Source organism: Lycorma delicatula, chromosome 6, assembly GCF_047948215.1.
Source record: "Lycorma delicatula isolate Av1 chromosome 6, ASM4794821v1, whole genome shotgun sequence".
In the NCBI taxonomy this organism is placed as follows: Eukaryota; Metazoa; Arthropoda; class Insecta; order Hemiptera; family Fulgoridae; genus Lycorma; species Lycorma delicatula.
In genome coordinates, this window is record NC_134460.1 from 133419020 (window position 1) to 133491108 (window position 72089).

Genomic DNA, 72089 nt, shown 5'->3' on the forward strand with positions numbered 1-72089 from the left:
TTGTACAATTACGACATTTTTGGTGAAGTTACGAGGGGCGTAATTCGAGTGAAAGGCTCTTCCGAACAATAGTTTAAATAGTAACGTATAATTTACTTCCTTAATAAGGTATATTCCAAATTTCATCAAATTTAGGATGAGATAACCACATAATTACCCAATTCTGTGGAATGTAATGAAGATTTATAAATTATTTCTATATTTTCATTAAGTGTTAACTTAAACTGGTAATAAATGGTTTATTTATTGGTAATTTGTTTAATGAATTGTCACGGTATTTTTTTAAATTTAACTTTTGAATTAAAAGCGTTCGTTAATCTATCGAGGGTATAAAATGAATCGGAAAAATATTGAGAAATATTTTTTTATTCATTAACCATAGCATAGTAATTGGGAGATCAATGTACGTTCGTATATGTAAAATGATTCAAAACTATATGAGCAATCTCTCGGTAGCTAATTTGATAGCTAAAGATAGGCAAAAAGTTCTTATAAACATAGGCCGGAAAACGCTTAGTTAGCGAGTAACGGCTAGCGAAAGTTTTAGCTCGGATTTTGGTTCCCCCGGGGAAAGTAAGACATCCTGAAATTCTGGGAAGGTAAATTAAGGGGCGAATGTACTTGTTTCTTATGATTTTTGACCTGAAAGTAGGAAGTAGGTCCCAAAACTGTACCTCCATTAGTTTTATAGATATCTGACGTAAAACACAAAAATTGGGGGTAAAAATTGGGGAATTTTGGGATTAACGTAATAAAACGTTGTTAAATGGTTAATTAAGTAGTATTTTTTCAATTAGAAACGTAGAAAATTTAATTCTGTAAAGATTCCTGTAAATTATTTAAGAAAAAATTGAATACAGAATGTTGAAATTTAGAAGTTTATTAAAAGTTCATCTAGTGTGAGTAAAGATAGCTTGTTACATCTATGGCAAGGAAAATGTCCGTAATTTTGGCCTTCTAGGCCAAAATTTAATTAATTTCATAAATTGTCCTGCTAAGCCAGGATGTGTTTGTAATTAGAAAATAGCAATAGAATGACGACCGGGAGAAGTATAGAGGAACTGTTAATATCAAAGTAAACATTCTTCTGTGTTAACTGGAGCTCTATCAATTTTTATTTTCTGTTGATATTTTGTTTATGTAAATTACAGTGATTTAGTTTAAATATCACTTTTTGTTATTAATAAATTGTGTTGTAGACTTTTCAGGTTTAGGTGATAACCTAACGCTCGCTTCGCTCGCTTGTAGACCACTTTTTTCTGATAGCCTACAGGTAGCTGTTTCACTTTTGACTGTATTTTTTTTTAAATAAAAAATTATATCATTTAACAAAGGATATATATATAAAACAATAAAATGACTTTCCAGAAATACAAAACTGTGAGACCTTACTAGAGTACAGTAATACTTCGAGAAGCTCTATTTGGGGGAGAGATTTTACAAAAATTTTAAGAAAAATACTTGACAGAAAAATATGAAAAAAAATTATAAATTAAGAAAGATAGAGAAAATTTATAGGATTTGAAAATATAAAACATACTGAGCAAAAAAATTATGATGTGGACATCACATGACTTCCTTTTCGCCTATTAAATATATGTGCACATTTTTAAAAGTACATAAAATGTTATTTCACCAATAACTTCTGATTTTTTTCATATTTCTTTTCTTTTTTTTTTTTATTGAATTATTATTTATTGTAATTTTTTTGGCAATCGGTAGTTAATAATTATTAATAAATCAATATATTTAAATTAAAAAAGGAAAATGGAAAAAAAGAAAGAAAATCTTGCAAACAAAGAAAGAAAAAAAATTAAGAGAAGATGGTGAATGTAAACAGAGAGAAAATTTGAAAACTAGATAACGTATACACAAATTAAGATCAGTAGAATTACATCAAACCAAAGAGCGATTAAATGATCGGCAGCAAAAAAACAAATAAACAAAATGATGATCAACTCCGACTTGAGGGAATATTGACCGACAATATCAGAGGAGTAATGAACTAAAAGAAAACACTTTTTTGCAATTTATTAAAGATCGGGCATGTATGCCTCTGTTTATATGTTCTTGTTAGGGTCTATTTTTCAGTCACTCTGTATTTAACTTTAATGTAGATAAAATTAAACAGAAATTCCAGAATAATTAAATTTTAAATAGAAATTAAAATTTTAATCAGAAATTAAAGTAGAAAATGCAAAAATAATACGATTCTAAATTATAAAATTACATATACACATTTTTAAAAGTACATAAAATTTTATTTCACTAATAACTTCTCATTTTTTCTTATATTTATTTTTTTTTTTATTTGTTATTGAATAATTATTTATTTTATTTTTTTTACAGTGTCGGGTTAATAAATTTTTAATAAATCAATATATAAAATTAAAAAAAAAAGGAAAAGGAGATGATTCGAACCAATGTGCCTTCCCGTGTAAGATCCAAACTTTCATTAATTAAATTTTTATTTGGCTGAGTTATGCGAGATACATACGTCATGCCGAAGATAGTCAAAAGATGGATTCAGAGATTGTCAAAATGGATATTTCCGTTGAAATCAAAAATCTGAAATTTTTTGCCACACAATGCTTCCTGTATTTCGTACAAGGAAGTAAAAAAATGAAAACTTTATGGGCACCTGTTTAGAATAAATTAGAGTTGATTAACGAAATTATTATTTTTTTTTAAAGAATAACAGAAATAAGCGGGTTTAGAAAATCAGATACTCAATATACACAGAACATCAATAGTAGAATTCTGAACAACTAAAATTTCAGAAAAGGAGTAGATATATCTGAATTTACAGAGGATCAGAAGAAAAAGCAAGATCGTAAATAGAGTGATGAAAAGAAAGATGAGTAAAAATTATGAAGATTTTTTGTGACAAGAAAGATATTTGAGCTACGTATTCTTGATCCTTATAGATCAAATCGGAAGAAGAAAGAAAAAATCTTCATTACTTTTTTTATTAACTGAATAAAGAATATTTACATAGAAGTCAAAAGTAATCGCTACTGAGTTATTATTTAAAACAAGATTCACATTAAATATTTCACCTCAATATTTGCAATTTAGTTATTTAAATTTTTTTTAAAATCACACTGCTTTCGTTGGAATAGAAATTCGTAATAATAGTCTACTGTGGTTGTGGAAGAAATAGTCTAAAGTAATCATGTGAAAATGAATACATCGAAAAAACGAGCATAATAAATGTATAGAAAATAAATAAATAAATAGATATACGAAAATCGATTGTCAAAATAAAGAAGATATTTATAGAACTAGACTAATAAAACAGGTTAACTACGTACAAGGAAGTTGTGTATGTTAGAGAACATATTATTAATCTGCGTAACAATATTCTCTTGGAGGCTTAAGCGAGATCTTTGTTGGATGATTAAAAATGACGTAATCTCACGATTCAACGTTTTTTAAAACGGTTGTAGATAGCCATGAGGATGATGGTCATTTCTTCTCCCTTCCAATAATAACCTTTCATAGCGTGACCACTGCATCTACACATGCGCGCACACACACACACACATATATATATATATATATATATATATATATATATTGGTCCACTTAATATTAAAGTATTTTATCTCCATAAAAATAATACAACTTATAATTTTAAGATAAAATAATAATACCTTTCGTAGCATAACAAAGTACACCATCAAAATACAATGTTTGTTATTTTCTCACGTAAAGATTATTTTTAATGGTTAATTAGTTTTTAATAATGATACCTTGCATATAATAAAAAAATTGAGCTGACAATTTGTTTCCAGTCGGGGTGGACATTCTACTGGACGGATCGGCAGATTTTTTTTTTTTATTCTGCTCGGAATGACCTACAGATATGTCATCAAGCGTCATCGGACCCCAAACGATCCCTTCTCTGACAATTCCTCAAAAAATTCTCATCTATTACTTAACTGAGGAAGTATCCAAGGTTATTATTACTCACAAGAAAATCACTTTGAAAGTCTGTCGATGCTTGATTAAATATCTGCGGGCCATTCCGAGCAGAATAAAAATACTTCAGCCCCACTGTCCAATAGAATGTCTGGACGGACTGGAAATAAATTTTCATATTGCATAATCAAATAGTTTTTGAACACGCATTTTACGTGTGGTAGGAAAGGAAAGAGAAAAAAAAGGTGATTGGAGGTGAGACGTGTTATAAATGGAATAAAATTTTATTAAATATACAGCTTTACTTTGCAATAATAACGCCATGGAGAACGTTTTCCATTTGATTTACAAAAACAGTGCTCTATTAATTTCATTTTGCCAGATATTATCATCAATGAATGAAATAGACATTTTTTGAATAAATTAATATAGGGAGATTAAGGGTTAAAATCGTCAATTGATCAAAATCAATGAGAAAAGATTAGTTATTAAAAAGTTAGAAGAGATGTTTTTACATATTTTTTGAGCTTTCAATTTCTCATTAAGATTAACTTAGGTTTTAGAGTAATAAAAAGAACGTATTTTTTTGACTGATTTTCGTTGTATTTTTTCTAGAAAGAATTTACAAATTAATTTTAACCTTTCACGTCTTACCTGAAAAGTAACTGGATAATAAATTACGTAAACTTATTTTCCCGGTATTACGTATAAAGTCAGTTAAAGTTTTAAATTCATCGGCAAAGATAGAATACTACTATATTATTTTGTGTGTATCCTTTAATAGTATTGTTTTTCTCACTTGAAATTTTTTTTAAATGTTTTTATGGTAACAGTTATTAGTAGTAAACTGCTTTTGTTTTAAGTTACGAATACCCACACTATATTACTCGATCACTGTATTGAAAATATGATTATGACTTATTTTATGTCTACCACTGTTTAATTTTTACTTCCTTGTACGAAGTAAAGGAAGTATTGTGATCGCGAAATATTTCGGTTTTAAGATTTCAATGGAAATATCCATTTTGACTATACCTGAACCATTTTGACTAGTTTCGGCGATTAGCCGAAACTCAAAAACGATTAGCCATAGAATGTTGAAATTTTGAATTTAGGACTGTTGTGACATCTAGTTGTGCACCTCCCTTTTTGATTGCAATCGACTGTACCAAAAGTGTCAAAAGATCTCAAAATCCAAAAGATCTGGTTTTTGGACATTTTATTAAATGCAGTAATAAACTCTCATTTGAGACCTTTTCAACGATATATCGTAAGTGGTATTTATTTTCATTGGTTCCAGAGTTATAACCAAATGAAATTTTAATTAATGAAATATTTGGTTCTTACAAGGGGAAAGCATACCGGCTCGAATCAGACTTCATCTCCTTTTTTTTTAATTTAAATATATTGATTTATTAATAAATTATTAACCTCTGATTGAAAAAAAAATTTAGAATAAATAATTCAATAATAACAATAAAAGAAAAAGAAAAATATCAGAAGTTATTAATGGAATAAAATTTTGTCTACTTTTCATTTTAAAAATATGTGTATATGTAATTTAATAGGCGTACAAGGAAAACATGTGATGTCCAGATCAGATTTTTTATAAGCTTTTATTTAACTTGCTTTAGTTATAATCAAATCTTGCAACCGCTATATCTTTTGATCTATCGTATGAAAATCAATGAAATTTGGTACACGTATGTAACTTCGATGACATTACAATACTACGGTGTTAGAATTTGGATATGACCCACTCGCAACACCCCCCACACATTACCCCTACGCTAAATTCATGCATGTTGCTGAAAAGTTATATTTCTCATAAACTATCGTATGAAAATTATTGAAATTTAATTCACATATGTAACTCCGGGGTGTAAAAATAAATATTTTTACCTTTTAATTAACAAACAAACTTGAACAAACAATAATTTTCAGATATTCTTAATATTATTAAGAATATTTTTTTTGGATGTAAAAAGTTTATTGTTCATAAAGACTAAAAAGTCAAAAATAAAAAAATATATTTGATTTCATATAAAAAATTATTTTTTTAAAAAAGCCTTTATTTAACTAATATTAACATTAATAAAAAAAAAAGGAAACAAATTACAAAAAAAACCATCTAAAATGTAAAAATTAAGAATTAATCAAATTGAGAATTTTAATCAAAAAAATATAATATATTAACAAATATAAAAATGCACTGAAAAGTAAAAAATAAATTATATAAATATCTAATAAATAAAAAATAAATAACTGTAATAATTATTAAATTTTAAAATTAAAAGTAATGAAAATATTTAGTTAAATAAAAGCGTGGCGCAGTTTTTATAACAATCTTTCCGAAATAAGTATTTATAGACATTTGTTGTATTTTAAAATATATTTTTTGTTTAATGAGGTTGTTTAGTATATGTATATACTTTATTTATCTGTAATAAAACAACTCAAGTTTTAATTCTTTGATGGTTCAAATTTGCACCGAGTTGACCTTTAAGGGTTAATAAGACTAAAAATAAAAATTAAATTTAGAAATCTTGCACTAAGTTATTACATTTTGACGATAATCTGAAAAATGATTAATTATCATTATTATAATTGTAATCGTAATTATGAATTCATTAAATAAAAATTCATAATTAATTAAAATGAAACTTTTAGCGGAAAGAGTGCATTCAATTTGGCTTAGATTACAAGCAGAGAACACGTACAAAGAAAGCGAGTGGGTGCTTTTTCCCAGATTGTTACTTGTAGCTAGTCAGTCTCAACTGGAGTGGTCCAGCAGACCTTTCCGCCTCCTCACGTCGTTATTGAAAATTAAATGAAGATTAATTGTTGTAAAAATAAATGTTTTGTTGTTTTAAATAAATTATAAAAACTGCGCCACGCTTTTATTAAAGTAATATTTTCATTACTTTTAATTTTAAAATTTAATAATTATTACATTTATTTATTGGTTATTTATTAGATATTTATATAATTTATTTTTTACTTTTCAGTGCATTTTTATATTTCTTAATATATTATATTTTTTGTTTAAAATTCTCAGTTTGATTTAATTCTTATTTTTTATTTTTTAGAGCGTTTTTCTAAATTGTTTCCTTTTTTTATTAATGTTAATATTATTAATATTAAATAAAAGCTTTTTTAAAAAATAATTTTTTAAAAGTAATCAAATATATTTTTGTAATTTTTTTGTTTTTTGTATTTTTTATTTTATATATTCATCAAACATTTAACACATTAATATTTATCATATCTTCCTTAGATTTGCTGGCAGTTGTTTATAAATTTAAATAGTTTTTTAAATATAATCTTTTATTTGTATCTAGTCCTCTGATGTCCTACAGTCTTTGATTAATTTCAATTACGCGTATGCATACATTTATTTTAGAATATGTTAAGAGTGATGTACCTTTGAATTGTTTCATTCTTTCGGCTTTTATTTATGTTAAGTACATTTAAACTTGAACTTTTTTATGTAGATTTTTTTTTAAATATTAAATTTATAAATTTGAATATTTAAATTGAACGAAGATAACCTTGACGGGTTCTTTGACGATATTAAAGTAACATACAATAAATAATTATTACTTTACATTATTCAACTCGGTATAACTTTATTAAATGTTGAATGATTTAATTGAACCGCGTAATGTCGATTCTTGGTTTTATATCATAATTAAACAAAAAAATCGGCCGTTCTTTCCAAATTTGATACAATTAATTCTAATTGTCTTCAAGAGAAGCTATCCTGTATTGACGTAAATTAATTTTACATTGATATCGTTATCTACTTTTACCTCTGTTCACAGAGAGAAAAAAATTGAATCAAATGAAAACAAAAGAGAGAAAGTGAATAAATAAAAATAAAAATACTTCTTGTTTTCTTCTACAATTACTTTTTGTAACTTTTGACAGTTCATTTCAATACCAAAATTAATTTCAAAAAGCTATAGGAAACCTAAAAACAAAATTTCCTTTTTTTTTAAATGTTTTACCTAACTCGATTTTAACAATTGTTATAAAGGTCAAAAAATTAAAGTTTATCTTTTTTAACTGCCAAATTACTTCTTATCTTTAATCAGTTTAGACGATTGTAGAGCCACAACTTTCTAGTTGTCGGTTAATTAATAACCATTACGTTTAAAACGGTGTTTTTATATTACAAAAAACGACATAATAAATAGAAATATCACTATTACAAAAAAATTAAAAGTACTAGCTAAGGTTATACTAGAAAGTGAATGTGTAATTAATTATTTCGTGTTAATTTGAGAGGTATAAACTAATCCGATGATAACTGCGCTGCGACTATTCCGCAAAGCGGCAACTTTCCACAGCTTTTAATTGTCTAGCAGATTTAACTAACACTCTTTAGCAGTCTTAAAGAATATTTAAAGGGTTGTTATTAGATAATTTAAATTATTTTTTAACAATTTTATTGCGTTAACAACTAATTTATTGTATATGTATCGAATATTAACAGATTAAAAAGAAAGTAATTGCCATATTTTATCTTGGTTAAAAAAATTACTCCCACAGACGTAAGTTAAAACAATTTTTTTTTTTTTTTTTTTTTAAATCAGGACGAATAAATTACGTTAGCCGCTGGACGATATAATACCTGAAATTTACGGTATTTTTTACGGCTATTTACGGTTATTTTTTTATTCAGCGTACTGCAAAAGGTCTTGTGGGAGTATGTATGCGATCTATAATAATCACAAACTTATATTATTTCAGCTACATGTAAAGATGCATCCACTTTTTTATTTGTGTCAATTTTATGACCTTCTTGTAATAAATTGTAACATGGATTGATGACACCCTCTGAGTCATTTATACTTGCAATTAATAGGAACTATACAGATTGATTAATCTGTCGATTACGATATGATCATAAACTACATGGTATTATTAAACAAATGTAGCTGAGAAAATACCTTAACAGTTTTGCATACAAAAAAAAACGCTTTTGACCAACTTATATAGATTTATTACAATATAGAATTACTTTAATCAACGCTAGTGCATTTTATTATTATTTTTTAGTTGCTATGATATTCTTATTAGGCTTTAATAAATTGTCTTCCAATTTTTTTATTCTTAAAAAAATTATTGGAAAAACCCGGTAATCGGGGAAACTTGTGTTAAAAAAATGTTCAATTAAGCAAAAGCAATGAGAAAAGATCAGATTAGGCATTAGCGTGGCACATTTTTTAAAAAAGTTTCTGTGTGTTTAGTTTCAGCGTAGGGTTGAATTTTGTTTCTAATAGAGAAACCGAAATGTATTCTTTCCTTTATTTTTTTCGGAGACCGAATTTATTAACGAAATAAAATTCCCGATGACGTCAGAACAATTATTTAGAGATAGATTTCATTCTTTTTTATCCATATTTAAAAAGATTGCTATCCTTGTAAGTCATCGGCCAAATATATTGGCCGATTTATGTAAAATAGAAAAAGCATTGTTTTTGTTGAATTATATCTTACAAACCATGAATTGAAAGTATTTATTTATATAACTTATTTTTATTATATTTCCTGTTATTAACCTTATTATTTTTTCCATTTTTCTTGATAGTTTTGATTATATATTTGAAGTAAATGTGTATATATTCTGTGTTAAATTAATCGTATAAAATATATATGCGTGTAAATTACGAATAACATAGTACATTAATAGTATTCTTATTAGCAATTTTTATCTTGCCTTCGCAATCACTTCTTCCGACTGTAGTTGACTGAAATTATTAAACGTTACTGTTGATACCTCCCGTGTTAGTGTAATTTAAACAAGTATTATTGGTAAGGAAGAATTTTCTTCATCAAGAGCCAAAATAGCCTTTTTTCTGGCTTCGGTATTGAAACAAAATATGCATAAATTTGTTTTTAATTTTAAAAAAAACTTTTGTATTGAAACGACAGATATAAATTCTTTCTGAAACGTACGAAAAATAATAATTTCCAATATCTCTTAACGAAGTTATGAGAAGTTGAAATTGCGCACCAGCCAAAAAAACAAACACGAGGATAATTTTTGGACATTATTTTCAAAAATTTTTAATTTTACATATTGACTGCCACATCAAAAACAGCAATATTTACTACATTGCTACAATTTTATTTTCTTTTCAGTTTATACAACATTTCATTCAACCTTAAATTCAGTACAATAATAATAAAATAGTGAGACATAAATTTGGATCCCACAGCATTTCAATGAGTGCGATACAAATTGGTGCCTGAGAAAAGGAAGATAAATTCAGCGAATGTCATAAATGGAAGTTTTATAAGTACAATGTACTGTCTTATTTACAAGGATAAACTAAGGAAAAACCTATTTCAGTTACCTGAAATATTGAAATGCAAGAATGAAATTTTATTTAGTTTGAACGTGCATAGAAAAAACTATTTCTTTTTTTCACTCAAATTTTTATTTTATGTATCAATTTCTAATAAAAAATTTAAAAGGAACTTTGACATAAAAAAAAATAATTTATTTAATTTATTTATTTACAGTCTTTAACAGAAAAACACTGAGTCTTTAATTTTTTGCCGACCTAAATAACAAAATTATTTATTGTAAAAATCGGTTATTGATTAAGCTCTTCAAGATTTCCTACCTAGTGCCAGTCGTTTCATTTCGGTTAACATCCTACATCCCTAACAATTTGTTTTACATATTCCAAACGTTGCCTATCTGCATCATTTTTCCCATCTTGCTGTGTCACCAATTTCAAAGCGACTATGCCAGGATGCCTTAAGATGTGTCCTATAAGTCTGTTTCTTCTTTTAGCTTTATTTTTCCAAATGCTTCATCAATTTCCCGTAATACCTCTCATTTGTCATTTTATCTACCCGTCTGATTTTTAACATTCTCCTATAGCACTACATTTCAAAAGCTTCAAATCTTTTCTTCCCAGGTACTCCGCTCGTCCAAGTTTTACTTCCATATAAAGCTACGCTCCAAACATATACTTTCAAATATGCTTTCCTGACGTTTAAATTAATTTTTTTATATAGTTAATTATATTTCTGACCGAATTCACGTTTAGCTTGTGCTATTCGTCATTTTATATCGCTCCTGCTTCGTCCATCTTTAGTAATTCTACTTCCCAAATAGCAAAATTCTTCTACCTACATAGTCTTTTCTCGTTTTATTTTTATATTCAGTGGTCCATCTCTGATTATATATTTATCCAGAAATCTATTTTTATGAATAAATGCATATTTATTCATTAATATTAATGAATAAATTTTTGAATATGCATATCAATTGCATATTCTATTTTTAATATTATAGAAAATGTAATTGTTAATTACAGTATCATATTTTGAATATACTAACGATAAAATTGCGGATAACAAATATGTATGAAAGGATAAGATTTTTTTTTGTCTTCGGTCATTAGACTGGTTTGATGCAGCTCTCCAAGATTCCCTATCTAGTGGTAGTCGTTTCATTTCGGTATATCCCCTACATCCTACATCCCTAACAGTTTGTTTTACATATTCCAAATGTTGGTTGCTTACACAATTTTTTCCTTCTACCTTTCCCTCCAATATTAAAGCTACTATTCCAGGATGCCTTAATATTTGGCCTATAAGTCTGTCTCTTCTTTTAACTATATTTTTCCAAATGCTTCTTTCTTCATTTATTTGCCGCAACTCCTCTTCATTTGTCACTTTATCCACCCATTTGATTTTTAACATTCTCCTACAGCACCACATTTCAAAAGCTTCTAATATTTTCTTCTCAGGTACTCCAATTGTCCAAGTTTCACTTCCATATAAAGCAACGCTCCAAACATATACTTTCAAAAATCTTTTCCTGACATTTAAATTAATTTTTGATGTCTACATTTATCCTATCCATTTCTCTCTTTAAATTTTCTAACCTACCAACCTTTTTTAAACTTCTAACATGCCACGCTCCGACTCGTAGAATGTTATTTTTTTAATTTTCTGGTGACTCCTTCCTTGTAGTCCCCACCCGGAGATCCGAACGGGGGACTATTCCGGAGTTTACCTCTGGAATATTTTACCAAGGAAGACGCCTCCGTCATTGCTATATGAAAATGCAGAGCTACATTTTCTTGGAAAAAAAGCAGCTGTAGATTTCCATTGCTTTCAGCTGCGCAGTACTCAGAGGACTGAGTGATGATATGGCCGTTTAAGTCGTCCTGACTTACGCCCTTAACTACTACTGAAAGAGCTGCTGCCCTCTTTCAGGAATCATCCCTTAGTCTGGCTCTCAACAGATACCTCTCTCCGATGTGGTCGTACCTTCGGTCCAGTTACATCACTGAGCACTTAAGCCCCCTCACCAACGGCAAGGTCTCATGATTCATAGAGGGAGAGGATAACACTATGATACCAAAAATAACTGTTTTTAAGAGCATCTAATTTGATTCAAAATATGTAGAAATTAATATGCATGAACAGAATGAAACATTACCCAATAACAATAAACAATTCTAATTCTCAGAAACTGAAACCGGTAAACATTAAACAGTGACAGTACATTACATTCATAGTAGCACATCACAGATTAATTTCAAGTTTCACCGTCGCCAACACGGAACTAATCCGTTAATTATTGGTTTCGAAAAATCAGATCAGAACACACATCTTAACCGATCACAAGTATGAATACATTTGACCAATTGGAAAACCACAATATTATAGTTGAAGCTCACATTGATGCTAGATAAAATACGATGCATTTGTAAGAAATAAAAATTTCCATTAGTAATTTCCAAATGCAATTCCTTATTTCAACCAGTCGCAAGAGTGAATAATTTCGAAAGTAATCGGATCACAATACTAACTCCATGATCAATCGCGGTACTAAACGCTGATATCACCATACCCCAACCGGTCATAAACCCTTCTATTTTATCAGTCATAGGTCATACATATATTCATTCAGAGAACAGGAAGTATGATTGACCGTATTACGGAATTATTTTTACCATTATCACATTAAACTTTCCATTAGGAGTAAATAAACGTTTTTGTACCCTCAACTCACCAATTTAAATTTAACTGTTACAGTTTCTTATATCTAATACTTCAATTCGGTACGTGAAAAAATGAAATTCCATGAATTTAGCACTACTATTTGATTACAAGCAAGAAATTATTTTATAGTATTTGATTCGGTTAAGATTGGTTAAACTGTTAGATTTTTTATTTATGTTTTTCTAATTGTAAAAATTAAAGTAATTCTATTTAATTACATTGGCGTTTTGTTTGGCATTTCCACTTTTTCTTTTAGCACTAAGAAATATTTCCAAATTACTGTTTATGAAGTGTGGAGTGTACTTTACGAGTTTATGTCTTAGAAAATGAAATTTTGTCGCCCGTTTCGTTTTATTTCATGAATGACAATATTTATCGGAATATTAACTTATTTGTGTCGTCCGATTTTCATTCGTTGTTATAAAAGAGAAAGATAAGATTTTGCAGTTTGCAGATTCTACTTTTAGTAAAAATAGCGACGACGTATATATTCTATGATAACTAAAGCAATAAATTGTCAAGAAATTAGAGCAAAATCTCGGTTAAGTTATAATACATTAACACTTTTTTAATATCAATTTATTGTTTTTATGGTTCAGTACATTGAAATTGTGTAAGTATACTTTCCTAAGTGGTACCATCGATTTTTCAAAATGCAACGTGTTTTGATATAGTTAAGATTCTTCACTCTGTTGTCAAATTAGTATCTGATATTTTTTGTTTCTCAAACCTTGCCTTTGGTGCTAATGTTCCAAAGCATACGCGTTAGAACATAGGCCATAAGCATATTTGCACTTGTGTCAAATGTTATGCAATATATCACACATTTAGCAAGTCATTGCTCACTCTACTGCCTGGTTGATGAGTAACTGACTGTCCCACTGTTCCCACGTCTTTTCATTTGGATGTAACTGAGGACTAGTTATAAAATCAAAAAAAAATGCTCAAATATACTTGTACTTCAGAAAATGTTACCCGTCTTAAAATTTACACAAAATACTACCGTCGGCGATGCCCTATTGTTTAAAAGACGAAACGTCCTCGCTTATACATTTATTCCATATTAGTATGTATTCTCAAAAATAAAAATTAAAGTATTTCTTACTCAGAAAGGAAGGTTGAAACAGGAAGTGAATGAATATCCGATTTAACCATGAACTCATAAACGTGGATATAGTCATACAAGACAGTTGTATAAGAAGTATAGTATAGTTGTAAAAGAATTTTATACGCTCAAGTGTAGCCAAATCAGTTTGCTCGCGCAGACTCACACACACACACACACACACACACACACACACAATATATATTTAAATTCATGGAGGAGAAATTTATGTTTAGGATTTAAATAAAATTTAAAAAATTGATATTATGATTGCAAACACTTTATTTTAAAACATATTACAGATTCTTTAACATATTACATTTAATATATATATATATATATATATATTGGGGTAAATAATATGGATTAATTTTGAAACGTAGAGCCCGGTTTACGGCGTCGTTTAATATATTAATATTTAATTCCTTATTAATATTAATAATTCTTGTTTTCTTTTAGTAATTGGTTCATTGCTGGTCCACTAGTGCTGAACAAAGGAGAAAAAAATGGTTAGTATTTATTTTAAAAAAATGACTTTAGTCATGACATTATACTAGTAAAATATAATTATATTAGTAAAGTATACATTTGTTAAAATATATCAAAGGAAACTGTACCGCTATATTACTCTAAGATTCCAAGCAATGCTTAATCCAAGGTAAGCAAAATATTTCCGCTTTTTATGTAATGCATTAAATTATACATAAAGCCGACCGTCTCGGGACAGTGGACTGAGTCCCCTGAACCTGCGGAACCCAGGCGAATCTCGAAGCCTTCCGGGATCATAGAGCCTACCTCAAGGCTGCAGAGCTCGTTTCGCTCACCATTGCCGTCTTGCAAGGGGGCTCTGCCTCCTGGATACCCGCAGTATTCGTTATCCTCATTGTAACGAGAATAATACTGATAAGTAAAAATTAAAGTAATCAAGCTTTATATAAACCTGAAAAAGAAACTGAATTACAAAAGACAGAATAATAGTAACTATGGTAATTAAAGTACACACACCTTTGACGACGAAAAATTCATAACTATTTCTGTTGCCAAGGTGACAGAAAAAAACTACTGAAGTAAAAGGATTAATGTTTTGTTTTAATGAATATCTTTAATTCACAACTTTCATCCCAAAGAATGCTACTAGGGCTTCGGTCTATAGCTTAAAGCCTTTCTTAGGATAACACAGTGTATCTGGCAAACTGAAAGCAATCGGTCGGTTGGTTCTCGCGTGGTGCGAGAACAAACAAACTGAGAAACTTTCGGCTTTATTTAAAAGAAGAAAGATATAACTATTACATTTTTCTTTTAATATTAAATTTCAGCCCTGTTTTACTTGCTCTCAAGTGTCGTTATTTAATAAAAGTCGGCTACAATATGTCAGTATTAGGTCAGTTCAAGGGCTTTGTTTATATGTGCGCCCAGTAAGGTATCGTCTCGCTAAGAATTCCTTATTTTCTTAACAATAATACAAATATGTGTATTTACGGATTGTGTTAGTATTTATTCAGAGAAATATATGAAGCTGTGGATCCGATAAAAAAAGACGGTGAAATTTAGTGAATTCAGTACGGATTGATCTGTTGAAGAAGTTAGTTTTAAATACAAATATGAATGCTATTTTTGTGAAAAAATGTTTTAATTTTCCTAGTATGTTACAGATTGAGTCAGAAAGTTATTTTTAAAAGAAGAATATTTTAATTCATGTTGTGTATGGGATCGATATTTCCTTAGAATTTGCGAAGGTTTTACTCTAACTTTTTAGGGAAAAATTTAATTTCTTTATCTTGATTTTCCTGTTGCAGTTGCCAATATATAATTTCACCAGTTTATTTTAATTTTTTAATGCATCTTAATGAATTTAATTTAAGTTACTTAAATTAAAATCTACAATAGTATGGATATTAATCCATACTATTGTAGTATATCCCTATTGTAGTATGATTAATATCCATACTATTGTAGACCCTTAACTGTAAAACCTACCCCACAGAAATTTTTAATCCAACATCGAGGTCGCAATCAAATTTATCAATAAAATTCTCCAGATTTATAACGCTGTTATCCCTAAGGTATCTTAATCTTAAAATAAAAAAAGATCAAATACCATAAAAAAATGTAAAAAAAATTATTATTTTAGTAAAATAATTATTGTACAAAATAGTATTAAATAAAGTTTTATTAAGAAATAATAAAAATTATATTAGTTAAAATAATTAAAATGTTAGTAAATAATTATTTCAGTAAAAATCGAAATAGTTATTAGATCTTAATGATTTTATATTATATTGTACGTATTTATTTAATTTAATAATTTTGAGGTTAAGAAAGATGCATTCTCAAACGTCATCATTTGTGGCATCGTTATACTTATGAAATTAAGCGTAGTACTTACGGTGGGCTATCGTTGGATCCCGTGAGGGTACTTTGTCCTGGTAAGCCTCTCTGGACAGTATCAGAAACTCCATTCAATAATGAGCTTTGATAAAAACAAAGTATTTATGTTAGTTTTACTTCCGAATTTCTATGCAAAGAATCAAATATAATACAATACATGTTTACAATACAACCAAGTTAACATTTCACGCGAAAAAAAAAATATGAAGTTAAGATTTATAAACTGCCAGTTGAGTCAACAGCCAAATACAAGTACAAACGGTTGTCAAGCATTTATTGCAGCTGTTCGTACATAGAATATTAAGCGTTCTTATTTTCTTTTATTATTAATAACAAAAATAATAAATGTCTATTATTGTTACTATTTGTACTGAATACGGATATTAATATTTAATTCTTGTTTGCTTATTTACGAAATTTTAATCTATCATTAAATTTAGTCTACTATTTCTTTTATTTTATCGACTATCAATTTTTTTTTTATTATTAATTTTTCAATTTTCAGTAGCAAAACCGTGAACAAGGACAAGTTCACAAACACGAGGAAACCGTATGTCCATAGGAAGATAGACATATTATTAGTAGTGTTATTACTTTGATAAGAGAAAAAAACAAGTAGAATATTTTATATATTTCAAACGGGACTACCAGCTGCGTGCATTGTAGGTCGGTGTTGATCACAGCATTAAGCTGATCAAATACAGATGAACTGTAATTTGTTTATGCAGTACTTATATCTTATGCAGGCAGATCTTTATTTATGCGTTTATATTTAATATATATATATATATATATATGTGTGTGTGCGTGTGCGCGCGCGCGCGCGCGCAGTTTTATATGCCAATCTCTCCTCAATAGAAATTGAAAACATATAACGAATACACGAAGTAAATTATCTTATCAAATATGTAAAAGGAGATGGCGGTGTGACAGTAGTGGGAAACTGAAATACTGCAGTAGGAGAAAGACGAAAAGGAAGATCGTTGGAGAGTATTGACTACGTGAAGGGATAAAATAAGTACTGGGTTGAATAAATTTTCCACTATGGATAAACCAGTGTTTCCAAACTTTTTTTTAAACGCCTTAAAAATATGTCTATCTGCATATCAGTTATCCAGACTGTACGGGACGGTATCAGTTAGATTATACTCGTAAGACGATGAGACAGAAATTTTTAAACCGGATTTTGAACTTTAAAATATATCCAAGTGGAGTAGTTAATTAAACTATTATTTAGTTGTGATAAAATTTGAAAATTGTTGATAAAAAAATGAGAAAGAAAAGATGAAGATAAAATGGTGTAAAGTTAAAATATTAAAATCGCAATTGGAAGCCTAGAAGTTACCGCAAGAGAATATTCAGTTGAAAACAAGGAATGAAGTTAAAAAAAATAAGATGGCAGAGGAGACGTTAAATAGAAAAGTAATATTAGATAGAAAACCATAAGATAAATTATAATTAATGAATGATTGCAGCAAAAATAAGAACGTAAAAAAGATAATAAAACTTGAGAATTGTATCGATTTAAAAGAATTCTAAGTAATAGAAAATTCAAAGTAAGCAAAGTAAAATTATTTGACGGGGAGATGTAGTGGGGCAACAAAAAATATAATTGAATATATAGATGTAGCACACGGAAAAAGAAGAGAAAATTTTGGAAAACTGAAATCAAAATTTATTACGTATAGAATTTTGAATGAAAACCCCATTATTGGAAGAGAAGAAGAAGCTAATAGATTTTAGGAATTCATAAAACATAAAAAAATCATCCAATAAATTGCTGGATGAGGAATAAAACGCTGGTGATGATTTCATGGGAGACTGTAGTAGTGAATTTTATCAGTGTTGATTGATTTAAATGAAAATAGATATAATAAATCGACGATTTATTATTTTTATTCATTTGGTTGGTTAGTCGACATACTTTCGATTGTATTAGGATTTCTCCCTTCTCCTGTGATTTCTTAAATCAAGTTTTTGTAATGTGTCGGAATATATTAAACAGTTTGATTAAACTATCGATTCTCAGAAAAAAAAAGTGCTTCACTTGGATACAAACCGATTTTTCCGGCCAATAATAATACTGCATACCAAACACCTTGAATCACCTAACAGAGGTCAGCTAACTCTAACGAACATTAATTTAACTAAAACAGATAAATGGAATAAACTATTTGTCGTTAACAGATCATTTGCTCAGCAAACTGTTGTTGTTAATATTAAATACGCTGTAATTTAAGTCCTAAGATCGAACAATTTCAAAAACCAAATAAATCGTATGAAAATATTGCAATATTAAAGTGCAGAATAAAAGGGTAAAACTGTCAAATCTTGTCAAGTCGTTCAGTAGAATGACTTCGGCGAGAGTTTGTCCGACGGCGGAAACACCAAAGACTTGACTTATTTACTCTGATCAATTGCAAATCGACATTTCAAAATTGTTTAAATTGTTTAAAATATTAAAAAAATAATGATTTTGATGAAATAAAGCTACATATCATCGCAGAAATAGATGTTCTTATTAAATATAGGTTTTTTTCGATAAATATATTATAATCTTTGTAATTTCATGTTTTTTAATTTGAAAATGTGAAATTTATTTTCTTCCAACCCGTTTACGAATCGCGTCGCTAGATAGCAGTAGTACTTAACCCACCGGGTTGGTCTAGTGGTGAACGCGTCTTCCCAAATCAGCTGATTTGGGAAGACGCTGATTTGGTCTTCAAATCAGCTGATTTGGAAGTCGAGAGTTCCAGCGTTCAAGTCCTAGTAAAGCCAGCTATTTTTACACGGACTTGAATACTAGATCGTGGATACCGGTGTTCTTTGGTGGTTGGGTTTCAATGAACCACACATCTCAGGTATGGTCGAACTGAGAATGTACAAGACTACACTTCATTCGCACTCATACATATCATCCTCATTCATCCTCTGAAGTATTATCTAAACGGTAGTTACCGGAGGCTAAACAGGAAAAAGAAAGAAAGAAAGATAGCAGTACTTGATAGTACTATGTAGCGTACAAAAACTTGATAATTTATACTTGAAATAATGAAATTTAAAAGAGATTATACTAGTTTTATTAAAAAAGGAATAAATAAAACAGAAATAGATTGGTAAAATTTTAATTTTTTATAAAGTTATAAGTGCAATATTTCATCATGGGCAGTCAATGAAGGAAGGACATTGTACTAGCATGTTCAAAATTGGGAAAAATTGGATTGAAATTAAAGATTTATTAATAGCAAAAAAAAGTTGGCCACAAAATTCCAAAATCTTGTATGTTTTAGTTTTAGGACTAATTTGATTTTTTATTAGATACGTGAATACAATCATCGAAAAGTTATTAGCAAACACACGACAGATACCAGCATTTTTATAAATATAAAAATAAAAAGAGTTTCACTTTAACAAATGAATAGAAAACAAAAAACAGGTGATATCCAAACTCCAAAAACAACAAAATTGTTAAGGTTTCGGCGAGAGTTTGCCTGTTAATTGAAAACATTAAAAATCGAAAATCAAAATTCAACAATTTACGTATTTAATTATAGTTCTTCAAACAGACATCTGAATCAAAAAAAGTACAGATGTGTATGAAAAGTGAGGTAATTGTTTTATTTATTTTTACTACTTCATTTTCTCAAACACAAATATATACACTGTTAAATGTTTCTTGCTATATATTGAATATTAAATATTTTATTCCTCTACTAATATTGTAACTAAATGATAGAACTTTTTTAATACAAAACAAATATGAAATCATCGAGAAATAATTGGAGATAAACAATTGTTTTATATACTTAATAACACAAATTATATAATAAAAAATTCATCAAATTTTCTCAAATATGTTAATTGAAATTGCAAAAACTCTTGCCGACCCGATTTCATACTTTTAAGAACGAATTTGAACGAAACTTCAATATTCTACGCTTAACATTATTATTTATTGTTTGTTCTACGCAAATGCATTACGACCTCAATAATAATTTCAACTTTGTTCGTTACGGTGAAAAGATTCTATAAAGAAATATAGAAGTTTCTGATTTCAATAAAAAGATCACTTAATGAACAGATCAAGTGTTGATCAAAGATCAACATTAGGGGCAGTACGGGTCGTGACAATTTAAAGTGAATGTTACACACCTTAGTATGTAAACTAATTGTCATTCGTAGGTTTCTATTGATATATTTATCATATGTTCCTAATGGTTAAAAAGTCACACAATAATCTTATGTAATTTTACCTTTGATAGAATGGTTCTTTGATATTTTGAAAGTTTAAAGTGATGAATTTTTTTCTAATGTTGCTTTCACTCTAAAGTATCATAACTACCAGTAGTGCCTCTAATTGTACATTACTATTTTCAATTCTGAAATTATACAACATTTTTTCTAGAATTGAATTCATTTTTGAAATAAAGAAAATTACGAACCGTTAAAATTTTTTTTCTGCTAATTAATTAATTATTTTCAATGATTGAATCATTTGATACTGTCATGAATTAAAAATAATAAATCAAATTTTTTTTTCATTAACTTTAAACATTGTCAAAAATTCAAAGATAAAAAATTAAGTATATTTTCAAGAAAAATTCGAAAATAATTATATAAATTAAGATGCACATTATTTTGCGTGATACTCCCAAATTGCATCAAATTATTTTATATCATAGAACTTCTTATAAATGACTAATTAGGATTTAGAAGTAGAGAATGATTACTCATATGATTTGCATTATGAATTATTTGTCTTTCAGACAGTAAAGAAGTAGAACACTCGCTTATGGATCATGAATTATTAGGATTTATGGAGTTGTTTAAAATATGAAATCGGGCCGGCAAAAACTTTTTGCATTTTTTTATTAAAAACGTTCTATCATTTAGTTACAATATTAGTAGAGGAATAAAATATTTTAAATTTATTTAATAGGGGAAGAAAATATGTACTGTGTATATTTTTGTGTTTGAGAAAATGACGTAGGAAAAATATATAAAATAATTATCTCGCTTTTCATACGTATCTTGTACCTTTTTTAATTTGGACAGTGTCTGTTTGAAGAACTATAATTAAATAAACTGTTGAATTTTGATTTTTGATGTTTTTAATTGACTGCAAACTCTCGCCGAAACCTTAATAATTTTGTTGTTTTTGAAGTCTGAATAATAAATTATATGAATTCGCTAGCATCAACCGAAACATCCTGCGGCCAATGAATTGAGAAAAATATTAAAATGTATCTTGTTTTTAAACGCAAAAAATAAGCAGTATAGCAATGTAATGGAAAAATTACTCATAAATATTAGCAGATTAAAATCTTTTTTCTCTTTTATCAACAGATTGTTATACAAACAGTTGTTTTCTTTTTTAACGAACAGTTCGTTTTTGTTTGGCAGAAACAACTGAAATCCTCATCTGCATCAAGTTACAGTGAAATACTAGTGTCTAATGCTCGATACTGGCATTTTTTTGAAAGAGTGTGTAAAAGAAAAAGAAATATTAAGTAATGAAATATAATCAGATTTTATTTTATTTTTTTTTTTAATCATATTGCCACTTAATATTTAAAGAAACTTTTCATTATACTTTTGTTGAATTTAGATTACATTATTTTTTGGGTGGAGCATTAATATTACCATTAAGATTACGTGGAGGACAGAAGCATATTTATAACGTTAATTCTAAATAAAAAGAGATACTATGAATCTTTTCGAAATTTTTAAACCTTGAAGATTCTATCCTTACAGTATACATATTTCTTCAAATTACCGAAAGCTGTTTACATAAAAAATATAAAAAAAATTGAATGAAAACGTTAGAATTATATTACTGGGATGTAGTAGCACTTGGACCAAGACTTGAATTATTTAAACGTTTTTATAATTATCTTTCACCGAAAGCTTATAACATTCAATTGTGTGAGAATGTTAAAGTTTTTCATTTTCTTAACACATTCTCGGCTTATCTCATTTGAAAATATACAGAATTCTTTTCAAAAAAAATGTTTCTTTAACTTTCGTTTGCATGCATATAATTGTTTTGTTATAATTTATTTATTTTTTTCTGTGTTAGATAATTTGTTTAAATCGATCGGCATATCACAATAACACTTTAAAAATTGAAGATATTAAATTGAGTTGGTTTATGTGATTTTAGTGGTTGGTAATTTTAAAATTGCTTTAGCACATTATGAAAATATTTCTCTTTTCTGTTTAAATAGAATAAAGAAAATTTATTTAATACGTATACCTTATAAAATTAATATTAATAATTACATTTACAGCTTTCTAAGGTGGTATTTATTATAAATAATATAATAAAACATATATATATATATATCTGAAACAAAAATAATTAATTTTGTTCACTTTTGTTGTTACACCTTACCTCGGATTAACATTTGAAGTGAGTTGTCCTTGAGCCTCCGCAGCTGCGCTTAAGGGTTGATTGGGGAAATTTAATGAATTTTGATATTTTGGTAATGAATTTGAATAATACATCTTGAGAATTTGTTGGATCTGTTCAAGCGAAGGGACATTTCTTTCAATCTGTTGCACGTTTGGTATACCGAAATAACTAGGAGGATTAGGTTGACTCCTGAAATAAAATATAAAAAAGTGGAAAATATTATTTATTGTATCTGAAAAAAGTCTCAAGTTTTATTAATTGAACCGGTTATAATCCAATATTATTTTCTGGTAAGTGCAATGAATAAAAGAAGAGTAATACAATAGAGAAATAAAATTCTGTTACATTTGCCAAATGAAACGAAAAGTTTTACTATCACATTTTCCAAGTGCGTTTCAATTAATAATAATTAAGTTTTTTCCTTTGTCGTTGAAAGAATTCCCTCACTAACTATACCTAGAAAAATTTAGTGGGATACCATATCACATGTTTTTTTTTTTTTTTTTTTTTTTTTTTTATGTAGTATTGATGATGTTTTGATGCTATAACATATTATTATGTATATTAATAGAACCAAAAAGTCTTGATTACTTTGCTCGTGTTTTTCATTGCATTTTGTTGTGCCCTCTTCTTTTGTTGGTGAGTAATTAGTTTATAATTATATTAATTTGGTTGCACATTTAATCAAAGAATCTTCTAAAGTAAGCTTTTCTATTGTCTCTTCTCATTTTGTTTCACCACCACCAAAATAAAAATCTCTAATTTTACACGGACAGAACTGTGGCATTATGTTTAATTACGAACTTTAGTAGGTTATTCTATAATAGATAAGGTTGCAAAAATTCTTATTTTTTGCGTGACAACCTTTAGATTGTAAGAAAAAACCTTTTATTACTGTATTCTCTTATGTTTATTTTTTAATGTTTTCGTTTTTTTCCTTTTCTTTTTACATTTACATATTCCGGGCTTTTTTATTAGAGGCTAAAATTACAATTACTCCATTACCATAATCTTCAGCGCCCTTTTTTGAACTTGAATTTTTTTTCTGGTATAATTTCATTCTACATTATCAATTAAAACAGGAATTCCTTTAAGCTTCCAAAAGACATTACTAATGTCTTTGTTAAAAGCCCTGTTTTGGTAAATTTTACATGTTATAAAAGTATGATCTTCAGTGTTTGTGAAAAAATTTTCACAACTACTTATTTAACTCACTTATTACTCTTAAACCCATTGATTAAGGGCTTCCGAAAGTTTTTATTTAAATATACGTTTTTTTATTTACTCCATCCATTTTTAACAAATCATTATCGTTAACGTTATAAAGACTTTTTTACAAATTTTCGTTTACATTAAAGCATATTAACTCCAACTCAGTAATCTGAGTTTATTTTTATAAATGTGTTGTTTTGAACTGCGTCTTGAACGAAACCCCTCAGAAAAAGAATCACAAGCGGTATTGTAAGCAATTCGTATTGTATATATAATATGTACTCGGTTAAAAACAGATTGATTTTACAAAATTGTATGATCAAAATATAGTCTAGAGTTGAACCGATAAATTAATCCGTTTAAATTTTGTAAAAAAATAAGCTGATAACAAAGTTGATATACTTTCCTGGCACTGCGTATTTACTCTTATATAATGGAAAAATAATGGTACATGAAAAATATTATCTAAGAATTGTCTTTTGAGATGGGGATAATTTTACTATGAAAGTTATTGTAAAATTATCATTGTACGTTTAAATTAAAAAAAAGTCGTTATTTTTTCTGCTCCCCACCTCCAAAATTACCTTCCAAGAAAATGTGTTGATTTTTCTGTGTTTACTACGTTAATTGAAGAAACTAAGAATTCCACTGAACAAAGAAAAATGAACCAATAAAAAGTTACCGAAGATTTTTTCTAGTTGTGGGGGTTGTATTACGATGAAATTTTATTGTAATATTGTTATTAAAAGTTTATTTTATTTTTATTTTTTCTCCTTCTCCCCCCGGGCGGATCCTGCAGTTAAGTATTGCGCAGCCCAGGGAGTGTCCTTTACTCTAACGGGCCTGCACGTCTCGGCCCGACAGTCAGATCTTACTTTGCGCCCGCCTCAAACCCCACCAGTAGGTTCCTTTGCTTCAGTAGGATCCACCAGGCCCCGCTCTGCCGTCCCAGGGTCCCTACTCCGGGAACCAGGACTCGGTATTTATGCCAATGCCTGTAACGGGGACACCCCGTTTATTATTTATTATTATTATTTATAATTATAAGTCTATTATTTAAACTTTTAATAACATTATTCAAAGATTAAGTGAACCAAAAAAGATTTTGAAAAATTCCAAAAATCGATATTTTTTAACTTTGATTTATGGGGTGTGGGACGTGATTAAAGCTCCCACCAAATAAAAATCTTCCAATAAATAAAAAAAACAGTTTTTTTCTATTTCTGGTGAAAGGGCAATGTTGGGACAAATCTTTTTAACCAATCATACATGCATATACTGAGATTAACGTAAAGTGGGATTATGTTTCAAAATTTTGGGAAAATTGACCCCCAAAGAAACTGTCTATCCCCTTGGCAGTATTGTTCAAAATTTTACCAACAATTTGGCCTGTATACACGAGTTTCTGTACAAAATTTCATCAAAATCGGTTTATCCAATCAAAGGTTATAAAACATCAAACACGCCAACACACATGTGTTGGCGTATGTATGAACATTACCCCCATTTTTTCTTTAAAACAATTTTTTTTTGGTCCCTGAGTTTTATAACGTCGAGAAACAACAAAAACCCACACCCCATTTTTTTTTTAATTATTAATTTCTATACTTTCCTTCTTGCAGCTACATCTTTTGCTGAAGAAGGAAAGTATGGAAATTAGAAAGCTGTTTGGAAAACTTTTATGCCAGGAAAGTAAAAACAAAAGTTATTGATGCGAGTAATTAATATATAGATAATAAATAATTCGTTAATACATTAACTATTTATAATTAAATACTAGTTATTTAATGATTAATTTCATCTTACGGAATTGGCTGCTGCGGTGACATATAGTTGTTTCCCTGAAAATCAAAGCTTCTTGGCTCTGGATAACGGTACGGGGGACTAACGTAACCACGGTTCCGCTGGTTAGGATCTTGCTGCCCTGCGTTACTACTATACATCCCTTCTGATGGTGCTAAATAAGCAACCATTAATAAGCTTAAGCAGATTAAATTGAATCCTGACATTTTCAATTTATGATAACTTTTCAACTTATTCATTTCTTTTATACTTTTTAGACGATTTCAACTCATAAATATTTATATATGTTTTTTGTTTTAATACTTTGATGCCGCAGTTCAGGTGTAGAATTAAATAATTTTATTTCTTTATGTTCCTTTGAAGTTTTATTTTTGCATTTCAATGTACATGAATAATTTTTTTTAAATTCTCATTTGAAATCTTTTGTATTTTTGCTGCTTTTATTAATATATACGATTTCTTTGACAAAATTAAAAATGTGTTTGCTCATGCTCCATGTTAATTGAAACTGCTTTAAAGATTTTATATATATATCCATGTGTGCTAAAAGGATTTCTTTTTATTAATTAGCTTCTGTCCTAAAGAATCACTGATTCAAATTACCAAATTTTTTAATAGGTTTTGAATTGCCAAATACCTTTTGCGCCATAAGGTTTCTTCTAAACATATATAAATGTACATAGATTTTTATGTTTGATCACTAAATTGTGGTTGGTTGCGTTTAGAAACGCAAGCATCAATTTTCTGATATCTTATATATTTAAAAGATTGGATTGAAAACCTATTTCCAGTTCGTGTGGGCGCTCTATTGGTCGGATGGGCTGATTATTTGTTTTTATTATGTTCGGAAAGACATACAGATATGTCATCAAGTGTCATCGGACCCCAAACTTGAGTCTCCTCGTGAGAGTTCCTCAAAAGATTCTCATTTATTACTTAATTGAGGAAAATTCCGAGATTGTTACTCACAGAAAAAGCACTCTGAAGGTCTGTCGATGCTTGATCACATATCTACGGCCCATTCCGAGCGGAATAAAAAAAAAACATTAGGCCGATCCGCAGTAGAACGTCGGGACGGACTGGAAATAGGTTTTGAGCTCGCATTTTACGCTTACTGTATTTTTCATTCTTAATGTAGGAAAGGAAAGAGAGAATAAAGGGTAGCGGTAAGACGTGCTGTAAATGGAATAGGTTTTAGCCGATTTTTTAAAATGTATAATATTACTTTTTAGTAATAACGCTGCCGAGCAGCAGGGGACCACTAGTTATTTAAGAAAAAAACAAAACATTTCTTTTAACCGTCCACTTATCGACTTTTTTCGGTCATTAGGTGAGTATTAAAGAAGAAATTTTCATTTTTAAATTCCTAGGGAGGATAATATTTACAGTTACAAATTAACCATTTGAGGATCAATTTTAGTTTCTTGTGATCATGATTTTTCTAGTGCAGTTCACGAAATTTATAAAATTTTCCAAATTTTCATCATACATTAGCAGATTTTACATCGCTATGATTAGCAGACGGCATACTGAATTAGAACGCGTAGTTGTGCCTATACAAGATGCTCAAAAAGTTGAGGCCGATTATATTTTTCAAAAAAAAGAAAAACAATAAATAAAATTTTGATGTTATGAACAATATGAATTTGATAAATCAAGAATCTACATAGTACTTGGTAGATTGCTATTGCTAGAAGAAATACGTATTTATTTTATAAACAGTCAGACATTCGGTAAACTAATCTCAACGCAATTGCGAAATTAAAGATGTTTAAATATCTCAATTAAAATAGTATGAAAATATTCGTTTTATGTAGTTGGTTCTGGGAAACATCTACATGTTGTTAACTGCGGATAGATTTTTTATGGTTACTGCAGTATCTCCTACCATTTTGATATCACAGTATATTCTCAAAATTTTTTTTTAATACATTCATTGAAGAAGTAATTTTTAAATCAAAAACATAATGTAAATATTGCATATAATATTTTATATATATATATATATATATATATATATATATATATATTTTTTAACCTCCCTAGTGGCTAAGTTTTCAGTGTAGGATGAGCCAAAAGTTAACTTAAATCTAATCTTAAAATTTAAATAATCAATTATTTTATTATTAGGAATAGGAAATACAATTACTTTATTTTTAAATTTGGTTATAGTAAAATTGATTACACTTAATTAATGTTGTTCTTTGTGTATTTCCATAAACTTCTTGTTCCATTTCTGTGTTATGCGTACATTTAATATTTTTCCAAAATATATCTGCCCACAATTGATAAGTAGATACAAAAGATTCTGTCATTAGTTTTAAATCTTTGCAAGATTTTTTAACGATTTGTATTTACTTATTCCTACGTAAGGCTTACATGATCTTCTTTTAAAGTTTAACAGTTTTTATAAATTTTGTTTTGATGTTGATATGCAAAACAATAAATGAATAAGTGTTATGTACCAAGATCCTGATGATTTTAGGCAACCTGACCCGAATTGTAAAAGATACTATCAAAAATGACATAGCTATTCCCAATAATAACAAGACACCATGCCAAGCTTACTAGGAAAAGTGTGGAATAAATGGTTTCCCCTTGTCTTTCTAAGTGAGTCAAATAAACTGTAGCAATATATCAGCATGCCAACCTCAATAAATTTGTAGGTGATATACATACTAACTTACAAGTACATTTTCATTCTGTTCTTACTCACCTCAAGTGTACAAAGTGAGCATCATTATTCACAAAGAATTTAATTCTAACTAGGTATCTTTTACATCAGGTATTTAGCATACATCAGTCATAAGAGAGAATTGAGACAGTCTTACAACAAAGAAAAACCCTCAAATTGTTATCTATCAAGTGTCCCGAAAAAGAACTCGGCAATTTTAAATTAAATTTACATTATTACGTATAGAATTACAAATTTATATTTTATTACACGAAAGCATAAAGACTTCTTAATGTAACTTGATATAAACACTGTTTACAGCCCTGCTGACGTCAAACCGATAATCCACCTCATTCCACATTCTAGTAAACATGTCTGCACTAATTGCCGACTCGTCTGCTGTTATTCTTTGGCGTAGGTAGTCGAGTGATTGGATTTTTCCTTGATATACGATTTCTTTCGTAACGTAGCTATAAAAGAAGAAATCCTTCAGTGACAAATTGGAACCGTGCGGTGGCCAAGCCAAAAGAATTTTTTTTTACTTCATGGCCTTCAGCAAACTGTCGTTAAACACTACGCACAGCTTCTGCATGATGGGAACAGGCTCCATCCTGTTGGAAAATTAGCCCTCCATTTTTTCAATCGCGGAAACACAAATTTCTTTAACACGTCCGAATACACTATGGTCGTAATAGTCTGTTCATGGGGTAAAAAAATGGCCGTAATATTTGATGATGGATGATACACCCCAGAAATTCACTACCGGACGAATTCCCCTGATTCGTGTGAATTTTATGAACCCTATACTCGACAATTATGGCGATTCACGACTAAATAAAGATGAAATGTTGATTTATTGGAAAATAAAACGCTCTACAGGAAATTTTCATCAGTAAAAATTTACTCTAAACATAGTTGTTACAAATTTAACTCTTTGTGACTTATCTTTAGGTTAATTTCATGGAATAGCGACAATTTATAAGCTCGAAGTTTCAGTTGCTTGTTAACAATATCATAGACAGTGCTTTTAGGAATGTTTAATTTACAACTAGTACTATAAATTCAACCACTAACGTATTCTTTGTCATTCAGAGGATATTTATGACATACTCACATACAGTTTTTTTGTACAACAGTCACTGATTTTGTTTCTATGAACCGTTAAAATTACTGTATTTCTCTTGTGGCAACGACGTGGTTTTGAAGCCTGGACTCATAATAAGTTGGCCTATGCAACAGTCTGACCCAGGTGCTAACTAACTCTGTATCTCTAAACTAAATCTTAGTTGTCATTTCAAGATAACACATAAAACACTATTAAGTACTGCAAAGTAAAAACTATATTTGTTTTTGAAACAGCAGAATTTTTTTCTGATACCCTTTGGCCGTGCCAAGGAAAGTTTGATTTATCATTATACCAAAAAATTTCACTTCCTGTAGTAATGTTACCTATAATAATAATATTATCTTCTGGTTTGATTTATTTACTTTTAAAGCTTATGAATTTAAAATTATCTTCATTTATTACTTATATGAACCGAATTAGATATTGAAAAACATCACATATATCAATAAAAGTACCTCTGAGGTATTTATGTTAGAACTGATCTTTGTTATATCAACTGTATAAAATATAGTCTCTTTAAATGCCTGATGATAACTCATTGATATATATTAAAAATGAATTTCTTGCTTTTTCTTTATAATACATTTATGGCATCTTCTTCTAATTTCTGATACTTTCTGAAGTTCTGCTACTAATTTTTCACTCAGAGGTGATTTTAATATATTGAAGCAATATACTCATTATTTGGAAAAGATAAAGGCACATTTTTCGGTTATCATTTTTTGGCCTTGTTTTAAAATTAAGTGTACATAGGTGTTTGATTCTAGTATTTTTTATAATCGTTCAGGGACTATTCTTGCTTTGAACGTGTAATTAAACCTTCTTATGGCCTTATTATTTTTTGCTTACAATATTTTAGGACTACTCAGTATATTTCATGTATACTGTAGAATTATTATTTTTTGAAAACTTATTTTTGAATACATCTCTTCATTTTGACTATTTCTATGAACATTTTATAATAATATGTAAAAGTATCTTTAGAAAATCTCAATCTTTGTGACAGTCATGTGGGACTATTGTTATGTCATCTTTATTAAATTGATCTTTTATGACAGGTCGTTAATAACTGATATGGATTTGCCTACTGACGTACATGTTGATTTCCCTACTATCCAATGATTGTAGCATTTCATTGCACATTATTATTAACTGAAATCAACACTGTTTCCTCATTTGTTACTTTTCATCTGCCAAGTTAAGGTTTGAAGGTTATATTAAATTATTGGCAGTATCATACTTTTTAGGTTCTATTGGTTTTCATAATTTTTTTTTAAATTTATTTAAATTATTTAATTTGTAATATATTAAGTGTTTTCCTCATTTATAATTTATGTTTAGTTGCAATGTTTCCCGTTCACTTGTAAAGATGTGTTAAACTTTAGTAATTATCTTAATGAATTTTGTGATTATAATAAAGAATAATGTTGTGACATAATTTAATTATGCACATATACAGGCTGTATTGGTTTTTAACTAAAAATTTCTTGCAAAATAGTTTGTTGCTGAACATTTGAACCATCAGTTCAAATACATTTATTTTAATTTGTTGCTTCCCTTCTGGTAAAAGATCCACTGTTAATGATGGGCATCATAAAGAACACAGTTAATTATGGGAATCAGGCAGATTGGATGCCTACTGTCTGAAGCTATGAAGCTATTACCTTGATGCTCTCCTTCGGGTGTATTGTTTCTTTGGCTTTAAATCTTGCTATGGCTAACATTCTCCCTTATACTTGATCACTTCCCCTGGTGGTGTTCAGTTGATTCTTTTTTTTTTTTTTTTTTTTTTTTTTTTTTTTTTTTTTGACTCTCAAACCTCATCTGTTTTATTAGATTAAGGTACCACATTCCAAGTTTAATAGATAAAAAAAAGTGTGGAATGGTTGGTAGTTGTTTTTTTTTTCACAACTGAACATGCTCCAGCATATCAGAAGTAAATGTGCTCAGATTTACTTAGATAGGTATGAAATAAGGTAGTATGAAACACATAGAGTATTCATATTAACTGGTGTTAAGATAATGTGTCTGTAATATAATGTGTGCATGTAACATTGGATTTATTGTGCACAGAGTATGATTATTTGTCATTGTTTGGTTGGTTTTAATATTGTAATGATTTTCCTTGAGTATTATTTCTGATAAATCTGTTATGAAAAAAAGTGTCACTTTAATAAAAATCAGGAAACACTTAATAGTATCGTAAATATATTTTAATCGGATTAACATTCAAATTGAATTGTTCATTTTATTTTATTTAACAAGGTTTTTAAAAATATTTTATTTTCTGATAAAAATGAGGAAATTGTTCACTAGTATGAGTTTGTTACAAAATATTCCCCAGGAGATTATCTGATATGAATGAATTAAATCTTTTGTATAAAATTGATTATGAAGTATTTTTTACTTTAGTTTTGTTTAGTAAATAAAAATAAATGTATCCATTCTGCTGATAAGTTACTTTTAATTTTTTATTGTTACTTGTATCTTAACTGGACAAGACATGTTATAAGAAATTATAAAATATTACTGATGATACCCTTCCCTCTCAATGTTTCTTAATACAATTTAATGAAATTTCTGTGAAAGTAAATTTTTATTATATGAATAATAATTTTATTATTAATTTTTTTACATATAATTTGTATTTTAATTACTCTGACAGATTCCATTATTGTAGGGTAAAATGGCCTTTGTATTAATAGTAATTGTTTCATATTTATTACATTGTCTATTTAATTTTTGGTTTTGTGGTTTTATTTTTGCTTTCTCTTTTTTTTGTCTTTCAACTTATAAAAATAATAAATACAAACACACTTGAATTCAACACGATGAATTTTTTTATATTTTCTTTGGTTTAAACTTTAAACCTATATAAAATAATGAAAACATATCTTAATCAGATAATTTTATTATATCACAATGTAATTTTTATAATGAAATACATTTTATATCCAGAAACTAATGAAAATGGAATTGTAAATTATCAGAATACTTCATTTTACTCATGTTGAAGTATTTTTGTTTCATAAATCAGTTTTTACCTCTTGTGGTGTGTTGTATCTTGCTGAAAAAAAAAAATTTTAAAGTTACTGTATTTGAACTAATTTGTAACAATAATAGAACCTTAAATAAATTTATTATTAGCAATTACCTTCAACATCTTTCAAATCTCTATCTCATTGTGAAGTCCTACTTCATTATTTGCTATTGAATGAGGCTCACAGAAAATTGTTGGTGACTAAATAGACTGTAAAAACTAAACCCAGGAACAAAAACGTAGCGTTCTGAACTAAGTTATAATCAGCAAGGAGGAGGATTACCCTTTATTTATACACAATTACCTCTCCTCAACTAGTTGTGGTTAAAAGGATTCGGCTTTCAATGAATGGATTTATACTCATCAAAAACAGGAATAATACTTATTTATATCATACCTCCTTCAGGAAGGTATGTTATAATACCTACCAACATATTAATATATTACTTAACACCCTATCAGATTTCATGCTTTTTTTTTCCTTTCTTTGTATTTTAACATTTCGAGAAAATATTTTGAATTTTCCAAAGAGTGTGAAATTTTTCTAGTGAAATCAGTAAAAATTTTAAGTGCTTTGCATGAATGAGTATCTCATATTAAAATTTTATCTTATCATTCACAGAGTTTTATTAAATGTTTCAAGCACATTCTACATGACAGTTTTATGAACTTTTTGTTATGTGTTTGATTGTATATGCTGAAAATACAGATTTTTTGTTTTAAGTTTTTCTCTGGTATGATTGAGCTTAAGTACTTCTATCATAAGTAATTAATTAAGCTTGTGTGTATATATAATTATAATAATTATTATAGCAGTAATAATAATAATTCACAGAACATTTGTAGAATCTTCGTTAAAAGGTGTATAAAGTTTCAGTAGAATCTGTGGAGGATTGGGCGAGTCATACTAAATCAAAACCATATACCTCTTCGTGGGACATATATACACATACATACACAGAACTTAGCAAATGAAAATGTATTGTGCTCTTGCAAATAAATTACTTTTAACATTTTATGTTTAATAAGTTTGGTCAGATTTAAATTTAAGAGTAGTTTTAATAGAAACTTTCCAACTTAAAAAGTAAAAATTACTTCGAGACTGTTCGAGTTTTGACAATTTCTGTTTTACATCTCAACTGGAACGAGTTCAACTGTTTTTTTAAAACCAGTTTACACCTCATTTCTCCTTCATGTATAACTTCTAGCTAAGGGAACACCTCTATCAGGTTTCATATTTTCTTTTTCAAATTTCTTTTAGTTTTAACTTCATTCTTGGAGTGCTTTTTTTAACTTTTGACATATTTCCTAATTAGTATTAGACACCAGTTTTTTGCTAGGTAAAATGGCTGGTTTGAAAAAAGTTCCTACCACAAAATGATTATATGTTTGACTATTATCAAGTCACACTTTGGTATGGTCCATGGAAGTTATTATAACATGAATAAGGTATTCATTTGAAAATATTTTATTAAGCTTTGCATATGCCCGATATATTAATAATTGTCCTACATATTTATAGCTTAAACAACGATGATTATATCGCTCATAAAAAAAATTATCGGTGTCACATAACACAATCCTTAATTTTATGATTTGAAATAATTACAGTAAAGTTCTTATTTACGTAATCTTAACTTATCATTGTTGCATTACTATAACTGGAAATGCTACGTAATGATATATCACTTACTGTGTATGATTTATTCCTTGTCATTGTATATTTCCAAAGACGGTTAGCCCCCTGAAAAAAGAATTAGTAATATTAAAGTATTATATGATTATCAGTTATTATTTTAAGTTTCTTTTCTAGTTTTTCATTCCAAGTCTCTTACTTACATTTTCTTAAGAAAATAGTCACAAATTTCGTACAGCAATACATAGGACTTCTGTATATCTACCTTAATATAACCAACATATAACATATTACAGTTGGTAAGCGAATAATAATATGCTATTAGTTTTACTTTGATAACAAAGTTAATTTTTGGTATTGCACTACCTGATTTCTTACTGTCTTTGTGGTAATATATCTTGCAGAAGCATGATCGTATTTTCGGTTGGCGGTATTTTTTACTTTCTGAAAGAAAACAATTTCTTGCAGCATATTCTGATGGATACAAAATATTTAATTAATTTTTCTACTTAATTATTGAGTGAGCAACATGAAACCGAACTAAGGCGGCTGGGAATGCAGTTAAATTTTAATACCTTCAACCCTCCTAATTCTAACACTGCTAAGTTGTCTGCGTTACTACTGTCGTCTATTATTGTCAGTTGTAATCTGTTCTTACTTCAGAGTCGTAGAGTTTCATTCTTTGGAATTGTGATTTTCTAAAATTCCTTATTCGATCAAAGAAGAGTATGCGCAGAGTAATTTCCGGATGCCATATCTCAGCAAAGAGCGTCAGTAATAGAAACAGCATCGCATATTCGATTTCGTTAAAATTTAACGTGAAACACGGTCGGTTTCAAACGCAAAACAAAACAGGGGACGTCCCGTTAAGACTCCATTGGCCGCACCCGATATTCAAAAAAAAATTTCTACTGGTGAGAAAGATACTTTACAACAGAAAAGTGGTCTAAAATTTAAATCTTGTAAGAGTCTTCATGATTTAAATTTGAAACGTGTTAATAATTGCGACTGATCAAAAACATTGCTGATGCAGTTAGAGTAATCAAAAATATAAACCCGATGGTGGATTTCATTTCAAACAAGGTATGTTAATTCGCAATATACCAGCACACTGGTTGTGAAAATCTTACAGTGGGGAAAATTTTTTTTTTACCTTTTTCTGAGTATAGAAGTGTATTATATAATTTTTTTTTTTTAATTTAATGCTCAGTTAGCAGTCGATGGTGAAAAGAATACTACTTCTTCCAGCAAGAAGGAACAAGTGTCACACATCAAATGTTTTCCTTGTAATCCATTAATCCATTTTTTACAGAAGAACGAAATGTCAATGTGTTGTCCGGGTTTATTGAGTTGCTATAGTTTCCTTTGGAACAATTTGAACGTTAGCGTTTATGAATTAAATCCCTATCTATCACGAACTAAAAGCGAACATTCACCAACAAATATATGGCATTATCAACATCGCTTTACGTCAGATAACTCTCAATATGATCACTGGATCTCAAAAGAATCACTGCTGCACATTCTCTCCCTTCGAACTTCTTTTATAAAAGTATGCCAAATGTATAATTTTTTCTACTGTAAATGTGGAATTTATATTACGTTTTCATTTATTCATTTCATTCATAAACGTTACATTTCGCAACTGTATCTAGCCTGGTGCAGTTTGGTTTTAAGTTGCTCACCATGTACATTTAGGTTGAACGTTGTATATTTTTTTTATAAATTCTGAATTTTAATACAAAAGGGTGTACACTTTTGTATTTTTGGGAAAGCTCATTCTGTAACTTTCTTTATTGGAATTGAAACTGTATGTTTTAATGGAAAATACACAAGGTAATATATAAGATGAAGACATTACCACTCGGCCACACAGAGATCGATAATTTAGATTATAAGAGATTGACACTTTTAAGTATTAATTTCTTTACATTTTTCAGTAATGTATTTTGTTGTTATTATTTACCTCGGATATATTAATCCGTTGCCGGGAGGTCCAGTGTATGTTCCCTCAATTCTTTGTTTACCATACGCAGATTGAAATGAAAGGTTGCTTTGCATCTGTTGTTGGATATATTGCTGTTGTGGCATAGGTACTAGATATTGTGGCTGGTTATACCATATCGGATACCTGCAAAAGCATATGAAAAAAAAAAAAAAAACATGATTTTTATTATTTTTTTTAAAATAATTACATTTTTTTTTTTTTAATTTTCTTAAGTCACAATGTAAAGTTTCTTTTTCAAAGTAAATGAAGATATAATAATTTTTTTTTATTTTTGCTTAAACATTAAATTTTCGTATGGTTTACGGCGTCTTATGTCTTAGGAATTCACCTCAGAAAAAAATCACCTTAGCACTTTCTTTCCTTCCGCATTAACATCGTGCAGATTTTTTCACCGTTGGACTCATCTTTTAATTGTGTATTTAAGAAAGAATAATAACGTCATTAATTATACAGAAATTTCCTCACAGCCATATACCACATAGCTTCTGTTAATTAGTCGACATTTAAAAGATTTTAACTGTAAATGTTAGTTATGAATAAATTCAGCATTACATCTAATTTCATATTTTGTTTTTTAACTTCACGATATTGACGGTCTGTATGCAAAAGCATCATAGTATGTAAAAAACATGATAAAGCGTACAATGTCGACCAGACTGCAAAATGTTTTACCCAAATTGTAAGTTCCCCTTTTTCCTTTCCTTCAAGAATGAAGAAGAGGGAACGAGCCCAGCAGCCACCAACAGCATAACAGCATCCTGTTTTTTCCGTGACATATAGGTATAATTGTGTACTAAATATTTTATTACCATATTTTTCTTACTTTGATCCAGAAAGTTTTTAGCATTTGTTCTTCCCGTTTATTTTTATTTTTTGTAAGGGAATAGCGGGTATCAATTACTACGCTTATTAGCGCTTGTTTCGAGGTTGAATTTTTGCACACTGAAAAAAAAGCGACCAAGTCAAAAAACCAGTGTTGTCAAACATATTATCCAAGCTCGGGACCGTCATTTCCCATACTCCGCAGAAGGAACTCCTGAGGTAAACTGTTTCTCGGTCGGTTGACATAAGTTTAAGTGCCGAAGTTGTTGTTTCCCGCCCGGACATGTGCGATAATGTAATTGCGCGGAAATTGGGTTGGATTTTTTCCAGGGCCCTTTTATTGTTATTTGGACTCTTACTCTGTATAAGAGTCTAATTATCTCGATTTCTTTGTCTTTGTTTATATGATTTTTTTTCTTTCCTTGTTCAGAAATAGCATTCTTCTTTGAAGCTAAAACAGGAGTCCTTAAAAGCCTATAACGCCAAAACCGAATCTCTTAATCAATTCGCTAAACCTAATAAAGGTATTTACTGTTTTTTTTTTTTTTTTTTTTTTGTCTTCAGTCATTTGACTGGTTTGATGCAGCTCTCCAAGATTCCCTATCTAGTGCTAGTCGTTTCATTTCAGTATACCCTCTACATCCTACATCCCCAACAATTTGTTTTACATACTCCAAACGTGGCCTGCCTACACAATTTTTCCCTTCTACCTGTCCTTCCAATATTAAAGCGACTATTCCAGGATGCCTTAGTATGTGGCCTATAAGTCTGTCTCTTCTTTTAACTATATTTTTCCAAATGCTACTTTCTTCATCTATTTGCCGCAATACCTCTTCATTTGTCACTTTATCCACCCATCTGATTTTTAACATTCTCCTATAGCACCACATTTCAAAAGCTTCTAATCTTTTCTTCTCAGATACTCCGATCGTCCAAGTTTCACTTCCATATAAAGCGACACTACAAACATACACTTTCAAAAATCTTTTCCTGACATTTAAATTAATTTTTGATGTAAACAAATTATATTTCTTACTGAAGGCTCGTTTAGCTTGTGCTATTCGGCATTTTATATCGCTCCTGCTTCGTCCATCTTTAGTAATTTTACTTCCCAAATAACAAAATTCTTCTACCTCCATAATCTTTTCTCCTCCTATTTTCACATTCAGCGGTCCATCTTTGTTATTTCTACTACATTTCATTACTTTTGTTTTGTTCTTGTTTATTTTCATGCGATAGTTCTTGCGTAGGACTTCATCTATGCCGTTCATTGTTTCTTCTAAATCCTTTTTACCCTCGGCTAGAATTACTATATCATCAGCAAATCGTAGCATCTTTATCTTTTCACCTTGTACTGTTACTCCGAATCTAAATTGTTCTTTAACATCATTAACTGCTAGCTCCATGTAAAGATTAAAAAGTAACGGAGACAGGGAACACTCCTCCACTCTCCTCTCAATTCTTCTGTATAGAATTCTAGTTAAGATTTTTGATGCATGACTAGTTAAACTAATTGTTCTGTATTCTTCACATTTATCTGCCCCTGCTTTTTTGGTATAATTACTATAACACTTTTTTTGAAGTCTGACGGAAATTCCCCTTTTTCATAAATATTACACACCAGTTTGTATAATCTATCAATCGCTTCCTCACCTGCACTGCGCAGTAATTCTACAGGTATTCCGTCTTTCCAGGAGCCTTTCTGCCATTTAAATCTTTTAATGCTCTCTTAAATTCAGATCTCAGTATTGTTTCTCCCATTTCATCCTCCTCAACTTCCTCTTCTTCCTCTATAAAACCATTTTCTAATTCATTTCCTCCGTATAACTCTTCAATATATTCCACCCATCTATCGACTTTACCTTTCGTATTATATATAGGTGTACCATCTTTGTTTAACACATTATTAGATTTTAATTTATGTACCCCAAAATTTTCCTTAACTTTCCTGTATGCTCTGTCTATTTTACCAATGTTCATTTCTCTTTCCACTTCTAAACACTTTTCTTTAATCCACTCTTCTTCCGCCAGTTTGCACTTCCTGTTTATAGCATTTCTTAATTGCTGATAGTTCCTTTTACTTTCTTCATCACTAGCATTCTTATATTTTCTACGTTCATCCATCAGCTGCAATATATTGTCTGAAACCCAAGGTTTTCTACCAGTTCTCTTTATTCCGCCTAAGTTTGCTTCTGCTGATTTAAGAATTTCCTTTTTAACATTCTCCCATTCTTCTTCTACATTTTCTACCTTATCTTTTTTACTCAGACCTCTTGCGATGTCCTCCTCAAAAATCTTCTTTACCTCCTCTTCCTCAAGCTTCTCTAAATTCCACCGATTCATCTTTTCTTCATCTTTTCGACACCTTTTCTTCAGGTTTTTAAACCCCAATCTACATTTCATTATCACCAAATTATGGTCGCTATCAATGTCTGCTCCAGGGTAAGTTTTGCAGTCCACGAGTTGATTTCTAAATCTTTGCTTAACTATGATATAATCTATCTGATACCTTGCAGTATCGCCTGGCTTTTTCCAAGTGTATATTCTTCTATTATGATTTTTAAAGTGGGTGTTGGCAATTACTAAATTATACTTCGTGCAAAACTCTACAAGTCGGTCCCCTCTTTCATTCCTTTTGCCCAGCCCGTATTCACCCACTATATTTCCTTCCTTGCCTTCTCCAATGCTTGCATTCCAATCTCCAACTATTATTAAATTTTCATCTCCTTTTACGTGTTTAATTGCTTCATCAATCTCTTCGTATACACACTCTACCTCATCATCATCATGGGCGCTTGTAGGCATATAGACGTTAACAATCGTTGTCGGTTTAGGTTTTGATTTTATCCTTATTACAATGTCCTTATTTACTGTTATCTAATTTAAATTTCAAAACAATATATTTTCTCTTCCTTTCTATAGTGAAATTTCACGAATATATTACCTTTATGTCCTGTTAGTGAACTTGATTATTTATTTAGTTCTTAATATGCCTGTGATAGTTTCGATTTACATTCAGTATGTTTTCATTGCGTTTTTGTCAAATAGCAGATATTAGAACATTGGTTTGATGATAGAATGTTACCCTCAGAAACAATCAACACAAGTAATAATGTACCCTCCCAGCATTTTCTACAGTTTTTACTTTCATTTTTGTTATACCATTATGAATTTTCAGTTCAACTCAACCAAAATAATTGTTCTGTATATTCCTTAGGTGCTTCAACCAAAAAAAATTAGTGACTCCTGAAAAGGACACAACATTTTCCAGGGTAACAAATATCTCCTGTGAAACACTTACTAGGGAAAGTAAATTTCCCGTAATACTCTTCACAGTCAGTTGTAAATCAACATACTATGCTCATTGAAATGCATTTAATACTTAACCGTTGTAATTGGCATTTTTTGCTGTTCATCTTAGGGACTGATTGTAAATCATTACTGTTACTTATTAGTTCTATTTGATAATGGTTTACGTGTGTTGCACCGTAAGAATGATTTGACCGTTAATGTAAAGCATTCTAAATAATGTACCAGGGAATACTGTTTATTACACAGTGCCTTCATTCGGTAGAAAAACAAAAGTATTATTGTTATTAACAATAAGATTAGTTGCTTTATCGTTAACTGTTATACTGTAAAACACATTATTACTTTACCCGTAATTCTGTGGTGTAGTTCTGAATTGTAAATACTCTTGTCCGAATCCGCTACATGATCCATTTGAAGGAATAAAGTAAATAACAAGCAACAAGCTGAAAATGACTCGCGTAAGTTTTATCATTTTTAAGGTGTGTTGTTATTTCATCATATTAGTCGGTTGTTATACCTTCAGTAAGAGTTTAATTTTAATATATTATCATTTTCTTTGCAGTTCGGTGAATATAAAAGAATTATTCTGGTAGTAATTTTATAAACATATTCATGCTGGTGTTTAAACGTAAACATATTCAAATGATATTTCTTTGAAGTATTTATTTTTAGTCATTCGGGTGCATTTATTCATTTTAGTCTATTTCTTAATTAATTTATTATATACATTACGTTTGCAAGCATATTTATGGATTATAATGTACAGCTGTTAATTTAATATCTAAAATAGCAAGGATACATCGTTTAATATTTAAGTTTTGCTAGGTTTTAATAATGCAAAGCCAATTGTATTGTGTACATATATATTTCTCCTTGGAGTTTAAACTTAGAATTTTCGCCCAGTTTTTAAGAATGGAAGATGTACATGTTTTGAATTCGCTGAAGAGTACTTTAATCCATGATTGGTTTTGTGAATTTGTAATGGACCGGTTAGGAGGAGAATTCCAGATTAGATTTACAGGTAGAGCCTCCCCTCCCTCACCAATGAACACAAATACTGGGGATTAAAAATTTCTTCTAAAAAGATGTAATCAATTATCTGATGAGAATGCTCTCCTTCTAACAATCTAGATAACAAACATTTTTTTATCGACTGAGGATACCTAAGACCTATCCAAACATTCAAGTACTCCTCCTGCAAACAGTGGGCATCGATCTCTTCTACACTCCTTGGTAGGTCGGATATCTTTATTCTAAATAGGTACAATATATTACTGTTCAACGATTTTGCGTTGAATCAGCAAAAATTTTTACTCCCAACTAATTGCTATTCTTGACATTCAAAAAGTGTCTTATGGTTCAGATTTCGTTTAGGAAAAATATTGCACATCCTCAGAATTGCTCGCGTGCAGAAATATCTAACTAAACAATACAAACTGTGACCCACCGGGTTGGTCTAGTATTGAACGCGTCTTCACAAATTAGCTGATTTTGAAGTCGAGAGTCTAACGTTCAAATCCTAGTAAAGGTAGGTTACTTTTATACGAATTTGAATACTAGATCGTGTTCTTTGGTGGTTGGATTTCAATTAACCACACATCTCAGAAATGGTCGACCTGAGACTGTATAAGACTACACTTCACTTAAACTCATACATATCATCCTCTGAAGTAATAGTGATGGTGATTTCCAGAGGCTAAACAGGAAAAAATACAAACCGTAGAGTTACATCTCCCATGTAGAGTAATGTAAGTTATGGGAACATCTTAGATCTCTCAGATGGTATTTCAGCTGTAGAAAGTTTGTTATTAGCAGGTAGTTGAAGTAAATATGCACACGACGTTCTGGATTCACAAAGCAGGACTTCTGGACTTTTTTCAAAAGAGGAAACTGTTTATTGAGTGAAGCGTTTTTTATGATGGTATGGAATGTGAGTTAGAAGAAAGATTCTGTTGTTCCATGGTTCTTGAATGAGATTTCTGTGATATTTGTAAACCTAATTTCTTTTCAATGTCGATAGCTTGGTGATCGTGTTCAGTAGTAGACGATTTACAGTCAGGTTATATCGAGATAACTTACCGTCTTTTGTAAGTTCCTTGCACAACTATTACAAAACAGTGGCTCATGTTTGGTCCTGTAGTACCCCCTCGTTATTTCTTCCAGGTTCCTGGGATGCCGCAGCACAGTTTGGGAACCACAAATGTAAATTATTATAACAATCTGTTTATTTTATCTCATACTTCTTTCTTTTTCCTGTTTAGCCTCCGGGAATTACCGTTCAGATAATTCTTCAGAGGATGATATGTATGAGTATAAATGAAGTGTAGTCTTGTAGAGTCTCAGTTCGACGATTCCTGAGATGTGTGGTTAATTGAAACACAACCACCGAAGAACACCGGTATCCACATTCAAATCCTTGTAAAAATAACTGACTTTTCTAGGACTTGAACGCTGGAACTCTCGACTTCCAAATCAGCTGATTTGGGAAGACGCATTCATCACTAGACTAACCCGGTGGGTTATTTTATCACATACTATACAAATATTACTCTACGAGTATAATTATTTAAATAACTTTGCCATAAAAATTTGTTTTTTTTTGTTGATTGAATCATTTTCATTTTAATAATTAAAGCAGAAATTAAAAAAACCAATTTAAAAAAAAAATCAATAAGTGAAAAGGAATATCTGCACAACACAGTGTTTTTAACAATATAATTCTGTTACTTAAGTAATATTTTTATTAAAAGTTGAGAACGCTGGTACGCTCGTGTTCAGTGATTTTGTACGTTTTTAGAATTTTTATGTTAAGATAAAAAATGATTAAATTTCTCTGTTTTATAATAGACATGCAATTAGAAATAAAATTTTAAATCAATTCTTTCTTGTTTTTTTTTTTTCAATATGTTTCTCTTTTTTGTAAAGGAATTCAATGTTATACAGTGAACGTTCAATGAATGATAATGTTTATTGACCTAACCTTAATAAAAATTTAATTCAATATTGCAAATAGAATTTTCAGTTCTTTACTAAATCATAACCATTAATTTTTATGCGCTTTCCTTTACACGGTCTGTGTTTTTTTTTAAATGGTACATTATATTGAAAATAAAATATTTTCTTTGTGTTATCACACAAAATTTTTTTCTTTTTTTTTAACTGTTTGCAACGCCAACAATAATGGAGAATGTATATTTCCTCTCATTCAGTACGACTGTTATTTATTTTAATATATTTTATTAGTTAATTAAGTTATATAATTATTATATAATTATGTTTAAATTGTATATTAAAAAAATTAAAAGCGGTTTTGAATATAGATATTACATTGAACAGTGGTGGGTTAAGGTTTAGTTACCTTGGAAAAATTAAACGGTTTTGATAAGCGAAATATTTAGTTATATTTGGCTTATCAAAACCGTTTCATTTTTCTTTTTATATATCTTTTTCTTTCTTTGTCATGTTTAGTCTCCCGAAATTACCGTTCAGGTATTACTTTAGAGGATGATATGTATGACTGTAAATGAACTGTAGAGTCTCAGTTCGACCATTCCTGAGATGTGTGGTTAATTGAAACACAACCTCTAAAAAAACACCGGTATCCACGATCTAGTATTCAAATCCGTATAAAAGTAACTGCCTTTATTAGGACTTGAACGCTGGACTCTCGAATTCCAAATCAGCTGATTTGGGAAGACGCGTTCACCACTAGACCAACCCGGTGGGTTTCTTTTTATATTTCTGCTTTAATTTTATACTTACGCGGTTCCTTTCCTCCGAACTACTTGATCTGGCTCTAATAAAGAACGGATAACAATATATACTTGATATATTGCCAATATTGATGCGGTGTTTGGGTTTAAACTTATATAAATGTTTATGATTGCATGTTAATAACACTAATTTTTTATACTAATTTATATAAAGATAGTAAACAATTTTTTTACACTGTTTATTTACAGATTTAAAAAAGCAGTCATATGTATTTAAGCTGTATATTACGATGTTGTAATGAGAAAGTCTTGGCATTAGATTTTGCATCGCCTTAATTTAATCTGATGAGTTATCGTGTGCGATTCTATAAATAAAATGAAGTGTGAAATGGCACATTGATCTAAATTAGAAAGTTCGCCTTCTTTATTTACAGTATTTAATTTAACTTTCTATCGTTTCTTAGAAATGTATTTAAATTCTTGTTTCGCACTGTAAAGAATATATTATGTAGTTTTTTTAGCTCGCGATTCGTGAAATGTTTTGTTTGCTTTTTATGTGCACACATTATTTGGCCGTTGCCGCCGCTACAGGTTTTGTATGATCAGTTTGTCTATTATTGAATATTATTGAGAGGAAGACGCCTTGTATTTCCTGCCTGACGTTTGTCTTTGAATCCTTTTAGATTCTGAGAACGCACCCGTGACGCGTTATGTTGTAGTGGTAGTCGGAGTTCTTCCGTTTAACTGTCTTTCTTTTCGTGTTACTTGTCCTTTGCCAACAGGATGTAAATATTATATTCTTTATTCTTAAAGCATAATTTTAAAACATTCAGATAGTTTAAAAGTTATCGTATATTTTATTATAGTTGTTAATTCTACTTAATATCAGACGTTTTTTATTAAAGTTAAATGTATTTTTCTTGAAATGATTAACTAAGATTAATATTAACCTAATAACTATACATCATAGTTTTTCTTTATGTAAGAATAGTTATTTGAAGTGGTATGATTTCAGTCAAATTTTCTTCAGCCATGAAGAATATGTGAATAGAATTAAACGAATATAGTTACTAAAAATAATGCTGATAATTATTCCGTATTTAGATTAGATTAATGTTTTGGAAATCAAAAAAGCTTGATATATATATATAAAAATTGATAAGGTGAGAAAAATAGTGTGTGAAATAATAAAAAACATTCATCACACCTCGAGTGAAATGATACTTCTAATAATAATAATAATAATATCAATTAATATTTCGCGCCAATTCTTTCTATCTATATAGAAAGATATATATATATATCTATATTCGCAAGAAAATTACTTAACTAAAAATTATGATATTTATAATTATGATATTATGTGGACTTCTTCTTTCTTATAACCATTTCTTGGATCAAGATTAATCTCATCGCTGTGATCAATGCATAAGCGCATATGAAAAATACAAAATATAAAGTCAACCAACATAAAGTCAAATTGAGGTTGTGTTGTTTGTTGTCAACCTTAAATTGATCATAACTGAAGAACGATTCTACCAATCTTCACAAAAATTTCACAAGAAAATTTTTGTAGTAATCTTCAGATAGATTACTGTAGTAAGTTGTCTGAAGATTACTGCAGATATATCTAAGTTTAAATCTGATCTAGTAGTTTTGAAGATTTTCGAGCTACAAAATTTGGAATTTTACTGGAACAATTAAGCATATGTAGAGCATACGTAGATAAATTTCAATGAAATTTGTACATAGGCCTACACGTATATATATATATATATATATATATATATATATATATATATATATATATAAAAAAGGAAATTGCATTATATGTGAACGGTACTTTCGTACCGAACATACCTCAAAACATAAAGAAAATTCTATTTCACCCCCTTCCAAAATACTGTGCAACCGAATGTAATACCGTACTTTTCTTCAAAAAGTGGAATAAAAGAAATATATATTTATTATTGAATCGATGTTTTAATCTCAACTTTGATATTTAACCGTTTGTACAAAACAATCAATACAAGTGTCCCGTGTTTATGAAATTTATCAAACCAGAAATGGTTTTTCTACGCATTTAATAATTTTTCTATTCTGCGTACAATTAGAAAACAAATTAGCTAAAAAAAATAATGATAGTATTACATTATAAATTGTAGAATTATTAATCTTTTGGGTTAAAATATTTCAAAAAGATTATTATACGTAGAAAATAATAAATTTTGTAAATTAGGCTAAAACAAATAATAATAATTAACAAAAATTCAAACGATTAGAAGATATAATAAATCTAAAAACTAACCTCGGTTTTCATGAAATTAGATTTTTATTTATTATAGATACATATATTTTTTAATATACTTGTTTTCCGTTGATGCTCAGAAAACTTTATGATAAGTCAATGAAAAGGTTTATTTGTACTTTATTTATTATCGATATATTTTTTTAAAAAAATTTAAATGATCATTTAATAATTATATATAACTAATAATTTTAGATTTAGAATAATTACAAATTTTTCAACCGGTTATGATTCTAAAGTTGCATAAGTTCACCAACGGCTTGTTCTTATTGTACAAAAAAATGGGAGAGATATTGTGTATATGTTCTGACGTTAAATAATTAAATCAGAATATCAGTTCATACAATGCTACCAGGTGATTTGTAACGTGTCTTCCCAAATCAGCTGATTTGGAAGTCAAGAGTTCCAGCATTCAAGTCCTAGTAAAATCAGTTATTTTTACACGGATTTGAATACTAAATTGTCGATACCGGAGTTCTTTGATGGTTGGGTTTCAATTAACCACAATTCTCAGGAATGGTCGAACTGGGACTGTACAAGACAACACTTCATTTACAGTCATATATATCATCCTCATTCATCCTCTGAAGTATTATCTGAAAGGTAATTACCAGAAGCTAAACAGGAAAAAGAGAGAAAGAAGGTGATTTGTAATGATTTATTATGCTTTAGTAATTTTCTTTATGAATTTCATAGAATAAAGAATAATGTTTTGGCATAATTTAATCGTGCACATATACAGGCTGTATTGTTTCTTAACTAAAAATTTCTTGCAAAATAATTTGTTGCAAAACATTTGAACTATCAGTTCAAATATGTTTATTATCGATATGCTGCTTCCCTTCGTCATGAAAGACTCATGTTAATAATGAGCATCATAAAAATTATAGGAATCAGCCAGGTTGGATGCCTACTGCCTGAAGCTGTCAACTTGATGCACTACTTTGGGTGCATTTTGCTCAGCTTCAAGTCTTGCAATGGTTAAATCAACCCTTTACAACATTTATTGTTCCCTTATACTTCATCACTTTCCCTGGTGGTGTTCTGTGAATTCTTTTTTTTTAGTTGGAGACCCACTGGATCTGTGTTAAGAATTTGGGAACTTGTTTGAATGATGATTGGTTTTGTGGTACATTTGGCTCTATCAATAAACCTATTCAGGAACTCTAATTCTATGTGTTGTTTGTGTCAGATACCAGATCTTCCTGGTGGATAAAATTGGGCTCTGAATCCTTTCTAATATATATGATATTCACTTAACTAGCCATATTAAAGTGGTTGTAGGCAAACTAATGTGAGTTGTAAGTCTTAGTCATTCCTGGAAATGGTATAGTGACTCTCAAAACATATTTTTTTTTGCGTTTCAAGTTTAATAGATAAAAAAAAAAATGTAACAATGGTTTTCAGTTTTTTTCACAACATAACATCACTAAATTTATGAATACTTATATACATATGAAATAAGGTAGTAAAAACACATATTAGAGAGTACATATATTAGATAGAGATAAAGATAAGGGTGTGCCTATAACATTGCATGACCATTTATTTGTGCTCATAACATTATGTGATTTTTTTTATCATTGTTTAGTTAGTTTTAATATTGTAATCATTTTCATTGAGCATATCTTCTTTTTTTTGTGTAAAATTAATTATGAAATATTACTTACTTTAGTTTTATTTAGTAAAAAAAATATCAAGTGTACCATTTCAGCAGGTATTTTATTTTGAATCCTATTATTATTACTCATATCTTACTTGGACAAGATACATTATAAGAAGTTATAAAATATTACTGATGGTATACTTCCCTCTTTATTTTTCTTAATGTTCTACGTTTTACCTTTCTTGTATTATATTCTTTTAATGAAATTTTTGTGAAAGCTTTTATTATAATTAATCTTATAGATTACATTGTAGTAGATTAAAATGGCCTTCATAATAAGAGTAATTGTATCATATTTATCACATTCTCTATTTAATTTCCGGTTTTGTGGTTTTATTTTTGCTTTCACTTTTTTTTATCTTACAAGTTATAAAATTAATTAATATAAACACTCATTTAAATTCAACAAGAAGAATTATTTAATATTTAGTTTGGTTTAAGCCTTAAACGGATTTGAAATAATGAAAATGTATCTTAATCAGATGATTTAATTATATCGTAATGTTATTTTTATAAAGAAATAGATTTTATATCTAAGAACTAATGAAAACAGAATTGTGAATTAGCAGAATATTTCATTTCACTCTTGTTGAAGTATTTTTGTTTCATAAATCAGTTTTTACTTCTTGTAGTGGTTGTACCTTGCCGGGGAAAAAACATAAAAACATTTTATCGTTTCTAAACTAACTCGTGGCTATAATAGAATCTTTGATAAATTTTATTATTAGCAATTTCCTTCACCTTCTATTGAATTTTTATATCATTCTGAAGTTGTACCCTCTTTATGTTCTTTTGAATGAGACTCATTGAAAATTGTAGGTGGCTAGACATACTTTAAAAACTGACTGGGAAAAAAAAGAATAGTATTCTGAACTCGTGTTATAATCAGCATAGAGGAGAATTACCCTTTCTTTATATCCAATTATTTCTCCTAACTGGTAGTGCTCAAAAGTATTCTGCTTTCAATGAGAGGACTTCCACTCATCAAAAGCATTTTTATTAGTGGAAGTCAATATAACACCTATCAGTTTCCTGTTCATTTTCCAATCATAGACATCAATATGCGAATGTGCTTGTACACGATAAGTTTAATTGAAGTAAAATCTTCATCATTCATACAATATTGTTGTCAGCTATTCTTAACATAAATCATAAATAGCTTATCGAAAGTAGTGAGGTCTGAAACCAAAATTAATTGCCTGTATATAATTGTATTGTATTTATAATCCAGTTGTCCTTATAAGAATCAGTAGTAATTTTCTAGGCAGTATTTTGGACACAATTTTTTCTAGTCTTAACATGTAATTGTAAAAATTTATGAAATTGTATCAAAGAAAGGTCTTACAAAAAGAGTTATTAACGATTGTCTTTTATCATTGTATTTTTATGAGAAACTGTTCAAGAGCTGGTAATTTTCTGTCAGGGCAAATAACATTTGACAATAAGTGTTGGAACCTCCCCCATAAATTGTTGGGCAAACTATTCCAGTAAATGAATATCCAAAGTGATTATGGAATTTTTGGGGGATTTATTTTAAGAAAACTATTAACTTACTTAAACTATTAACATACTGGATGATTTAAGTCAAATACCAACATTACCATCATTCTCAATACTAGAATTATGAGCAAGGGTGTGTTATTTTAACTAAATATTTATAAATTCAACCTATGTATGTTTTAAGTACTGATTAAGCAAATGTGTTACGGTTTTGTCATTGTTTTCAACAGTCTAATTTCTTTTTACATCAGATTTTCTTTCACTTCTAGATTCAATGAACTGATTTCACCAAACTGTGGCAAGAAGGAAGAGGTTATTTTTAAGATTACATGATATTAATAAATATAAAGGTATTTATATACTTACGAGTATGTTTGTAGAGGTACTGCACATCACTGCATATCTCTCTTCAAACCAAGCATGTGAACTTGTTAAAATATCGTCAAGAAATTAATAAATCTGTTGACATAATAGCTTACATGCTATAATACTGACCATGTACTATTTTTAAATCTTCTATTGATGCTTGGATTTGTTATTAATACCTTATTATGTGATACTAATACGCGAGTAAGAATATTAATACATTACTATCTTCGCAACAAGTGTTCTAGCCAGTTGTTTTTACTCTAAATTTTGTAAAGTACGAGTAGTATTTAATTTTCAGTCTTCAGTTAAATAGATGCTTCACTTCTTATGTGATTTTTCTACAGAATTTTTTTCAAACCCAAATTTTATATCTTTCTAATTTTTCCTTTTTGTGAAATTGTTAGTAATTTTGTAATAGAATGGTAAATGCATTCGTAAAGAGAGTAGTTCTAAAGAAATACTTTTTTCAATATGAATCTCCTGATAGTATTAGATTAATGAATGTATTCCAGCTGTTTTATATAGGATTTAATGGTTAAGTTTTTATGGTTATTCAGAATATATATGCTCTCATTGACCATAGAGAACAGGTTTTTCACAGGCAAACTGAATTATCCATTTTTCAGATACTTGAACTTCTCTTTAGTTTTTACCTGTTTAACATATTACTTAAGATAACATCTTATTAGATTTCATGTTTCCTTCTTCCTTCCTTCTTTTCCCATTTACAGCTCAAGACAGTTTTTTGAACCTTCAAAACAGTGTGAAATTTTTCTAGTTTAGTCACTTAAAAATCTTGATATGAGTACATTGAATGAAGGAATATCTCGCATTAAAGTTTCATCATTCACACAGTTTTGTTAAATGTTTCAAGCATTGTTTATTATTTGAATGGAGACACGGAAAATTCAAGATTTTTTTACTTGAGTTCTCTGATATGAATTTTGAGCTTCTATCATATGTAAATAAGCTTCTGTGGTGTATATATATATATATATACCACAGAAGCTTGTATATAAAGCTATATATAAAGCTATATATATAGCTATATATAAAGCTATATATAAGCTTGTATATAAATATATAAAAAGAATTTTGTTATTTGTGTGTGTGTATATATATATACACACAAATAACAAAATTTTATTTATAAATAAAAGACAGTTGAAATAAATACATAATCAACATTTTATCCACATGAAGAAGAACTGGTCATTATATTTAATTATTCGGTGACAAACAAAACCAAACAAAACCAACATAAGATAATGATATCAAAACCAATCACAAAGTAATAAATAACTTAATTCCTAGTAATATTGAAATATTACTGTAATTAACGACTAGACAAAAATTAAATAAAAACAACAATAATACTGTGCATATAAGATTTCCATGAATCCCTATCCAATTCACTGAACATAAAGTATGATCAATATAACTTGATTATGACCTTAATATTGAAATTATAAATTTCAGAGCAACAGAACCCAGCAATATAAACACCACCTTGAATACAAGCACAGTGGCATACAACAAAACACACATACACATTTCATAAATTTACTCACATCCCCCCCCCCCCCACATGCTTATCCTATGTATTAAAATCTGCAACTAAACATCTCTAAGATCATGCATACCTAGTAAATCCTACCAGTCTTTTCCAATCTCTTCCATTAAATAGGGTAATTTATTTGTTACTCCGTTAAGACACTGTTATCCAATTTAGCTGTTCTTATATCCGCTAATATCGAGCTCCTCCGATAAAATGTGATGTATTCTCCCTCCATCCTGTTATATAACGTTCATAGCCACTGCCCGTCTTGCCTACCCAAATTCATATTTAATCTGTGTAGTTTACCCCGCGGTTTAATATCACCGACATTTCGTTGTTGTTAATTTACCAATAAATTAATTCCGATCTCTGAAAACAACATCCAGATATTTTCAATGAAGGTTTTTGTGTGATGTACAAAATTATTTTTTACAAACCTGTTATTCAAGTCATTAAAAATAATCTTATATGGTAACAATTGGTAAATATAGAAACAAAGTTTTTTAACATTGATACCACATAAGATTTTTTAATGATTTGTATAACAAGTTTGTAAAAAAAAAAAAAAAAAATTTTATTAAAAATTAAAATTTTTATCGATAATAAATTATTTTTAAAAATGTGTTTTCGTAAAAGATAAATTTTTCTGTATGAAAGATGAAAGAGTACGTTTCAATGGAATCACTTTTTGTAATAAATATTACGAAATAACGACCTTCCGCATGTGCCATCCATTTTTCTCTTTAATTTCTCTATGCATTCATTCACAACATTCAGCTTTACATTCCAATCACTCGCGCCATCCACGCCCTCGTTAAACTCACAGTTAAACCTTTTCACCATTAACTTCCACCCCTTAAACTATCTGATTTTTATTCGATAACTTTAATAGCAAGTTTACGATTAAATTTGTGTTGAAATTAAGTTTATGAAGGTTATTCTATTCTTTTGGAAATATTTATTAAGCTTTGCGTATGCCTGATATTATATTAATAATTATCCTATAGATTTATACAGCGATGATTATAACGCTAATTTAAAAAAAAATTTATCGGTGTACATTATACAATCCTAATTTTATGATTTGAAATAATTACAATAAAGTTCTTATTTACGGAATCTATCTCATCAGTATTACAATCCCATAATTGGTCACTTACTTTGTACGATTTATTTCTTTTCATTCTATATCTCCAGAGACGGATAGCCCACTGAAAAGAGAATTTAGTAATAATAAAATACGATATGATTATCAGTTAGTATTTTAATTTCCTTTTCTAGTTTTTATTTCAGAGTTTCTTGCTTACATTTTCAATTAAGAAAATAGTTACAGATTTTGTAGAGCATTACATAAGAGTTTTATATATCTATCATAGCCAGTCAGAAAGCATGTCACAGTTTGTAAGCAAATACTGTGCTTATTAAACGAATAATATATTGTTATTTATAGGACTTGAGTTCTATTTTGATAACAACCGTAATGTTTGGTATTACCTACATGATTTTTTTACTGCCTTTGTGGCACTATTCCTTGAAGAAGCATGATCGTATTTTCGGTCGGAGGTTTTTTTTTTATTTTCTGAAAGAAAATCAATTTCTTGTAGCATATTCTGATTGATACAAAACTTAAGTAATTTTTTTGCATAAATACTGGGTGAGCAACATAAAACCGAACCGAGCCGGCTGGAAATGCAGTTAATTTGAACGTCATCTTTATCCCTCCTACTTCTAGTACTGTTATTGGTTGTCTGTGTTACTACTTCCATCTATTTTTGTCATTTGTAAACTGTTGTTACTTCATTGTCGTGTAGTTTCATTCTTTGGAGTTGTGACTTTCTAAAATTCCGTATTTGATCGAGGAAGTAGCTGTACTTGCGGAAAAATTTCCGGATGTCATATCCCAGCAAGGAGTGTCAGTAATAGAAACAGCATACAGTGTTGCATATTCTATTTTGTTAAGAACTAGTGTGAAACATGGTCGGTTCAAATACAAAACGAAATTGGCAACCTGCCGTTAAGACTCGATAGGCCATTCTTTTTTTTAAAAAAAGAATTTCTGCCAGTGCAAAAAAAATGTCTTCTTATAGCAAAGTGTTCTATAGTTTACATTTTGCTGCAAGAATCTTCATGATTTAAATTTTAAACGTTTTAATAATTGAGACCGACTGATCAGAAACACTGGTAATAGATTTATACTGTTTAATAAGATAGATTCGATGCTGTATTTCAGGTCAAACATGGCATGGTTTCATTTATCTGGGCATGTTAATTCGCAATAGACAAGCATACTGTTTCTGGGAATTTTAAAATAGAGAAAATATTTTTTGACCGGACCAGAACAGAAGTGTATGAACAATTTTTTTAAATAATTTAATTCTCAGTTAGCTGATTGTGAAAATAGTACGGCTTCTTCCAAAAAGATGGAACAAGTGTCGTACATTAAACGATTAACTAGCAACCTATTACTCCGGCTTTTACAGAAGAACGAAATGTCAATAGAATTTCGGGTTTGTTTAGTTACTGTAGTTTCCTTTGAAGGATAGCGTTTATGAATCAAATCTCTATCTATTGTGAACTAAAGGCGAATATTCAACAAGAAATAGATGACATTGACAACGTCGTTTTGCGTCAGATGATTCTCGATATGATCACTGAACCACAAACGTCCATCGATGCAAATGGATCTCTTTTAGAATATCTTTTATATGTGTGTAAATATATGAATGTATATGTGTGTGGTAAATGTGTAAACGTTTTCTGATGTACATATGGTATTTAAATTACGTTTTCATTTTTTTATTTTATTCGTAAAAGTTACATTTCGCAATTGTGTCTGACCTGTAGTAGTTGGTACAAGATGAGCATCTTGTTCATTTGATATTAACGTTGTTTGTTTATTTTTTTATAAATTCTGAATTTTAATAGAAAAGGGTCGTACACTTTAGTATTTTTGAGAAGACTCGTTCTGTAACCTTCTTTATTGTAACTGTATATTTTAATGGAGAATATCACTACATTGGACCAGCCTTTTTTTTTTTGTGTATTTCGTTCATAACACGGACGTTTTAAAGAAAAGAAAACAAGCAATTGCAATGGTATAATGAAGATGAAGGTATTTTTTTAACATCGCTCTGGACGAATTGGAAATTATTAATAAAGATAAAACAAACAAACGTTCTAAAGAATATTTTTATTATTAACTATATAACAATTTAAGTTTTCTATTTATGAAGAAGTTATTTTCAAAAAAAAAAACCTGCAATATATCGCGATTTTTTTCACTTAGTGCTAATAATAATAATTATAGCCTTAAAATTTACTTCTCTTAGAGAATGCTGTGTTCTACCTTTTTTATCCAATTAAATATACGTTTTTAATATTTTTAAATGCTGATTAAATTTTCATATTTACAGTAACCATTATTTAAACATTTGTGACAAAATAATTAATCAGCCCTCTAAAACAATTTTTTAAAATTTATAACCCTACTACACCAAAAAGAACTATAGCATTAATAAATACTGATTTTCATTTGCGGGTTTGAAAGTAACAGAAGGCTTTCTTTTCAAGAACTCCGATTAATACATTTTATTATATGAAACAGCTTCAGTTTTACAGAAAGTAATTTTTTTCTGTATATGTGGATAAAATATAACTGTGTGTATACGTTGTTATATAACCTTTGCGATTATTGAAATGGTACCACTAAAACTTTTTTTGTAAATCATCACCGTCATTGATCTGTAAAATTGTTTATTTATATCCATCAAAATAATTATCTATCTGTAATAAATTTTTTATTAAATTCACCTCGTAAACTCAAGGATTGTGCTTGACTATATGATATATTATTTTAGCGTGTGAAAGCCTGACGAAAATTCGAATTCAGAACCCTCCGATCGAAAGATGAAGACATTGCCACTAGGCCATACAGAGATCGATAATTTAGATTATAAGTGATTGATCCTTTTAAGTATTAATTTCTTTACATTATTTAGATATGTAATTTGTTGTTATTTTTTACCTTGGATATGTTAATCCGTTGCCGGCAGGTCCAGTGTATGTTCCCTCAATTTTCTGTATACCGTTCCGAGATTAAAGTGAATAGTTTGTTTGCATCTGTTTTGGAGTATATCGGTGCTAGATATTGTACCGGGTAGTGTGAGTAACAGTAAAGATGATACCTACAAAAGTATATGAAAAAACAAGAAAAATATTATTTGTTTGAAGAAAATTAGAATTTTTAAGATTTATTTAAGTTACATTGTAAAATTTTATTTTTTCACAGTTAGTGAGAATGATAAATTTTTGTTTCTTCTTGAACAATAAATTTTCATATGTTTTACGGCGTCTTATTTGTTAGAAATTACCTTACGAAAAAATAACCTTAGCATTTTTTTCTTTCCTTCCGAATTATCTTCGTGTAGATTTTTTTACCGTTGTACTCATTTTTGAATTTGGTATTTAAGAAAAAAATAGTAACGTCATTAATTATGCGAAATTTCCTATCAATCATTTGCCATGTAGCTTTTATTAATGAGTCGACGTTTAAGATACTTTAATTGTAAATGTTAGTTATGAATGAATTGAGCTGAACAGCTGACTTCATGTTTTGTATACGATACTGGCGCCTGTTTGTATGATATTGGTATGTATAAACATTACAAACCATATAATCTAGACCAGGCAGCAAAAGTGGTTCTGTTAACTTTGTACTTGAGACAGGTAGTCGTAAGAATGGAACTACCAATTTTCTTATATGTATACGATGATTGTTTGATTTGTGTAAATCATTTCAGACCGTTCTACGAAAATTATTGCTCTATGCACAGTTTTTATTTTGTATGTAAAATTAATAGTATATGTGGTATTGACATTATATTTTTCCTTTCGTTGAAATAATTAATTGATATTTTACCTTATTTTGTAATAATAATAATAATATAATATAAATGTTGGTAAAAATTAAAATAAATGATCCATTAAAATAATTAAATTAAAAATTCGCTAGTGCTGAATACCGTGTGCATAAAATTCTGTAACGGTCTATTTATTTTAAGACAATTCTTATACTGTAGTATACGTCACAAAAAAATTTATCTTTGAATATTATCTTTAACGAAAGGCTTTTTTTTTATAAGCCAGTTATTTGGTAGGCAGTCCTTCTATCATACTGTTGAGGATGTATAATACAGTATACTACACCCGCAAATTAACGTGGTTTCACCTACTTAAACAGTATTACAAAGCCAAAGTGATGTATTCAAAAAATTTTCAGAATCCCATTTCTTCTTACTCCTGTTCATTCTGATTCACAAATATCAAATAAATTACTGTAATTTTATGTGGCTAATAACATAACAGGTTGTTCTGAAGACCCTTGTTTTCCATGACTTTATAGATATAGATTTCTTGTGTAATAAATATTTTAATACCATATTTTTTCTTACTTTGATCCAGAATTTTTTTATCATTTGTTCTTCCCTTTTTTTTGTAGGGAAGATAGTGGACATCGACTATTATGGCCATTAGCCCTTGTCCCAAGCTAAAACTTTACCATCCTGATAAAAAAAGCGACCAGATCAAAAGAACGTCTAGTCAAAACGATCATCTTCAAAATAGACTTGTCAGAATATTAAAACTTCCAACAGAAAACAAGGTCACAAGGGTGTATTTCAAAACATATAATCTATTTCTAAAGAAATGTGAAAATTATCAAAACGGGTGTAAATAGCCAGCCGTTATTAAAAACACTTCCATAAAATAAGTGCATCAGTATCATAGAAAACTTTATAAGAATTGCCGCCTACGTTATCTCATAGGTCTCTTACGTTGTCCGCATTCCGTTCAACGTCAGAAAAAACAATTCACAGTCATGCATCCCCCTCCGATGCACAGCTTGAGATCCTCATTTCCCATACTCCGCAAGGGAAACTTCTGAGCAAGATCGTTGTTTCGTCGGCTGACATAAGTGAAGTTGTTGTAGTGCCATGTCCCCGCCCGGATATGTGCGTTGATGTAACTGCATGGATGTGGGGTTGGATTTTATCTAGGGTTCTTTTTTTGTTATTTGGGACTTAGTATAAGAGTATAATTATCTTAAATACTTTATCTTTTATTTAATATATCATTTTTTCTTTTCTTGTTTAAAACATTATTCTTCTTTGAAGCTAAAGCAGGAATCCTTATAAACCTGTTAAAGCAAAAACGATAATCTTGTAATCGATTGGATAACCTTCATAAATTGATTGATTGTTATCTAATTTTTTTTTATTTACATGCAGTATGTTTTCAATGCGTTTTTGTAAAATGTTTGTCAAATAACATATATTAAATACTGTTTAATACACAGTGCCTTCATTCGTTAGAAAAAGAAAAGTATTTATAATATTAACCAAGATTAGTTGATTTATCATTAACAACTATACTGTAAAAGACGTTATTACTTTACCCGGAATACTGTGGTGTACTACTGTATTGTAAATACTCTTGTCTAAGTCTGCTACATGATCCTTTTGAAAATTTAAAATAGATAACCAGCAAAAAGCTGAAAATGACCCGAGTAAGTCTTATCATTTTTAAGGTGTGTTGTTATATCATCTTATTGGACGGTTTTAATAAGAGTATAATTTTAATAAATTATCATTTTCTATGCAGTTCAGTTAATACAAAAGAGTTATTCTGTTACTAATTTTATAATCTTATTCATGCCTGTGTTTTTAAACATAAACATATTCAAATGATGTTTCTTCGAAGTACGTATTCATCTTTTAATCATTCAAGTGCATCTATTCTTTTAAGTGCATTTCCTAATGAATCTATTATATGTATTTCGTTTATATACATATTTATAGACTTTAAAGTGCAACAGTTAATCTAATATTTAAATCGCGCGAATATAGATTTTAATATGTAAAATTTTTCTAGGTTTTAACAATACAAAGCCGATTGTATAGTATATTTTTCTCCTTGGGGTGTAAATATTGGATTAGATATACGTAGAATTATTGGCCCAGTTTTTAAAAAAGTGAGATGTATTGCAATTCAATAAAAATATGTCTTGAATTCGCTTGAAGTATACTTCAATTCAGGATTGGTTTTATGAAGTTGCAATGGACCGGGTAGGAGAGAGAATTCTGGATTACGTTTACAGGTACAGCTTCCCCTCCCCATGCCAATGCACCCAAATACTAAAGATTAAAGATTTTCTTCTAAAAAAACGCACATCCTTGACATGAGTCTATTTTAGCCAACACTTACAGAACACTTTAGGGAACGATGAGTTAAAAGTGGAAATCAATGGATATGAGAAGATCTAATCAATTATCTAATGAGAACGCTCTCTTTCTAACAATTTAAATAATAACCATTTCGTTGTCCACTGGGACCTGAAGGCCTGTCAAAACATTCATTTCAAGTACTCGTGCAAACAGTGGGCATCAATTTCTCCTACATCTCGGGAATTCGGATATCTTTATTCAAAATAGGTTATAAAACATTGCTGTTCAACGATTTTGCATTGAATCGGCAAAATATACTCCATCCAATTGCTTTTCCTGAAATTTAAAAATTGTCTTATATACCGGCTCAGAGTTCCTCAAGAAAATTCTTTGCAACATCCTCAGAATGTTATGCGTGCGGAAATATCTAACTAAAGGATACAAACCTTACAGTTACATCTTCACTGTAGAGTAAGTTAAGGAAACATCTACGACCTCTCTGTTGGTATTTCAGCTGTATAAAATCGGTTGTTAGCAGGTAGTTAAAATAAATATGCACGCGACATCCTGGCTTTACAGAGCAGGACTTTTTTCAAAAGGGAGATTGTGTATTCAGAGGAGCGTTTTATAATGGCATGGAATATGAGTTAGAAGAATGATTGTATTGTTTCACAGGTCTTGGACGTGATATTTAGAAAATTAATTTATTTTCATTGTTGCTAGTTTGGTGACCGTGTTTAGTAGTAAGTTATCGGTGGCGTAACAAACGGAATTGCCGGTGGATTGTTTCTTTGATTCCAGAAATTTCAACTTCCTTCAGTAGTTCTCTAGTTCTCTTTTCGTTGATTATCTGGGTCTCTAATTAGGTTTAAGTATTTTATGCTGTCATTATTTCAATTATTTGCAGTTTTATTTTGTCAGATCCTATGCTTCGTTATATTTAAAATTATATATTTAGGTCTCATCTTAACAACCATATTTTCTCACCTATCTTCTTTTCCTAAGTCATATTTTGCCATGTGTCAGCTTCCTTTCACTTTCCACCTTCTTTTTTATCACATAATAGGGTGGTTATCTTTTTCAATGTAATTCAAAAATTTTCATTTGTAATTTTTTTAAATAACTTACTTTTCTTGCAGTACTGTATACTATGGTTTTGTTCTGATAATTTTCGTCTCCCTTTCATCCATAGCGTTCCTCAGTCCTTCTTAAATTTGATAAATCTAAACGGTAAGTACAATTTCTGTTTTTAATCTTTAAGAATTAATTTTCAGTTACTGATTCACAAGGTCCCTCACAGAACTGTAAAGATGATTTCTTCCCACAATTACTCGTACAATTTTAATTTTATCGCGTAGTAAGATTAAATATGAAGTTTCTTCTTTATCTTTACACATCGAGTAGTATTCGCTGCTACCGTTCACTCTTCCTAATCTACCATTTTGAACGTAATTCGTTATTATTCCTTTATTATAAAACTAAGTTGCAGATCTTCTTGTCAGAGTGGTATCGTTTCGGCCTTTCATCCCCAGTTCCTGGATTCAAATCCCAGTAAGGCATGGCAGTTTTCATACCCTACAAAATTTCATATTCTCATGCACAAGATTTGAACTTATATAGTGAATTAATCATTCGACCAAAGAAATAATAATAATAAATTAATATTCTGCTAGTCAAGAATATTTTATCTAGTGCCCAAATTTCCAGGAAAATTCTAGACATAGAACAGTTAAAATGTTTTAAAAGAATCTTGCTTTATGCTAAGTGGTCACGCAACCGGTAGACAGCTATTGTTGTCTAGGCAATTGGTATCCGTAATCTGTGTGCACCTGCCCAACGAGCAGGGTAATACAATAGTGGATGGGTTTTGCTATATTCTGCAGAAAATTAAAATTGACCGTAACACTAGAAATTAAGAATAAAAATGATAATCAAAACTAATTAAAAAAAAATAGACGTACTGATGTTAGAACGCAAATTTAGACTGTTAAACAAAATCACTGCTCTGATAGTTACTTTCAAAGTTATTTTGTCGTAGGTGGAGATGTCTATTCGTCGTGGCTTTTTCCGACTAGAATTTCAGCCATTAGGCTTATTTGGTAACGAACGAATACGAAACATACCTTGTATCAATATGTAGATATTGATTTTATCTACATATTGAATAGACTACCTTCATTTCCAGATAGCACTAATGATACTCACTGGTAATATTTTTCTCAGCCAGAAAATAGAACAATTAGATCTTCACTTCCGGTACGGATAACAGGGATGAAGAGCTTAAGGATATGGAAAGGGGGGATTGGAAACAAAAGATGATTTACCATCAGCTTATGATCGAATTAATTTACAGTCTTTTGTTGGTCATAAGCACAATTATTACAAAACAACGAATTGTTTTAGGGCCTGTGATATCCCTGATTATTTTTTCGGGGTTCCTGGGGTGCCGCAGCACAGTTTTTGAACCACTAATTTAAATAAATAATCCTACCCTACTAAAGGGCATTTTTATGTGTGTCTGTCTGTCTGTGTTTCCGTCACTCTTAGCTAATAATGTGCTCAGATAACAGACACCGGAATGTACCGATCACTAACGGAAAATCCCGATTTGTTAGTACATGTCCCGCGGTGGTCAGCTGTACTATTACTTGTACTTATTATTTATACTTGCAATATATATTTATTTCTTTAATCGATGTGTATCAATTGATAAATAATATAATTTTATATTTATGGGATTGTTTTTATTCATAAAATAATGAACTGTAACCAAAAGGTAATTACTCAAATTAACCGTGATATAACTGGAAAATTATTTCTTCTGACCATCCTTCATCATCCTTTTCTAATTTCATGTAATTTTCATATTCATGATTCATGGAAAATTCATTTATTTTATTCCTCACGGGCAATAAAAACCAGTAAAGTGTATTTTAGTTCTTGGGATAAAGAGGTAATCAATTTTGGACACCTAATAATCCCATTCCGAGACGCCGTCCAACATGGCAACCCGCCCGGAGGGCCTAACTGGGAAGGGCGTGCCGTATGTATATATATATATATATATATATATATATAAAAGATTAGAAGAATTAAGATAAAATCAATGTTTCTGTACGTTTTTAGAATTAATATATTAAAATTGAAACGAATTCAATTCCTGTATTTTATAATAGGCATGCAATTAGAAATAAAATTTTATATGAATACTTTTTGTTGTTATTTTTCCAATAAGGTTTTTCTGTAAAGAAATTAAATTTTGTACAGGGAACGTTCATTGAATGATAATATTTATCGACCTAACCTTTATAAAAATTTAATTTGATGTTACAAACAGAATTTTTAGTTCTTTACTAAATTATATCAATTTTTATGCGCTTTCGTTTACTCATTTTGCATTTTGTTTATATATGCTATTTTGTATTCAAAATAAAATATTTTCTTGTCGTTATCTCACAATCAGTTGTTTTTAGTAGATTGCTACAGGACCAATGTTGGGGATGAGTTTTTCTTCGTTTTCAGTGCGTTAATTATTTATTTTAATGTTTTTTTATTAGTTAATTACTTTTACTTTATATACTTATTTGTATTCTTAAACATAATATTTTATACGTTACATCTTACCGCACTTATTTTTATAGGATTTAAAGAGATTTTTTCACATCTATGGTTATTTTTAAGTAATAGAATTTACAATTTTTTTTTTAACTTTCTATTTTTTCTTTTTTTAGTTTTTTATTTATTTCTAACTGGAGAAAATGGAAAATGGCTCATAATTTAAGCTGAATTACTTACGATTTTCTACTTTATTTTGATGTTTTTAATCACACTTAAATAAAAAAGGTATTATTTTATTTTCCATCTTAAGATTTTTTCTGATAAAACCAAATTTAACTTTGTTGTAACGATGACCCTCATTTTGAAATTTGCTACTGAATTTTTTTTGTGGAGAATGTCAGTTTAAATATGTATTTAGTATTATATAAAATATCTCAGTTGTGTTCTTAAATATGTGTTTATATCACAAAAACACAAAATGGCCGACAGATGGAAAACTATGAATTTCCGGACTCATGTGTTTGTTGAATCTATTTTTCTTAATTTGAGTGAGAAATCTATTACCTAAGTTTCTCCGCGTATTTGTTTGGATATGTATACACTGTGTATAAATATATACATATATATATATATATTTTTTTAATTAGATCATTAGTATTAATGATCTAATGAATGGAATAGTTTCATATTTTATCTGCTGATAAATATTAATTAATTTTTGATAAATGTAAATTTATATAACTGTAATTTTTTATGTTACGTAATAATGAAGATAATGAACAGCTATATTAATTACAATAATTATGTAATGTAAATCAATTCATTCCGTTCTTGTAATAAAGAACAAAATCATTTGCTTAGTGAAATGAGATATTTTTTTTCACTGTCCGGTTTATTCATTTACTTTACTTGTGAACCTTGAATATGCGAACTTTGTATTTACTATGAAAATGTGTCTGTTTGCAATAAAAATCTAGTAAATTAATTTACTATTAACAGTGACGTAAATTTATATATCTTCTAATAAAAGTAATAATAATACAAGAAAGAAAAAAACAAAATCTATAATAAAATAAAAAAGATTTAAAAAAGCTGATCAGTTTAAGGAAATACCGGCTCTAGGTCTGTGTTTTATTACATTTTTTTAAATAATATAACTCTTTAAATAGATTGGAAATTTAAAAAAAAAAGATTTAATACTTATTTAAGTGCAATAAATAAAAACCGGTAAATAAAACAGAACAAAAAAGGAGATTAACGCTGTGTAGTCTAAAAACAAACAAAAAGGTAGATGCAATTATGTGCATTGATTGAAATAAACCAGAATTAAAAAATTAAAACGCAACAGTTTTAACATCTGCAGTAAACAGGTAAATATTGCCTCAAGATTGAACATGAAACGAAAACAAAATCGGCAAGAATGTTGCTTACACGTAAAAACGTTTATTTTCATTCAGTCAGCACAGACACACACACACAAAATTTAAAAATACAGAATGGAGGGGATAAACGATAAAGATCCTCAGGCTATTAAAAATAAGATAATGTCGCTAGGATCTACTAATAATACGAACACAACTTCAACTATTAGATATAGGTTAGATACAATGCATATATGCTGTTATGTTATTACAGATACACTGAAAGTTGATATAAAATTTAAAATACAAGTTTGTTGCGTTACACGGAAACAAATTTATATTAATGTAACCTACTCCTAACTATGTAATAGTCTGTATTGCAAATTGTTTCTTGTATATCACTAGTAAGTTATAGAATGTTCGGGAACGTACCACCAATTCAAACTTAACCGTAGGGGTTTTCAATTACTATGATAACATGAATAGGAAATTTCATCCGTACAAAAAATAATGTATTACTTATTTATAATTTATATACGCAATAAATTTTTATGTATTTGTAACACCAATTAAATGAAATATTATTGACTACATAAATAATAAATTGGAGAGTTGTAGAACAGTAGGGGTCTCAAACTGTCTGCGTTCTTTCCAATTTCAATTTTTTTCGAATCTATTAATTTAAGATTGAAAAATTGTAATTAATTTAGAACAGTGTTTTCTAATCACAGAGTTTAACACGATTAAATTATATAATTTCAGGAAGTAATTCGCATCATTGGAGCAAAAAAAGGGTTTCTTAATAGACATACTTTTTAAAATGTTTCAATTTTCCTCCGACTCTCAATACCTTCTTTTTAATATTTATTTTTTTTTTTTAATTTGTTATTGTAGTGTTAAATCACACTCTATCTACAAAGTAAATCACTCTCCTGTTTTTAATTTCCAAAATTAAAAGCTGCTCAATTTATTAAGTTTAATCTGAAGTGTTTTATTCTAAATAGATGATTCTTAATGTATTTAATTATATAGATAAAACCAGTTTACGGCCGAGGTTATTTTAACGTGTTGATTCTCAAATTCTATAACTATTTAAGTGAGGCTAGATTTCGAGTCGGGATTCGTCAACTCTATTATGAAAAGGATAATATTTTTACTTCCTTGTACAAAGTAAAGGAAGTATTGTGATCGCGAAAAATTTCGGTTTTCAGATTTCAACGGAAATATCCATTTTGGCCATCCCTGAATCCATTTTGATTAGTTTCGGCGTGACGTCCGTATATACGAGTATGTATCTCATATAACTCAATAACAATTGGCCGTAGAAATTTTGGATTTGGGACTGTTGTAACATCTATCTGTGCACCTCCCGTTTTGATTGTCGAATTGAGCAAAAAAGTTCAAACAGGCCCAAAATCATAACAAATTTGGATTTTGGACTTTTTCTTAACTGTAGTAATAAGCCCTCATTGATAGCTTTTTAACGATGTATCGTAAGTTGTATTTATTTTCATTGGTTCCATAGTTATAGTCAACTAAAATTTTAATTAATGAAATATTTTATCTTATAAGGGGAAGGCACATTGGTTCGAATTCGACTTCATCTGATTTTGTTCTTTTTTTTAATTTAAATATATTGATTTATTAATAATTATTAACTTGTGATTGTAAAAATATTTTTACAATAAATAATAATTCAGAATAACAGTAAAAAAAATATGAAAAAAAGGTCAGAAGGAAGTGAAATAAAATTTTATATACTTTTAAAAATGTGTATATGTAATTTAATAGGCGTACAAGGAACTCATATGGTGTCCACATCAGATTTTTATATGTTACGCAGTTCGGTTCGGTGGACTTCGACATGTGACGGGTTTTGTGTCGGGAATACTGAAAATGAAATATCGGGAAGCGTGGGGGTGAGGGACAGCTCCGTACGGAGCTGCCGTTTGCCCGTGCTTGCACGGTGGACGGAGGTGATGAACTGCTGGGACTCTCACGCCCTGAGCTAAAACACTGAGTCCCGGTGGGGCCGTCCCTTCGGGGGTGTCCCCGTTAGAGGCGAAACACAAAGGACCGAGTTCCCGGTTGCTGGATGATAGAGGCCGGGAACGGCATAGCCGGGCCTGCCGTTTCCCTCATCTGCCAGGTAGAGGCAAAGGCACCTCCCGGAACCGTGTCAGTGCTTAATTGGGGTCTAGTTCCGGGAGGCAGGGATAAAAAAACCCAGTCCCACTGTGCGACCGACAGCAATATTGTACTTTCTTGAAAAGTAGGTAAAAAAAATTTTACTTACAGAAAATCTTATCTTCATACAGTTAAACGTATTTAATTTCTTTTTTAAATAAAAGTTTTACGTACAAAGGATTTTTCAAATTAATTTTCTGTTTTTTGTTTTTTTTTAGTATTATTAAAAAATTCATTATTAGAGCTGTTCAGTGTGTACTAAAGTGTTCAGAGAAGCGGTTTCCACTTTGATATGCGCTTAGCAAGTCGCAACAGATATTTTGAACGTTTCGTAGTTACATGCATTTGCTTATAAGATCTTGCATTGCTGAATTTTATTATTCTGCATTTGGCACTTCCGTCACGAATAAAAATGCCAGAAACATTTGAATATAATGACAGGAACACTGTTATGGGAATATACTGTTAAAAATAATTAAAATTAAATTAAATTTGAAACAACTTACGTAATAAAATCTTTAACGGTGCTCTGTTATTTTCTTGACGAAATTGTAACAGTACTTTTTGTAATTTTCATGCTGAGGAAAGATTTTAGAAAATAAAATTAAAGAAAATAGCATTTTTAACAATTATTTTTCGTTACTTCTTCGAAATTTTATCCAGTTATTTCCTCACAATTGAAAGTAAGAATTGAATTCAGAATAACTCCGGTAATTCAACTGCTACGTAGCCTATGTACTGCATTAAAAAGTGTTTAGTAATACGGAAGCACAAACAATAACTGGTTGTATTTTTTAAATAAATCCATCAAAACATTCTTAAATAAATGAAAAAAAAAGTTTGCATTTATAAGTTTTTTCGGTAAATATTTTCGTTATTAAATGAGAATTATCTGGACCTTTCCGAGAATTAAATCGGGAACCTTTGCTTGCTATATCTTTAGTCATTTAAGTTACCAAGGAGGCTACTATAGATTATACTCCATTTAAGTAACTTGTTTCCAAAATTTTGTTAAGATTAATTTTCAACGTGCTACACTTATATTTTAACATGAAAAATTAGATAATTGAAAAGATAGTGAAAAGTTGTAACACGCTTTACTGGAAATTGAACCCATGACTGCCATCTCTAAAAGCCAGCATGTCAGTCATTACATCATAAAGTATGAACATTCATCCAAACGATTTAGATATATGAGAAATGAGTTGAGTTATTACGATTTCATTTCCTTTAATTATATCGGCATTTACGGCCGTGTAATTTTTTTTAATATTTTAATAAAGATAAAGGAATTATAAAGTAAAAATAGACTTTATTTGTGTTCGAGAGTTCAAATTACCTACAGATGTACGAACTTATTTTCATATATTTATTTATTTTATTTTCAATTACGGTATGTTGATAATAAAATATAGATTATGTGTGTATACGGGTTGATATTTAACTCTTAAAATCTCTTTTAACCAACTCATAAACTAACGTATTATGAAGCTGCATGTGTTGTGTAACTTAGTTGAGGGTAACGACACATTCTGGTAGATTAACGTTTCATTATTATGCTGTTCTGACTAATCACGATTCGTTGCTGTATCCTAGAACACTATATTGCATATTGAGCGTTATTATAGTTATATCCTCTACTTATCATCAAACCACGCGCATGCACAAATACATGTACACACGCGCTCGCGCATGTATTAATTAGAAAATATATTTTGGTAAAATTACGAATTAAATTATTCAAACTTGTAATTACAATGCAATGTTCAGAATCGTTGTTTTATGAATTCATATCGCTTTAATTGGCATTGATTACTATGTTCATTTAACACTAATAAATTTTAACAGTGTGTTTTGAAACAACGAAAATATTGAACTTCATTAATTACGGGTACCGGTTTATTAAATCTTACTTTGGTTGTTATTACTTCTCATCCTTCTTTTTCATAATGGTACACTCGAGACGTTCCAGATGTTAAGAGATTATTACCCGTTAATGGTGCAGTTAACGGTATTAAACATTTAGCATTTGATATTCTAATTTTCCCATCTATTTAGGATAACCGCGTACTCCAAATTTGTACAGTTTCTTTGTAGATGTATCTTGAAATGATAAGAACATTTTTGAATTATCTATATATTTTCAGATCACCCAAGTTGTCTTCTGCTACTTTCTAGAAAACTACTGTAGTACAGATATAATTTTTACAGTTTCTTTCGTGCGACATTATGGTAAAAGTTAATATGATTTCTACGGCATTTATGACAACATTTTATAAAAATTATTAATATATATTAAAATTAAATAATATTTTGAAGCGTTTCGGATATATTCCAATTTCATAACTCAGAGTACAGTGAGCGTCAAGATATGATTTAATTATGACGAGGCTAAGAAAGAGTTTTACAAAAATAGTTATTTAATTTTGCATCTAGAAATTCACAGCACTTGTTACGTATGTAAGATAACGCAATAGCTATATATATGCGCACACAAACACACACACACACACACACACACACACGCACACGTTCTTCTTACGGTGTAAGTGCACACTAAGACAAGATTCTTTGTTAAATTTCAAGTTTAAAGAGTTATAATAGAGCAATAATTAAATTTACTATTTTTTTTTAATTTCTCGGCAATAAATGAAGTTATCAGCTTAATTTTAGATGTCTGTAATCTTCATATCAAAATTTAGATTTTTCTTAATTTGAATATAACGGGAAACCATTTCACCTTTTACTTTCGTTAATTATCCTTTAATTAATCTTTAGAATGGTTATTATGTCATTTTTTTGAAGATATTTCTGGACTCATAATAGATGGCCTGCAACCGTTTACAGTTGTAGCACTTGTAACACGTACATAAAATAAAGGCTTGTTATAACATATTCGAAGATAATTTTATCCCTAGTGTAAATCTTTTTATTCAAGCAATAATATTAGCGGTCCTCCAACTATAGGACAATAATCTTCTTTAAGACAATCCAATAAAGATTAAAAAGACTGTCATTAACTCCCGAGAACTCCTTCATATTCTATTACCTTCTATCCTAAAGAGAACTCGTTCAGATTTTTATTTCTATAAAATTCAATCGAAAACGGAACTGTTGAAAGATTAATGGAAACTATATTAAACACATTAACTTTTATAATGAGTGATATGTAGCTGTAATTTACATCAATAAAGATAAGAAAAAGGCCTATACTGTTTGTTAGATCTGTTTTGCACGGAATAGGCAAATCAAAATTACAGACCCTGGGCTTTAGTGACTCCCATTCCATTTTATTACAGGTCCGTTATGTTTTTATACTTTCTATATAATAATGTTTTGGATTATATAACACTTAAAAAAGAATTTCCTGCATTTTTATGCTTTCAACTACACAGTTTCATTTTTTGAAATTTCAAAAATAACTAAGTATTCTTAAATTGCCCTTATCTTATTCATTTAGCATGAATATGTTTTGGCTTATTTACTCAGACTTAAAATATTTCAATATTACAATGATTTTAAAGCTAAAGCGTTCGTTCTCACACAATATGAATTTGTTTTAATTTTATAATCTATGAAACACTGAACATATTCATCATGTGAGAATTACATATCCAAATATATTTTAGATTAGTTTTATTATGTAATTTTAAGCATTTTTTTTTTTTTTAATTGAATTCATTTCTTCTGTCTTTTTTTTACTTTTTATATATCAGAAAGAAAGAAATTAAGATATTACTTAAATATGGTTGTAATACACTTACTGTACGAGTTACTGAATTCTTCACATGGTAGATAATGTGCGTTTGAAATGCAAGCAACCATCTTATTATTGAAATACCTACGTGGAATTGGGGTTTTATATGAATACCTGGATTATCTTTCACTTAGATTACAAACTGTCTTCAGAAATATTCTAAAACTGCCGTATGTAGATCGATTAGAATCTAGGCCTCTAATATTGAGATCTTCTGACTATTGATTTGTCAAGAGTACTTCAAAGTACTGATATATGTGTCATAATAATTTTTTTTTTATTACGCAAATTTGTCTTCTATTTTTTAATTTTGAAATATATTTCTACGTATTTTTCTGTAAATTTTTACAACCCAAATACTATTAATATTACAGACAATTTGATCAGTCAGTAATTTAAAAGTGGATGATTCAGAAGGAAAGGAAGGACAAATAATTTAGGAACTAATTCTAGAGCTTGAAATAAATTTAAAAATTCATAAAAACATATGTCCGAAAACGCTTTTTATTGAGTTACGACTAGCGAAAAATTCGCTCTGATTTCAATTCCCCCTGTGAAATGAGATCATACTGAAATTTTAAGGCTTTATATAAGGGGTAGAGTTAAGTTTTTTGACTCTAGAAATCGAATAAAACAAGTCTGAGAACTATATCTTTGGTAGTTTTATGATATTCAACGTAAAACAGAGAAATTCGCTGACGAAAAACACTTTTTTTAGGTTTGAAGTACAATAACTTTGTTAAATATCAAATAAATGCTTAAATTTTATTATCAAAAGTTGTAGAGAATTTAATTCAGAGAAAATAGATATAATGAATTCTTTGACAAAAAAAATCAACTTATATTATTAAAAACAAAACTAAATGGAAAAATATTATGAATTTGTAGAAATTAAAAATGACTGTTTTTAATACCTTTGAGGTTGTCAACACTAACTTTATGCTACAAAATTAATTTGAATAGTTTTCATTGTTGTCATAAAATTGTGGTTATATGATAATAATAAACGTTAGACGATTTAGTTGTTTTTGCCACAGTTTTGATTGTGTTTCAATTATTTTTGAAAATCAAGTTACGTAGGGTTTTTGTGTTGGTTGAACTCTAAACTGTACTTAAATTTTTTCAAATGAATGTGAATTTAAAAAAGTGAAATTCCGTTTTGAATTCTTTATTTTGAAAAAAGCTGCGTCTCTTTACTCATGCAGAACACGCTGATATGATTTTGTGTACTTGCGATGCAAGTGCTCCAGCTGCGGTGGAAAAATACCAACGTAGGTATCGGGTTCGAATCCCGGTCAGGCACGGCGTTTTCACACGCTACTTGTGATTCATCTCATCCTCTGAATCAATAATTAACAGTGGGTCCCGGTGGTTAATAAAAAAAGAAAATGATATCGTGGACGAGTAGTTAAAAACTGTTAAGTATTTTGACGAATTTTTAATAATCTTCGTGAGAATGGTACACTTCCCAGCTCTCACATTTCATCTGAACGTCAAGATGGTGATAAAAGGGAAAACATTCTTCTGGTGGTATATCTTAGTTCTACAACGAGCACGCGAAAAATTTCTGCGTATGGAGGACATTACATGCTCACGGATTGCGTCTTTATCATGTTCGGAAAGTTTAACACCTCCAGCTTGGTGACTGTCCCAGACAAATGTAGTTTTGTAAATGGGTTAACAGTAAGTAATTACCACCTAACTCCGTTCATACTATTTTCGGACGAAGCTGCTTGTACCCGTAATTGCATAAACAACATACGGAATTCACGTAAGGTGTCTGAAGAAAACCCAATTGTATTTGAATCAAATTTACCGCAACTATTTTCGGTGAACGTTTGGTGTGGCAACCAATTAATAGGATATCTTTCATACTAGAACATCGAGACACGGGGAGAAATTATCTGGAATTTTTGAACAATAATTTCTTAGTCTTGAAAATTTCTCACTGATGAAACAAATTAAAATGTGTTATCGACTGATTGAGCATCAACACATTTCATGAATAAAATAAGACAATTCTTAGATGAAACATTTACTGGTAAATAAATTGGATTTAGAGGATCGGTAAATTGGCCACAAAAATCTACTCAGATTACTGTTTATGGGGATAGATAAAATTTGAGGCATAAAGCAAAAATTAACTGATGGCTCGCATTCTCAATGCTGATGCCCTCATCATGGGACCGACGTTTATTATGGTTTTTCGATATTTCCGGACATAAAACATAGGAAACTATCAAGTTTACTCTGTACATACGCCTTAAAGGTATCAATATGTCCTCATTTCACCGGGGGAAATGAAATGGGATCGAAATTTTTCGATAGCCGTAACTCTTAACAAAGCGTTTTTGGACATATATTTGTATGAACCTTTTCCTTATTTCA

General features: G+C 29.3%; 2 protein-coding genes across 4 annotated transcripts; both read right to left on the reverse strand.

The window, feature by feature from the left end:
- Window positions 1–14332: 14332 nt before the first annotated feature.
- On the reverse strand, window positions 14333–26098 carry LOC142326883 (uncharacterized). Its single transcript, XM_075369616.1, has 4 exons — window positions 25890–26098; window positions 22851–23060; window positions 16455–16538; window positions 14333–14555 (listed from the first exon to the last, which is right to left on the reverse strand). The coding sequence occupies exons 1-4, from the start codon at window positions 26090–26092 to the stop codon at window positions 14504–14506; spliced, it is 549 nt and encodes a 182-aa protein (XP_075225731.1). The 5' UTR covers window positions 26093–26098; the 3' UTR covers window positions 14333–14503.
- A 6481-nt stretch (window positions 26099–32579) lies between these two features.
- LOC142326245 (uncharacterized) lies at window positions 32580–58259 on the reverse strand. Of its 3 annotated transcripts, XR_012756732.1 has the most exons (6): window positions 58070–58259; window positions 55643–55802; window positions 52779–52829; window positions 36329–36493; window positions 34420–34470; window positions 32580–32753 (listed from the first exon to the last, which is right to left on the reverse strand). XR_012756732.1 is itself a non-coding variant. In XM_075368556.1 (4 exons), the coding sequence occupies exons 1-3, from the start codon at window positions 40974–40976 to the stop codon at window positions 34440–34442; spliced, it is 321 nt and encodes a 106-aa protein (XP_075224671.1). In that variant the 5' UTR covers window positions 40977–41049; the 3' UTR covers window positions 32580–32753; window positions 34420–34439. The 3 variants fall into 3 exon arrangements, 1 of the variants encoding a protein (XP_075224671.1); XR_012756731.1 differs by lacking the exon at window positions 52779–52829 and having other exon boundaries at window positions 58070–58247; XM_075368556.1 differs by lacking the exons at window positions 52779–52829; window positions 55643–55802; window positions 58070–58259 and adding an exon at window positions 40852–41049.
- Window positions 58260–72089: the final 13830 nt, after the last annotated feature.

Coding starts and splice junctions, on each gene's coding strand:
- LOC142326883 (XM_075369616.1), bottom strand. CDS start 26,092: ATGTCAGGATTCAATTTAATCTGCTTAAGCTTATTAATGGTTGCTTAT. Junction 16,539..22,850: donor ACTTCAAATGTTAATCCGAG/GTAAGGTGTAAC, acceptor TTTTTATCAAAG/CTCATTATTGAATGGAGTTT. Junction 14,556..16,454: donor GGATCCAACGATAGCCCACC/GTAAGTACTACG, acceptor TCCTTTGTTCAG/CACTAGTGGACCAGCAATGA.
- LOC142326245 (XM_075368556.1), bottom strand. CDS start 40,976: ATGATAAAACTTACGCGAGTCATTTTCAGCTTGTTGCTTGTTATTTAC. Junction 36,494..40,851: donor ACTACACCACAGAATTACGG/GTAAAGTAATAA, acceptor ATGCTTTTGCAG/GTATCCGATATGGTATAACC. Junction 34,471..36,328: donor AACGGATTAATATATCCGAG/GTAAATAATAAC, acceptor TTCTTTTTTCAG/GGGGCTAACCGTCTTTGGAA.